Genomic DNA, 72,089 nt, shown 5'->3' on the forward strand with positions numbered 1-72,089 from the left:
CAGATGCACACGAGCTATAAGTGTATGAAAGTTCAAAAAGAAACTAGTGGGTGTGCATCCAACTCGCTTGCTCACGAAGACCTAGGGAAATTTGAGGAAGCCCATCATTGGAATATACAAGCCAAGTTCTATAATGAAAATTTCTCACTAGTATATGAAAGTGACAACATAGGATACTCTCCATCATGAAGATCATGGTGCTACTTTGAAGCACAAGTGTGGTAAAGGATAGTAGCATTGTCCCTTCTCGCTTTTCTCTCATTTTTTTCTTTCTCTTTTTTTGTGGGCTTCTTTGGCCTATTTTTTTATTTGGGCTTCATTGACCTCTTTTGTTACTTCCTCACATGGGACAATGCTCTAAGAATGATGATCATCACACTTTTATTTACTTACAACTCGATTCTTAGAACAAAAGATATGACTTTATATGAATGCCTCCGGCGGTGTACCGAGATGTGCCATGATCTAGCGTAGCAATGACATCAAAAAACAGACAAGCCATGAAAACACCATGCTAGCTATCTTACAATCATGCAAAGCAATATGACAATGATGGTACGTGTGATAATAAACGGAACGATGGAAGTTGCATGGCAATATATCTCGGAATGGCTATGGAAATGCTAGAATAGGTAGGTATGGTGGCTGTTTTGAGGAAGGGTATATGGTGGGTGTAATGCACCGGTGAAAGTTGCGCGGTACTAGAGAGGCTAGCAATGGTGGAAGGGCGAGAGTGCGTATAATCCATGGACTCAACATTAGTCATACAGAACTCACATACTTATTGCAAAAGTCTATTAGTCATCAAAACAAGGTACTACACGCATGCTCCTAGGGTAAAGGTTGGTAGGAGTTAACCATCGCGCGATCCCGACCTCCACACAAAGGATGACAATCAATAAATAAATCATGCTCCGACTTCGTCACATAACGGTTCGCCATACGTGCATGCTACGGGAATCACAAACCTTAACACAAGTATTTCTACGAATACACAATTACTCACTAGAATGACTCTAATATCACATCTTCATGTCGCAAAACTATTGCAAGGAATCAAACAATCATATTCAGTGATCTACAAGTTTTATGTAGGATTTTATGAGTAACCATGTGAATGACCAACTCCTGTTAACTCTCTAAATAGGTATAAGTGAAGCATGAGAGTTTAATTCTTTCTACAAAAGATATGCCCCGCTCTAACAAATATAAGTGAAGCAAAAGAGCATTCTACAAATGGCGTTTTTCTATGTGTAGGGAAACAGGCAATCCAAACTTCAAATGATATAAGTGAAGCACATGAAGCATTCTATAAAGCCATACTCAAAAGATATAAGAAAAGTGCAAAGAGCATTCTATAAATCAACTAAGGACTATCTCATACCAGCATGGTGCATAAAATAAAAAGGAAAAATAAACACAAAAGACGCTCCAAGCATTTGCTCATATCATGTGACGAATAAAAATATAGCTCCGAGTAAAATTATCGATAGATTGTAGACGAAAGAGGGGATGCCTTCCGGGGCATCCCCAACCTTAGACGCTCGAGTATTCCTTGAATATTAACTTGGGGTGCCTTGGGCATCCCCAAGCTTAGGCTCTTGCCACTCCTTATTCCTTCATCCATCATGGTCTCACCCAAAACTTGAAAACTTCAATCACACAAAACTCAACAAAACCTTCGTGAGATCCATTAGTATAATAAAGTAAATCACCACTTTAAGTACTGTTGTGAACTCATTCCAAATTCATATTAGCATTATATTTACTGTAATCCAACTTCACCATGGTTCATACCCCCCGAAACTACCCATAGATTCATCAAAATAAGAGAACAATGCATAGAAAACAGAATCTGTCAAAAACAGAACAGTCTGTAGTAATCTGTACTTATACCATACTTATGATACTCCACAAATTCTGAACAATTATGATAATTAAGGCAATTTGTATATCAATCAGCATAAAAAAGAATCAACTCAATAGCCCTCTCTGTATAGAAATAAGAAATGATTTCGTGAGTGCAAAGTTTCTGTCTTTTTCAGCATGATCAAACAACTATCACCCAAACTAATCATAAAGGATTTACTTGGCACATTATTTTTATAATACAATGGAATTGTACAAGGGGATAATTATTTTTGCGAGAAACTTCCATGAAAAATTCTACATTGTTTCCATGAGCATGAACAAAAGTGTTCAAGGTCGACCCTCACTTCCACAATGCATCACCTTTCAATCGCTTCTCTTTTTGAAAAAGTTTTAAGTTCCCCTCTATATTTTTTGTTTTTAAACTAAATAAAATCACTCAACATAAGTAAATGACTCTCTAAAATTTCTCGGTTGTCTCCCAGGCAGCGCTATCTTTAAAGCCATTAAGTTAGGCATAAAGTGCTCAAGTAATGGATCCACCCGGATCCCAAGGTATATGAAAGCCAATTTTAGTTAACAATGATTTGTAATTTAGTAGTGAGCACAAGGTAACATATATCATGCAATGGCGAAGTCTAACTCTGTTCCTATGCATTGGCATGTCATAAAAGAACAATTCATGCACATCAAGTAAAGGCCAATACATAGCATAAGCAGTTTCTTGCAATTTTATTGTATTGGAAACATAGAGAGGTGGAGATGTAGTTCTTCTCTCAAAATAATTGCAAGTAGGAGCAGCAAGCACACGCATATTATATTCATCAAATTCATCATGTGTAATAGTAGAAGGCAACCCATCTATGTAATCCCTAATAAGAGCAAACTTCTCCGATATAGTGTAGTTGGGAGAGTTCAAAAAGATAATAGGACTATCATAAGTGGGTGCAATAGCAACAATTTCATGTTTAACATAAGGAACTATAGCAAGTTCATCTTCATAAGCATCATTCATATTGGCATCATGGCCACAAGCATAGCAAGCATCAAGTTCATCAAAAAGGGATATTTCAAACGAATCCAAGGGATCATAGCAATCAACATAGCATTCATCCTTCGGTAAGAACGAAGGGAAATTAAACAATGTATGAGTTGAAGAGTTACTCTCATTGGAAGGTGGTCACAGGTAGCTAGTCCGCTCTTCCACCTTTTGTTCTTCGCTCTCCTCGTCATCTTTTTCATCTAATGAGCTCACAGTTTCAACATTTTCTTCTTCCATAGTTCCTACAAAATATTATTCTCTTCTTGGGAAGCGGAGAATTTCTCCATAAATCGATAAATATGGGCATTATATTCATAATTAGTATAACAATAACGAAGCATAACCAAATTTTCAGATCGGTAAACATCATCATCATTATCATCACACTTTTTAAACAGAGCTTCAATTTCATAAGCACCCATAAAAGCAACAAACTCTTCTATTTGTTCGACATCATAGTAATCATATATACCATTAGCATAAGAAGCCAAGATTTCATTAGCATTAAATTTACAAGAAAAGGGAAGGTGTTTAGCCTTCATCCTAGAGCAACAAGTAATATCATATCTCAAGCATAGCTCCCAAGCATACCATTTCAACATATGAATTTGATCCCATAATAGTTTCCCTTTTTGAGTCAAGCGATAATCCCTAAAGTATTCACGTTGATCCAACGTGTATCCCATTATATAATTGAATGGGGTTTTCTCAGGATTATTAAAGAAGTGCATAATATTTTCCGCATAACGAGCATCGAGGGTTTTAGGAGGTTCCTGATCTCCATGAGTAGCAAGTACACCTAATTTTTTTGGTATTTCGTGTTCCATGTCCATAACTAAAGATAGAGAACAACTTAGAACATCAAATAAATCTACTTAGTGATAAAGCAAACAAGCACACACGAGAATATTCACCCCATGCTATTGCTCCCCGACAACGACGCTAGAAAAAGGTCTTGATAACTGATACGTCTCCGTCGTATCTACTTTTCCGAACTCTTTTGCCCTTGTTTTGGACTCTAATTTGCATGATTTGAAGGGAACTAACCCGGACTGACGCTGTTTTCAGCAGAATTGCCATGGTGTTATTTTTGTGCAGAAATGAAAGTTCTTGGAACGTCCTGAAAATTTACGGAGATTTTTTTGGAATAAAAGAAAAATACCTGCGAAAAGATCCACCTGAGGGGGTGTGCCAGTGGGCCACAAGCCCACACGATGCGGCCACCCCCTAGGCCGCGCCATGCAGGATTGTGGGGGGCACCACCGCCCCCAATCTCAGTCCTATATCTTCCATTTCGCCTGGAAAAAAAAATCAGAGAGAAGGTTTCATCGCGTTTTGCGATACAGAGGCGCCGCCACATCCAGTTCTTCATCTGGAGGGCAGATCTGGAGTCCGTTTCGGGCTTCGGAGAGGGGAAATCGTCGCCATCGTCATCATCAACCTTTCTCCATCGACAATTCCATGATGCTCTTCATCGTTCGTGAGTAATCTCATCATAGGCTTGCTGGACAGTGATGAGTTGGATGAGATCTATCGAGTTAGTTCTTGACGGGGATTGATCCCTAGTATCCACTATGTTCTAGATTGATGTTGCTACTACTTGGCTATGCTTAATGCTTGTCACTAGGGCCCGAGTGCCATGATTTCAGATCTGAACCTATTATGTTATCGCCAATATATGTGTGTTTTAGATCCTATCTTGCAAGTTGTAGTCACCTACTATGTGTTATGACCCGGCAACCCCGGAGTGACAATAGCCGGAACCACTCCCGGAGATGACCATAGTATGAGGAGTTCATGTATTCACCGCATGTTAATGCATTGGTCCGGTTCTTTATTAAAAGGAGAACCTTAATATCCCGTAGTTTCCATTAGGACCCCGCTGCCACGGGAGGGATGGACAATAGATGTCATGCAAGTTCTTTTCCCTAAGCACGTATGACTACATACGGAATACATGCCTACATTAGATTGATGAACGGGAGCTAGTCACATATCTCTCCATGTTATAGCTGTTACATGATGAATCAGATCTGTCACACTCATCTATCACCGATCCACTGCCTACGAGTCTTTTACTACTGGTTCTCGCTACGTTACTTTGCCTAGGCTTGTCCCTTGCTACAAGAGGGATTGGGCCACATTGCTGCTACTGTTGCTACTGCTGTTACTTGTTACTTTGCTGCTGCTGCTACTACTGTTCCTTGCTACCCTGCTGTTACTTGTTGCAAGACTTTGCTGGCGCCGTTGCCGAAGCTAGATAAGCGGTAATGACAATCCCGTCAACCAAGGTTTTTTCTGGCACCGTTGCTATGATACTACCTTGCTACTGATACTTTGCTTGTAGACATTAATCTTTCAGGTGTGGTTGAATTGACAACTCAGCTGCCAATACTTGAGAATATCCTTTAGCTTCCCCTTGTGAGAGAATCAATAAATTTGGGTTGAATACTCTACCCTCGAAAACTGCTGGGATCCCACACGCTTGTGGGACATCAAGGCTTTTTCTAGCGCCGTTGCCGGGGAAGCACAACTATATTCTCCGAGTCACTTGAGATTGACGTCTGCTGATCACTATGAGGAATCCGAAAGATCCAAGAACTAAAATCTTGCCTTCCACTACGAGGAGAGGTAAGGAACTGCCATCTAGCTCTGCACTTGATTCACCTTCAGTTTTGAGTAAGTTTGCGACATCACCTCCTGCTTGAAATCTTGATATGCCGCCTGTGCTTGATGATGCTACTTCTGCTGCCCATGATGCTTATGATGCTATGCTTGATACTATGCCTGATGATGCTATGCTTGATACTATGCCTGTTGATGCTATGCTTGATACTATGCCTGATGATGTTGTGCTTGATACTATGCCTGCCATGCTTGATACTACTTTGCCACTTGGTGCCCTTGATGCACATATTGCTAGAGTTACTGCTAGATGTGATGATACTACTGCTGATACTATTTAAGTAGAACCTGCTACTATGCCTGAATTGCCTGTTATGCCTAATACGCGCTATGTTATGGAGGGAGAGATAGCTTAGGACTTTCTTGCGTGTAAGGATAGCTATGATGTTGAGAAACTTCTGCGCAAGTGGAAAGAAAAATCTCTGAACGCTAGGATGAAATACGACCCGAAGTTTGCAACTTCGGCTATCTTTGTGACCGATAAGGATTTTGAATTCTCTGTCGACCCTGAGTTAATCACTCTAGTCGAATCTGATCCCTTTCACGGTTATGAGTCTGAAACGGTTGTAGCCCATCTTACCAAACTGCACGATATAGCCACCCTATTCACTAGTGAGGAAAAGATCTGCCACTACTATATCCTTAAGTTGTTTCCTTTCTCGCTAAAGGATGATGCTAAGACCTGGTTCACTTCTCTTGCTCCTAGTTGTGTGTGTAGCCCCCAGGATATGGTCTACTACTTCTCTGAAAAATATTTCCCTGCCCATAAGAAGCAAGCTGCCTTGCAGGAAATATACAACTTTGCTCAAGCTGAAGAAGAGAGCCTCCCACAAGCTTGGGGGAGGCTTATCCAGCTACTGAATGCTTTGCCTAATCACCCTCTTGAGAAGAATGAAATACTTGATATCTTCTATAATGGACTTACCGATGCTTCCAAAGACCACTTAGATAGTTGTGCTGGTGGTGTTTTTAGGGAACGAACCGTAGAACAAGCCGAGATTCTGTTGAATAACATCTTGTGCAATGAGAATGCTTGGACTATTACCGAACCACCTCCTAAGCCAACTCCAAAGAAAAGAGGTATTCTATTCCTCAGTCCTGAAGATATGCAAGAAGCCAAGAAATCTATGCGAGAGAAAGGCATTAAATCTGAAGATGTCAAAAGTCTACCACCTATCGAAGAGATCCATGGTCTCGATAACCCGATACAGGTAGTAGAAGTAAATTCTCTGCGTAGGTTTGATGAGAGTGATATTCCTTTTGATAAACCTGCTAGCTTATGCATGGATGAATTTGATAAATTCATTGTCAAACAACAAAGTTTCAATGATTATGTTAGCAGACAATTGGAAAAAAAATGCTCGTATGCTTAGTCATTTAAGTGCTTGTGTGGACAGAAATGTCAATGATCTTAAGCTTCTGAGTAAACATGCCTCTATGGTTACTACTCAAGTAGAACAAGTACTTAAAGCTCAGAATGACTTGCTCAACGAGTTGAATGACAATGCCGCCAGAGTCGTTACTAGAGGCGGTAGAATGACCCAGGAACCTCTGTATCCCGAGGGTCATCAGAAGAGAGTTGAACAAGATTCTCAAGGAGTTAGCACTGATGAACCTAGTCATCCTAGAAAGAAGAAGAAAGATGATAGGAACCTGCACGCTAGCAACCCTGTTGCTGCTACACCTGAGTGTCCAAACGATGCCTCTATCTCTGATGTTGAAACACAATCTGGTGATGAACATGAGCCTAATGATAACATCAATACTGATGTTCATGAAGATGCTTTATGCCAACTGTTATTCCCCTTTGCAATGGCACCAGAAGAATGCTGCTAGCACTCTCCGACAATCGAAACTAGAAGAATGTTGTTGACGGCCCACAAGCGCATGGGATCGCAGCAGTTTTCGAGGGTAGACTATTCGACCCAAATTTGTTGATTCGCACGACGGGAGGTGAGAGAATACTCTCAAGTATTAGCAGTTGAATTGTCAGATTCAACCACACCTGAAAGATTAGTATGTGCAAGCAAAGTAGTAACACAAAGTAGCGAGTAACAACAGTGGCAAGGAACAGCGGTAGTGACAGCAGTAGCAAGTAGCAATAGTAGCAAGCGACAGTAGTAGCAACAGAGCAAGACAAGTAACCGCAGTAGCAATAGTAGTAGCAGCAGCAGAGCAAAACAAGTAACAACAGCAGTAGGACAAACTCGTAGGCAATGGGTAGGTGATTTGTTTGGATGATATTCATCATGCAACAGCTATAACACGGAGAGATATGTGGCTAGCTCCCGTTCGTCAATGTGATGTAGGCATGCATTCCGTGTGTCGTCATACGTGCTTAGGGAAAAGAACTTGCGTGAGATCTATTGTCCATCCCTCCCATGGCAGCGGGGTCCAAAAGGAAACTCGGGATATTCAGGTTCTCCTTTTAATAAAGAACCGGACCAACACATTAGCACTTGGTGAACACATGAACTCCTCAAACTATGGTCATCACCGGGAGTGGTTCCGGTTATTGTCACTCCGGGGTTGCCGGATCATAACACATAGTAGGTAACTACAACTTGCAAGATCGGATCTAAAACACACATATATTGGTGACAACATAATAATTTCAGATCTGAAATCATGGCACTCGGGCCCTAGTGACAAGCATTAAGCATGGCAAAGTAGTAGCAACATCAATCTCAGAACATAGTGGATACTAGGGATCAATCCCCATCAAAACTAACTCGATTACATGATAGATCTCATCCTACTCATCACCGCCAAACGAGCCTACGAATAGATTACTCACGAACGACGAAGAGCTTCATGTAATTGGAGAGGGAACAAGGTTGATGATGATGATGGCGACGATTTCCCCTCTCCGGAGCCCAAGACGGACTCCAGATCTGCCCTCCAGATGAAGAACAGGTGCTGGCGGCGCCTCTGTATCGTAAACGCAGCGAAAACTTCTCTTTTTTTATTTTTTCTGAGACGAAAGGGATCTTCTAGACCTGAGGCCGGAGGCGGCAGAGCCGTGTGGGCCCCACAAGCCTGCCCACCGCCACCAGGGGGTGGTGGTAAAGCCAGGGCTTGTGGCCCAGTGGCCCACCCCCTCAGGTGGAACTTGGCGCAAATATTTTTTATATTTTCCAAAACTGCTCCCCGTAGATTTTCACGACGTTTGGAGAACTTTGATTTCTGCACAAAAATAACACCAAGGCAATTCTGCTGAAAACAGCGTCAGTCGAGGTTAGTTCCATTCAAATCATGCAAATTAGAGTCCAAAACAAGGGCAAAAGAGTTTGGAGAAGTAGATACGATGGAGACGTATCAACTCCCCCAAGCTTAAAACCTTGCTTGTCCTCAAGCAACTCAGTTGACAAACTGAGAGAGAAAGAAAAACTTTGACAAACTCTGTTTGATCTTGTTGTTGCAACTATGTCTAACTCATAACCAGAATTTCAGCAAGATCACAAGTTAACCACATAAGCAAATGACACAAAGGTCTCACGGTAAACTAATATCAATGGCATAATCAGCTAACGAGAAAATAATAATGAGTTTCAAATACCAACACTTCAATCAAAACAAGCATGAAGCAATATGAATAGGTGGTATCTCGCTAGCTCTTTCTGAGACCGCAAAACATAAATGCAGAGCACTTTCAAAGATCAAGGGCTGACTAAACCTTGTAATTCATAGCAACGAAGATCCAGTCATAGTCATACTCAATATTAATCAAAAGCAAAGCATAAAAATGACAGAGGTGCTCTCTAATTGGTGCTTATATAAGAGGAGGATGACTCAACAGGAAAATAAATAGACAGGCCCTTCGCAGAGGGAAGCATTGATTTGCAGAGGTGCCAGAGCTCAAGCTTTGAAAACAGAGATAATAATTTTGGGTAGCATGCTTTCATTGTCAATGCAATGACCAAGAGTTCTCAATATCTTCCATGCTACTCATGCTATAGGCGGTTCCCAAACAGAAAAGTAAAGTTTAACTCCCCCACCACCAATCAATCACACTCCACGGCTAGCCGAATCCTCGGGTACCGTCCATACTAACATCAATCCGGGGGGAGTCTTGTTTTACAGTTATATTTTCGATTTAAGCGTGGAACTGGGCATTCCAATTACCGGCCCCTTCCTCGTGAATGACTGTGAATAAACACATGTCGAGGATAACACTCCTAGCATGGAAGATACCAGTAGCCCCCTGTCACCACATGAGCGGTTCGGGCATGCGAAACAGATTATTTCTTGAAGGTTTAGAGAGTGGCACATGCAAATTTACTTGGAACGGCAGGTAGATACCGCAAAATAGGTAGGTATGGTGGACTCTCATGGAAAAACTTTTGGGTTTATGGAAGTGGATGCACAAGTAGTATTCCGCTTAGTACAAGTGAAGGCTAGCAAAAGACTGGGAAACGACCAACTAGAGAGCGACAACAGTCATCAAGATGCAATGAGTTTGACTAACATTGAATGCAAGCATGAACAGGATATAAATCACCATGAACACGAACTTCATAGAGGCTATGTTGATTTTGTTTCAACTACATGCATGAACATGCACCAAGTCAAGCCACTTGAAACATTCAAAGGAGAATACCATCCTATCATACTACATCATAGTCATCTCAAAATCTATGTTGGCATTCAAGACAAACCATTATAAGCTCTCAACTAAATAAGCATGGCATCAGAAACTATGATCTCTAAGTTGTCATTGCAAGCATGGTTCTCTCATAACAAAGCTAAATCTGGGTCGACAAGCTAGTCATATTTACAAAAACAAAATAGATAGAGTTCATACCAGCTTTTCAGTCTCAGTCACTTCATCATATATCATCATTATTGCCTTTCATTTGCACGATCGAACGACATGAACAATAATAAGCGCATTGGACTAAGCTGAATCTGCAGGCAAACACAAAGGAGAAGACAAAGTAATATGGCTCTTTGAAAGCTAAACATGTAAGCATGCAAGAACCAATAAACATTGTAGCCAATATCTTCTACCTTGACACAAAGAAAAATAAAACTATTTACACGGGAAATCTCCCAACAAGCAAAAGAAGAAAGAAAAACCTTTTTTGGTTTTCTCAAAAGGACACAAAACAAGAAAACAAGAATAAACTAGCATGGATAATACAGTGGCAAAGTGTAAACACCGGCTAACAAAGTGAAAGCATAAGTATAAATGTAAAGTCGGTGAGAACACGTACTCCCCCAAGCTTAGGCTTTTGGCCTAGCTTGGTCTACTCCCAAGGTGGGAAATCACCAGCTCCAGGATACTCCGGAGGAGACTGTGGATGTCACTGTTGTGTGAGCTCCTCTGGCTCCCACTGATAAACTGGCGTCTGGTACTCGACTGGCGGCTCGGTCACGGGCGCCTGTGGTTGGGCCAAGCCCCAATATGCGTAGATGTCCGCGGGCATAATAGTGTACATGCCTGCATGAAGATCAAACAAAGAAGGAGCAGGCAAAGTAATGGTCTCTCGAGTACCCTGACTAAACACCAGGTTATAAATTATCCGTCTACTAGCATCTCTATCCAGAAAATCATGGCGAACCATGCTGTCATAATCCAGATATATCTCAGGGAGAAGCATCTGTCCTTCCTCTCCCAGTCTAATGGGTATCTCAAAGTGTTTGGCAAGACGGGTAGCATAGATACCTCCATAGACAACACCTTTAGAACGGTTCAGGTTCAACCGTTGAGCTACTATAGCGCCCAAGCTATAAGTCTTATCATTATAAAGGCCTTCGCGCAAAACCGCAAGGTCTGGAGAACTAAGTGATCCAGCCTCCCCACGGCCAATCAAATATTTTCCCATAAATAATGAGAAGTACCGAAGCACAGGAAAATGTATGCTAGCAGTTCTAGCGCGAGACACTCCTCTCTTCTCTCCAACAGCAATAGAACCAATGAAATCCTCCAAGTCCCGTGGACGAGGGTCACGGATATCCCCAACATAAGGTAATTTGCATACATTGTAAAAATCCTGCAGCGTCATGCACTGGGGGACATCGTATATCATGAACTCAACCATGGGAGGATTCTTCCTCGGATAAAAGTTGAAGCTTTGAACGAAAATATTGGTGAGGAGGAGGTATTGTGATGTAGCGACCCGACTCAAAACGAGTCAAGCCTCTGTGTATCTGTGCCATCCCTCGATCAGTATGCTGGCACACACAGTACATCAATGTATATATCAAAGTGCAATCACATGGAAATAGCGTAAAACTGATATATACCTTAAATATCTCAGCGGAAGCAGTCAAGGGAGTGGAGTCCCAATAAACACCAACGGCAAGTTGAGTGCGGATCGTAACCCTGAATCGTACTCTTACTCGTCGAAGAAAAATATCTGCAACATAAGACGTTGCAGCCGTGTAGGTCAGCATATTGAATATGCCGGCAAGTCACATATGAGAGGGGGTAAAATATCATCTGTACTATATGCATATATGACAGGTGTTGTTGTAAGTTTTAGCGCAAAGCAAATTTTCTCCTACAACAAGAGGGGGTAAAAGCAAAATATTACTACATTGTTGGTTGTTAATGAGATGGTTCCGCCAACCAGTTCTCATACCCAAGTTATCAATATTACCCACATCAAATATATATAATGGTGTTGAGAATTCCAGATAACTTCAGTTCCTTTGGCTCAAAATGTCCATGAGCGTGGACACGGCTAATCGATTAGGTTTGAGTACTCTGCAGAGTTTTGCACACATTCCCCACAAGATTTGATCGCCTCCGAGTATCTCCTCGCACTTCAGGGTGTTTGAAGACCGGATGATCAAAACATGGTCTTTCAACGGGTCCCTCTGAATCCCTGTCGGTGCCCATCCAATCCTACCGTTCTTCTACATCTGCTAGCACCGCCTGTCCAGAGTCGCCACGTTGTCCAACCAAGCCAGAGCCCATAATGACTTGTGGCTGTGCAGGTAAGCCTTGGGTCTTGAAAATATCCGTCCGTCTCTTTGAGCCTGGGTGAAGCTTTCCGCAAGATGTCATGGCACGTCTCCAGCATCCCGGGTCATCCACTGGTTTCTCCAGGGAGCCGATCAACCGTCCTTCACCCAGAGTTGCATTGCATCACGAGGTCTTGAAAAGTCTTGACTTAACCGGTCTTGGTTATTAAATTATTCTCGCATCACTCGTGATAAACTCTCAACCAGAATCCCGTCTACTCAAGCATAGCAATATGAAATTTGTCGTCCCGGGCCAAGTAACGGGGTTGTTGGGTGCCTACCACATGATACTACAATATGTAACCATAATTTCCAAGTACCTACTCAGCATGCAATTGGGCATAGGATGGTAGAATTACGATGCATGAAACATAGGTGATACATGATCAAATGACTTGCCTCGTGATGTTGACGAAGAAGAATTTTCATTCTCGAGGAATAACTTGATAGACTACTCGTCACCCTCCGATGAAATTTATATAACAATCATATCATTCACGTAAGCACTCATACTAGCAATCATTCTAGCAATCAAAACAAAAGAGAGAGCGAATAAGAATCCAAAGGAAACTTCAAATAAGACTAGGGAGTCTTCTACTACATCAAACACTAAATAGTTTTTGTCTAACAGAAAATAAAATACTTGAGTAACAGGGAACTAAGATATAAATTTAACTAAGATAAAATGAAGTATTTTTCACAAAACTATTTGAAAGTATTTCCAAACGGGATTTGAAACAGTAGAGAAACCAATTGCAAGTTATTAGAGAACTAGAATTGATTTCATGACAACAAATAAAAACAAAAATAAAAATTTGTTGAAAACCTACTGTTAACTAACAGAAACAAAATATAAACTTTCTGAAATATAAAAGAAAATAATTTAAAAACAATTATAGAAAAAGAAATAACCATGATCCTAAAAGAACTAAAACATAATCTATTTTGGTAAAAACCCTAGTAAAAATATTTTAAAAAAATTGAAACTTAAACTACTGAAAGATATGATCAATAGGAAACAGTAGCAAAAAGAATTAACTTAAAAGCTATTTTTAAACTCCCGGTATAAGCAAAACAAGATTTAAATCAAATCTTACCTAAGTCAAAATTTATAAATCCAAACATAGACAAATTATATATCTACACAAACTACGAATTTTTTTGATCCAACGCAAAAAGAATCACCTAATTCGAAGTTATAGACTAATAGATATGAATTTTGTAAGATTGCAATTTTCTGAAAAAACTGTAATACGGGATTTCGTGAATCTCACCGGAGTTAGCCGCCGGAGTTGGCGAAGACGTCGGGAAGGTTGCTCCGGTGGCCGGCCGAGGCGGTGGAGGGGTCCACACGTTGGAGGAGGGCTCGGGCCAAAGGTTGGAGGCGTCGGCGGTGCGTGGGGGCGACGGGAGGGAGCAGCAAGAGCTCCGGCGAGTTCCTGTTGGAGGCGAACTCCGGCGAGGTGGGGGCTGTGTTCCGACGAGGGGAGGGGCTGGGCTACGGGGAAAATGGGGAGAGGAGGTTGAGGGGAGTATTTATAGGGGCTCGGGGTGCTCGGAGAAGGAAGGAGCAAGGAGATCGGGAAGGTGGAAATTTCTCTCACCATGGCTATGGAAGTTTGTGTGACGTGAGGAAGGAGAATGTGAGGAGGAAGATGATCCTATCGGGCCAGATTTGGAGAGTGTTAATGGGCCACCGATCTATTTCCAATTAAAAGATATCTCTTTCCTATTTTCAAAAACTGGAAAGTAAATGATAAAAGGGAAACCAAATAAATTCGGAATATAGAGTTTCTATATACTAAAATTATCAGAAAAATAAAATATAAATGATGGACATTTTTCCACGGCCAAAATAAGAACTTAAAAAAATGTTTTTTTAGAAAATCCCTAAAAGCTTTATTTCTTTTTGCAAATATTTTCTCAATTAAATTTTGGTTTTCTTGGATCAAAATATTTCAATAAATGCCCCTGGTTTTGGAGGGTCATGCTCCTCCTCTCTTTTTCTTGCTTGAGAAGATATGGTTCCCGGCATTCCGTGAGTGAGGAAGAAACAAAATGCAAAGCAAAAATCGAAAGGAATTCCAATGCCGCCTTGATTCAAATTCTTTATAGTTGAAGAAGTCCTGCTATCTCTTCTCGCTGATTTTAAAAATAGATGAATTTGAATTCATAGGAAAAGGGAAAAGTTATTTTATTCCCTCTCATTCAAAAGTTTTTTTTAAGTTTCAAACTTCACTCAAGTTTCAATCACTCAAACAAACAAACAATCAATCTAATAATTATATTAATATTCCAAAATTTGGGATGTTACAAACCTACCACACTTAAAATGAATCTCGTCCTCGAGATTCAAAGAGGCTAGAAAGAAGGGTTAGGGTTTGGGGGTCTTCTAACAAATCCAACCTCCGGCAAGGTGGGATGCTACCACACTTAAAATGAAGGTTACTGGTCCTTTAAGATTTTAACAAACCTCTGGGGTTTTTGGCATCTGACTCCTCACAGTCTTCATATCTTCTGCTATATTCATAACGTTTCCATTAAAACGAGGGTCCTTGTGTTGATATAAGCTTCTTCCTTTACTGGGTCTTCTTAACTGATAGTCTCGTGATCAATTCTAAATAACCTATCGATGATTCTCATGGTGGTCTACCATTTGTGGCTATCCTGCAGAGAGAGGGGTCTTGTATTCATCCTCACTGTAAAATTTCCTACGCGTGACAACAAATGCCATGTACATGGGGTTTTCCTCATACTATTCTAAGGCTTAAACAAAAGCTTCAAAGAACGTCTTCTCTCTCTATGGGTAAGTCTCTCAGATTTACCTTTCCGAATAGCAAGAGAATGATAAGAGTAAGTCGTCATGGTGGCCAAACCATGTCGCACTGAAATCATTACCTTGTATAAGGTTTAGTGAATCTCGTATTCTAACACTTGGGCATCCTCACAAGCATTGCAGAGTTTCTCTTGTCCACGAAAGAAGTTGGGATAAACCATTGGTTCTGCAAGCTGGACAAAACATCTATCGTTTCTTCACCACTCTCGGGTTGTCGTATGCTCCTAAGAAAACGTTTGCTGATACAAGTTTCCTTCTCCAAAAAGATTGTACTTGATCCTTATTAGTCCCGGGGTCTGTGGGTTTCAGGCATACTTGGGATTACTCCGCCTTTAAATTTCCATAGTGTTTCATTCCATCATACTCTTCGGGTAACCATCATATAATAATAATCCTCGGACTTATTTTTGGTTCACACGCCACTCTGTGGGATACCATAAGAAGATATTGCTCATCGATAATTCATATTTTATTTCATATTCAATCCTTTATTACATCCTTAATTTCTTCTCAAAAACTCCAATTCAAAAGTATTATATTACAATGCTCCCATCCACATTGTTCGGTATGGTCGAGCATTTCTGCCAACATTATTCATTTGTCTCCCTTGGAGATATTTCAGTCCCACTGGAACTTTCCGACGTGCTCCTAGAAATCATCCATCTTTTGCTTCATCATGGTGGCGATGAGCTTCATCTCCGCATGCACTTCACTCAGGTATTCCTGGGTATGACGGAGTCTTGCTTCAAGTATTTCTCCAATTTGACGTATGGCTTCCATGGCAGCTTCACGAACAACATCAAAGAAGGTTGCTCGTGGTACACGTGAAATGAAAAAGTATCTCCCCATAGTCTTTGGACAAACTCCTTTCACATGGTGGAGGTGTACTTCCACATACCAAAGTTCAACTCCATTTTCCATGAACGGGTAGCCTTTGTAGACTGCATCTCCTTCAAGATGAATGTGCTTCATCATGTCCTTCAGGATTTTTGGGTAATCATGATCACTAGTCAGAGTCATGATCGTTTCTGGGCCCTTGAGGAATGACTTGTAGAGAGTTGTCATCTACAGGTGTCAGTAAATAGGTACTCAGAGGAATGTATGTGTCTCCTTGGTAATCATGGTACATTACTACTGAGTGGATCCTGTGGGTTTACCGATTACTACCACACTAAAAATGAATTATACTCATGCCTGCATAGACCATATTTTCTCTTATCCTCATAAATGTTCAGAGATCTTTGCTCGTAGAGAAAACAGCGCATACAGTTCAACATAGGAGATCATGACACAACAATTCTATTGATTCATGAGTTATTACAATCTCAGAGACTTCTGTTACAAAAATTTCAACTCCATGATCTCATGAAAAACAAGAGTGCTTCAGATTACACTTATTGCCATGGTCAAAACTTAACTACTCCATTCTAGCTTTCTTCCTATGTGGACAATCATTAGCGTAATGTCCTGCTTCCTTGCAACGAAAGCAAATGAGTTCTGACAAGTCTCGAGGCTTCTTAGTGTTTGCTTTTGCTCCTTGGGTTTCCGGCTTCCTTCCTGAACACATGTATTTGTAGTGGCCAAATTCCATACACTTAAAACATCTGACATGACTCAGGTCTTTATCTGTAGAGATTTGGCTCTTCCGAGGGTACTTTTTCTTCTTTTCGGACTCCTTTATTTTGGCCAGTTCTTCTATTTCAAGTGGATCAAACTCCACTTTTTCCGTCGGGAAGTTTCCCAGATACTCTTGGCTTCCCTTCGTGCAATCCTGTGAATAATGTCATTCGTCTCCACATGAGTAGCATGCATTGGAGAAAACTCTGGTCAGACCTTGTTCATCAGGGTCTTCTATATTTTAATTTATCACAGGTTCTTCTGGAATCTTCTTCTTGCGGGTTTCTTTCACTGCATCTTTCTGCTGCTTGACAACTTGTTGCACCTTGCGGTACATGTGACACTGAGCTGGGTAGTGGGTGGTTCCTTCACACATGAAACAAGTCACCTGACTACTTGGGCACTCCTCAGCTGGGTGATTTTCTTCACAATGAGTACATCCATCCTTGTGTTCTTCCTGGGTGTGTCCTATTTCTCCACATATCTTGCATGCACAAGTCTTCTCCTTCGGATTATCATAGCACTTCTGAATAAGTCGGGATCTTAACAGAGTGTTCTTGAATTCGTCCCAAGTTTCTGCTCCACTAAATCCTTGTATGGCATGGTGCATTTTCCACCAGATAGCAGCACTTTGGGTAAAGTACTGGAGAGCGTGTTCCACTTTATACTTCCTTAAGATCAAGTTGCTCCCGAAGTGGCCCTCCATGTTCTGAATCCATATTTCAGCCTCCAGCTGGGTCATAGGTCCAGAGACTACAAGTCCAGCTTCATACTCCATCTGGTAGGGTTGAGGTTTTGGGGATGAGACGAGTAAGAGAGAGGGAGATACACACAATACAAACAATATTTTTGAGAATAGATTTTAGTTGTGGCCGTCGGAAAACACACACCAATGACGGCTCACAAATCATCATAACTAACGAGGGTATATAACAGGGGTTTGGACTTCTAATGGTCATATAAATATTCGAACGCTTCAGGGTCTTTGAATTCTTCGGGTCTTGAGAGTCTTCAGTGGGTGTAGCTTCAATTCTTCAAATGCATGGTGAAATCCTCTTTATTTTGAAGTAGAACTCCGTTGATCCTTCATGTGGTCAAAGGGGTAAGGGTATTGTCTAACTATTGGAGGTGAGAGAGAACATTTGATGAAGTCAGAAGAGATGAGAGGTAAAGAATGTTCTTGGAAATAAAATTTTAGAGAGATCCTTTTCTAAGAGATTTCCAGTTTCTAGGGTCATGTCCTACAGTCAACATGTGCTCTGATACCATTTCTGTAGCGACCCGACTCAAAACGAGTCAAGCCTCTGTGTATCTGTGCCATCCCTGGATCAGTATGCTGGCACACACAGTACATCAATGTATATATCAAAGTGCAATCACATGGAAATAACGTAAAATTGATATATACCTTAAATATCTCAGCGGAAGCAGTCAAGGGAGTGGAGTCCCAATAAACACCAACAGCAAGTTGAGTGCGGACGGTAACCCTGAATCGTACTCTTACTCGTCGAAGAAAAATATCTGCAATATAAGACGTTGCAGCCGTGTAGGTCAGCATATTGAATATGCCGACAAGTCATATATGAGAGGGGGTAAAATATCATCTGTACTATATGCATATATGGCAGGTGGTGTTGTAAATTTTAGCGTAAAGCAAATTTTCTCCTACAACAAGAGGGGCTAAAAGCAAAATATTACTACGTTGTTGGTTGTTAATGAGATGGTTCCGCCAACCAGTTCTCATACCCAAGTTATCAATATTACCCACATCAAATATATATAATGGTGTTGAGAATTCCAAATAACTTCAGTTCCTTTGGCTCAAGATGTCCATGACCGTGGACACGGCTAATTGATTAGGTTTGAGTACTCTGCAGAGTTTTGCACACGTTCGCCACAAGATTTGATCGCCTCCGAGTATGTCCTCGCACTTCAGGGTGTTTGAAGACCGGATGATCAAAACATAGTCTTTCAACGGGTCCCTCTGAATCCCTGTCGGTGCCCATCCAATCCTACCGTTCTTCTACATCTACTAGCACCGCCTGTCCAGAGTCGCCACGTTGTCCAACCAAGCCAGAGCCCATAATGACTTGTGGCTGTGCAGGTAAGCCTTGGGTCTTGAAAATATTCGTCCGTCTCTTTGAGCCTGTGTGAAGCTTTCCGCAAGATGTCATGGCACGTCTCCAGCATCCCGGGTCATCCACTGGTTTCTCCAGGGAGCCGATCAACCGTCCTTCACCCAGAGTTGCATTGCATCACGAGGTCTTGAAAAGTCTTGACTTAACCGGTCTTGGTTATTAAATTATTCTCGCATCACTCGTGATAAACTCTCAACCAGAATCCCGTCTACTCAAGCATAGCAATATGAAATTTTTCGTCCCGGGCCAAGTAACGGGGTTGTTGGGTGCCTACCACATGATACTACAATATGTAACCATAATTTCCAAGTACCTACTCAGCATGCAATTGGGCATAGGATGGTAGAACTACGATGCATAAAACATAGGTTATACATGATCAAATGACTTGCCTCGTGATGTTAACGAAGAAGAATTTTCGTTCTCGAGGAATAACTTGATAGACTACTCGTGACTCTCCGATGAAATGTATATAACAACCATATCATTCATGTAAGCACTCATACTAGCAATCATTCTAGCAATCAAAACAAAAGAGAGAGCGAATAAGAATCCGAAGGAAACTTCAAATAAGACTAGGGAGACTTCTACTACATCAAACACTAAATAGTTTTTGTCTAACAGAAAATAAAATACTTAAGTAACAGGGAACTAAGATTTAAATTTAACTAAGATAAAATAAAGTATTTTTCACAAAACTATTTGAAAGTATTTCCAAACGGGATTTGAAACAGTAGAGAAACCAATTGCAAGTTATTAGAGAACTAGAATTGATTTCATGATAACAAATAAAAATAAAAATAAAAATTTGTTGAAAACCTACTGTTAACTAACAGAAACAAAATATAAACTTTCTGAAATATAAAAGAAAATAATTTAAAAGAAATTATAGAAAAAGAAATAGCATAATCCTAAAAGAACTAAAACAGAATCTGTTTTGGTAAAAAACCCAAGTAAAAATATATTAAAAAAAATGAAACTTAAACTACGGAAAGATATGATCAATAGGAAACAGTAGCAAAAAGAATTAATTTAAAAGCTATTTTTAAACTCACGGTATAAGCAAAACAAGATTTAAATCAAATCTTATCTAATTCAAATTTTATAAATCCAAACATAGACAAATTAGTTATCTACAGAAACTAAATAAAAGTTTTGATCCAACGCAAAAAGAATCACCTAATTCGGAGTTATAGACTAATAGATATGAATTTTCTAAGATTGCAATTTTCTGAAAAAACTGCAATACGGGATTTTGTGAATCTCACCGGAGTTAGTCGCCGGAGTCGGAGAAGATGGCGGGAAGGTTGCTCCGGTGGCCAGCCGAGGCAGTGGAGGGGTCCACGCGATGGAGGAGCGCTCGGGCCTAAGGTTGGTGGCGTCAGCGGGGCGTGGGGGCGACCGGGGGGGAGCAACAAGAGCTTCGGCGAGTTCCTGTTGGAGGCGAACTCCGGCGAGGTGGGGGCTGCGTTCCGACGAGGGGAGGGGCTGGGCTACGGGGAAAATGGGGAGAGGAGGTTGAGGGGAGTATTTATAGGGGCTCAGGGTGCTCGGAGAAGGAAGGAGCAAGGAGATCCGGAAGGTGGAGATTCCTCTCACCATGGCTATGGAAGTTTATGTGACATGAGGAAGGAGAACGTGAGGAGGAAGATGATCCTGTCGGGCCAGATTTCGAGAGTGTTAATGGGCCACCGATCTATTTCCAATTAAAAGATATCTCTTTCCTATTTTCAAAAACCGGAAAGTAAATGATAAAAGGGAAACCAAATAAATTCGGAATATAGAGTTTCTATATACTAAAATTATCAGAAAAATAAAATATAAATGATGGACATTTTTTCCACGGCCAAAATAAAAACTTTTTAAATTTTTTTTTTAGAAAATCCCTAAAAGCTTTATTTCTGTTTGCAAATATTTTCTCAATTAAATTTTGGTTTTATTGGATAAAAATATTTCAATAAATGCCCCTAGTTTTGGAGGGTCATGTTCCTCCTCTCTTTTTCTTGTTTGACAAGATATGGTTCTCGGCATTCCGTGAGTAAGGGAGAAACAAAATGCGAAGCAAAAATCGAAAGGAATTCCAATGCCGCCTTGATTCAAATTCTTTATAGTTGAAGAAGTCATGCTATCTCCTGTCGCTGATTTTAAAATAGATGAATTTGAACTCACAGGAAAAGGGAAAAGTCATTTTATTCCCTCTCATTCAAAAGTTTTTTTTTAAAGTTTCAAACATTACTCAAGTTTCAATCACTCAAACAAACAAACAATCAATCTAATAATTATATTAACATTCCAAAATTTGGGATGTTACATGTGAGCACTTATCTTCAACGAACGCAGTAAGACCTGCGTTCTCCACCAAGTAATAAAAGTCTTCATAAAGTCCGGCGACGCGCAAAAATTCATCACTTGGCCACTCGCACGCTCGAACTTCTGTGAGTCGAGGAACTACGTACTTGGGGTGGTTCTTCTCATCCTCCTTGGGGTTACGGCTTGAAGAGCCTCTCAAGAACCTCCTCATCTTTTCCTTTTTCTAGCTCTGAAAAATTCTGAAATTTTTAGAGACTTCGGAAGAAAAGTGAATAAGGATTAACCCAACTTGTAGCAACTACTCCTACTAGTGCCTAGAGACTGTATCACGCGCTAAAACTACTTGGTACCAGCTAAAATCAACATTTCTAGCTCAAGAACAGGGTCACCAAGGTAGCAAGAATACGCAAAGGATAAAGCACTAGAGCAAAATCTAATTGGACCAATGGAGGAGTCACTTACCAAGGAGTAATTTCCCCAAAACGGTTCGGAGAATGGTGCTTTGAGAAAGGAGGTCGAAAATCACAGCCAAATGAGCAAAACGCGAGTTTGAGCGGCAAAACAATTTTTTCTGGAGGTGGAAGAAGAGGCCGAGAGCTGGAATGAGTGGAGGGGGTGCTTGTGGTCACCACAAGCTTGCACCCCGCCACCAGGGGGTAGGTGGCGGTGGTAGGGCTTGTGGCCCACTGGTGTGGACCCCAGGCCAGCTCTGAGGCCCAGTAATTTTCAAAAATTCCAGAAAAAATCATACTAAATTTTCACGACCATCAGAGAACTTTTATTTTCGAGGTATTTTTCTCCGGGACGCTAGAACAGAAAACAGGAAAAACTAAACTAATTCTACCATTTTTCTTCTACGCAAAAGAAAATGAAAGCTCAAAACAGAGGTATGGGACTCTTTGATTCATCCGTTTCATGGTCATCGAAAGAAATCCGTCAATGGGATTGATCAAGTCCTTATGACAAAACCTTCTCGAATCGCAAGAGAGAATGGAGAATTTTCGAATAGACACTAAGTCACCTCAATGGGGATATGTATCTCCCCAACAAGCAAATCATACTTCATCTTGACACGAGGAATAGGGCATTCAAAGCTCCCAATAAGAATCGACGAAGTCTTTTCGGTAGCATTGATGCAATGTACTTGATATCGTTTCTTCGGAAAGTGCATTGTGTGCTCATTACCGTTGACGTGGAAAGTGACATTGCCTTTGTTGCAATCTATAACAGCCCCTGAAGTGTTTAAAAAGGGTCTTCCGAGGATGACAGCCATGGCATCGTCCTCAGGAATATCCAAGATAACAAAGTCTGTTAAGATAGTGGTGTTAGCAACCACAACAGGCACATCCTCGCAAATGCCAATAGGGAAAGCAGTTGATTTGTCGGCCATTTGCAGAGAAATTTCAGTGGGTGTCAACTTATCCAATTCAAGTCTACGATAAAGAGAGAGAGCGGCATAACACTAACACCGGCTCCAAGGTCACATAAGGCAGTTCTTACGTAGTTTCCTTTAATGGAGCAAGGTATAGTGGGCACTCGAGGATCACCAAGTTTCTTAGGAGTTCCACCTTTAAAAGTGTAATTGGCAAGCATGGTGGAGATCTCAAGATCTGGTATCTTCCGTTTATTAGTCACGATATCTTTCATGTACTTGGCATACAGAGACATCTTGAGCATATCAGTTAACCGCATCTGCAGAAAGACGGGTCTTATCATCTCAACGAAGCGCTCAAAATCCTCATCATCCATTTTCTTGGATGGCTTAGGAGGAAAGGGCATAGGTCTCTGAACCCATGGCTCTCTTTCTTTACCATGCTTCCTAACAGTGAAGTCGTTCTTATCGTATCTCTTAGGTTGTGGGTTATCAGGATTAACCATAGGTTCAATCTCCACATCCTCATCATTGCTAGGTTGAGCATTATTATGAACATCACTGTGCATATTGTCACTAGGTTCATGTTCATCACCAGAGTGTGTTTCTGCATCAGATGCAGAAATATCATTAGGTTCTTTAGGTGTGACAGTATTTGGTGAACTGGCGTGTAGGCTTCTATCATCCTTCTTCTTCTCCTTAGGATGACTAGGTGTATCAGCATTGATTCCTTGAGAATCTTGATCAATTCTCTTAGGATGACCTTCAGGATACAAAGGTTCCTAAGTCATTTTGCCTCCTCTAGTAATGACTCTGACAGAGTTGTCATTTAATTCATTGAGCAGGTCATTCTGAGCTTTAAGTACTTGTTCTACCTGAGTAGTAATCGTAGAGGCATGTTTACTCAAAAGCTTCAGATCATTGACATTTCTCTCTACACAAGCACTTAAATGGCTAAGCATACGAGTACTTTGTTCCAAATGTCTGCTAACATAATCATTGAAACTCTGTTGTTTGGCAACAAAGTTGTCAAATTCATCAAAGCATAGGCTAGCAGGTTTATCAAAAGGAATATCACTCTCATCTAACCTACGTAGAGAATTCACTTATACTACCTGTATCGGGTTGTCGAGACCATGGATCTCTTTGATAGGTGGTAGATTTTTGACATCTTCGGATCTAATGCCTTTCTCTTGCACAGATTTCTTGGCTTCTTGCATATCTTTGGGACTGAGGAATATAATACCTCTTTTCTTAGGAGTTGGCTTAGGAGGTGGTTCGGGAATAGTCCAAGCATTATCGTTGATCAAGATATTATTCAATAGAGTCTCAACTTGTTCTATAGTTCGTTCCCTAAAAACGCAACCCACACACCTATCTAGGTGGTCTCTAGAGGCATCGGTAAGTCTGTTATAGAAGATATCAAGTATCTCGTTCTTCTTAAGAGGGTGATTAGGAAAAGCATTCTGTAGGTGGATGAGCCTCCCCGGCAACGGCGCCAGAAAAATGCTTGATGCCAACTATTCTTCCCCTTTGCAACGGCACCAGAAGAATGCTGCTAGCACTCTCCGGCAATCGAAACTTGAAGAATGTTGTTGACGGCCCACAAGCGCATGTGATCGCAACAGTTTTCAAGGGTAGAGTATTCGACCCAAATTTGTTGATTCGCACGACGGGAGGTGAGAGAATACTCTCAAGTATTAGCAGTTGAATTGTCAGATTCAACCACACCAGAAAGATTAGTATCTGCAAGAAAAGTAGTAACAGCAAAGTAGCGAGTAACGGCAGTGGCAAGGAACAGCGGTGGTGACAGCAGTAGAAAGTAGCAATAGTAGCAAGCGACAGTAGTAGCAGCAGAGCACGACAAGTAACAGCAGTAGCAATAGTAGTAGCAGCAGCAGAGCAAAACAAGTAACAGCAGCAGTAGGACAAACTCGTAGGCAATGGGTCGGTGATTTGTTTGGATGATATTCGTCATGCAACAGTTATAACACGGAGAGATATGTGTCTAGCTCCCGTTCATCAATGTGATGTAGGCATGCATTCAGTGGGTCGTCATACGTGCTTAGGGAAAAGAACTTGCATGACATCTATTGTCCATCCCTCCCGTGGCAGCAGGGTCCAAAAGGAAACTATGGATATTAAGGTTCTCCTTTTAATAAAGAACCGGACCAACGCATTATCACTTGGTGAACACATGAACTCCTCAAACTATGGTCATCACCGGGAGTGGTTCCGGTTATTGTCACTCCGGGGTTGCCGGATCATAACACATAGTAGGTAACTACAACTTGCAAGATCAGATCTAAAACACACATATATTGGTGACAACATAATAATTTCATATCTAAAATCATGGCACTCGGGCCCTAGTGACAAGCATTAAGCATGGAAAAGTAGTAGCAACATCAATCTCAGAACATAGTGGATACTAGGGATCAATCCCCGTCAAAACTAACTCGATTACATGATGGATCTCATCCTACTCATCACCGCCCAGCGAGCCTACGAATAGATTACTCGTGAATGATGAAGAGCTTCATGGAATTGGAGAGGGAAGAAGGTTGATGATGACGATGGCGACGATTTCCCCTCTCCGGATCCCAAAACGGACTCCAGATTTGCCCTCCAGATGAAGAACAGGTTGTGGCGGCGCCTCCGTATCGCAAACGCGACAAAATCTTCTCTCTTGATTTTTTCTAGGACGAAAGTGAACTTATAGAGCTGAGATTTGGGGCGACAGAGCCACGTGGGCCCCACAAGCTTGCCATCCGCCACGAGGGGGGTGGTGGTGGCAGGGCTTGTGGCCCACTGGCCCACCCCCTCAGGTGGATCTTTGCGCATGGATTTTTCATATTTTCCAAAAATAATCTCCGTAGATTTTCAGGACGTTTGGAGAACTTTGATTTCTGCAAAAAAATAACACCAAGGCAATTTTGCTGAAAACAGCGTCAGTCCAGGTTAGTTCCATTCAAATCATGCAAATTAGAGTCCAAAACAAGGGCAAAAGAGTTTGGAAAAGTAGATACGATGGAGACGTATCAACTCCCCCAAGCTTAAAACCTTGCGTGTCCTCAAGCAACTCAGTTGACAAACTGAGAGAGAAAGAAAAACTTTGACAAACTCTGTTTGATCTTGTTGTTGCAACTATGTCTAACTCATAACCAGAATTTCAGTAAGATCACAAGTTAACCACATAAGCAAGTGACACAAAGGTCTCACGGTAAACTAATATCAATGGCATAATCAGCTAACGAGCAAATAATAATTAGTTTCAAATACCAACACTTCAATCAAAACAAGCATGAAGCAATATGAATAGGTGGTATCTCGCTAGCTCTTTCTGAGACCGCAAAACATAAATGCAGAGTACTTTCAAATATCAAGGGCTGACTAAACATTGTAATTCATAGCAACGAAGATCCAGTCATAGTCATACTCAATATCAATCAAAAGCAAAGCATAAAAATGACAGAGGTGCTCTCTAATTGGTGCTTATATAAGAGGAGGATGACTCGACAGGAAAATAAATAGACAGGCCCTTCGCAGAGGGAAGCATTGATTTGCAGAGGTGCCACAGCTCAAGCTTTGAAAACAGAGATAATAATTTTGGGTGGCATGCTTTCATTGTCAACGCAATGACCAAGAGTTCTCAATATCTTCCATGCTACTCATGCTATAGGCGGTTCCCAAACAAAAAAGTAAAGTTTTAACTCCCCCACCACCAATCAATCACACTCCACGGCTAGCCGAATCCTCGGGTACCGTCCATACTAACATCAATCCGGGGGAAGTCTTGTTTTACAGTTATGTTTTTGATTTAAGTGTGGAAGTGGGCATTCCTATTACCGGCCCCTTTCTCGTGAATGACAGTGAATAAACACATGTCGAGGATAACGCTCCTAGCATGGAAGATACCAATAGCCCCCTGTCACCACATGAGCGGTTCGGGCATGCCAAACAAATTATTAATTGAAGGTTTAGAGAGTGGCACATGCAAATTTACTTGGAACAGCAGGTAGATACCGCAAATAGGTAGGTATGGTGGACTCTCATGGAAAAAAATTGGGTTTATGAAAGTGGATGCACAAGCAGTATTCCGCTTAGTACAAGTGAAGGCTAGCAAAAGAGTAGGAAGCGACCAACTAGAGAGCGACAACAGTCATCAAGATGCAATGAGTTTGACTAACATGGAGTGCAAGCATGAACAGGATATAAATCACCATGAACACGAACATCATAGAGGCTATGTTGATTTTGTTTCAACTACATGCATGAACATGCGCCAAGACAAGCCACTTGAATCATTCAATGGAGAATACCATCTTATCATACTACATCATAGTCATCTCAAAATCTATGTTGGCATTCAAGACAAACCATTATAAACTCTCAGCTAACTAAGCATGGCATCAGAAACTATGATCTCTAAGTTGTCATTGCAAACATGGTTCTCTCACAACAAAGCTGAATCTAGGTCGACAAGCTAGTCATATTTACAAAAACAAAATAGATAGAGTTCATACCAGCTTTTCAGTCTCAGTCACTTCATCATATATCATCATTATTGCCTTTCACTTGCACGATCGAACGATGTGAACAATAATAAGAGTGCTTGTGCATTGGACTAAGCTGAATCTGCAGGCAAACACAAAGGAGAAGACAAAGTAATATGGATCTTTGAAAGCTAAAGAGGTATGCATGCAAAATCCACTAAATATTGTAACCAATATCTTCTACCTTGACCCAAAGAAAAAGAAAACTATTTACACGGGAAAGATCCCAACAAGCAAAAGAAGAAAGGAAAATCTTTTTGGGTTTTCTCAAAAGGACACAAAACAAGAAAACAAGAAAATGAAAATAAACTAGCATGGATAATAAAGTGGCAAAGTGTGAACACCGGCTAACAAAGTGAAAGCATAACCATGAATGTAAAGTCGGTGAGAACACGTACTCCCCCAAGCTTAGGCTTTTGGCCTAGCTTGGTCTACTCACATGGATGGTCCTAGCAAAACCAAAAATCATAATGGGTGTTATACGGGAGTGATGCAGCCACTGCCTGAATAGCTGCCTCACGTAGTCGAGCAGCCGTCGCCTCCCTCTCATACTCCTCTGCCTCCCCTATGGTTATGTAGTATCTTCATTTTACCTGAATGTCAAGAAAAGCAGGAGCAGGAAGGGTAATATGGAAAACACGCTGCCAGTTAAATATCAAGCGGTATAGGAGGGATCCATGATCTCTCTCAAGGAACTGGTAGCGTGTTAGAGCGACACGATCAAGGTAGGCTGTACGGAGAGGAGGGTCTTCTAGACAGATGGATACTCCAAGAAAGTTTGCTAAGCGTGTAGCATAAACTCCACCAAAGAAATCCCCCTCACTGGCATTTTTATTCAGCCTCCTTGCTATTATAGCTCCCATATTGAAGCTCTTGTCACCTGTTACTGCGCTCTTAAGGATACTAAGGTCGGAAGCGCATAGGTGACAATGTGCACCCTTGCCGTTAATGCACCTACCTATGAAGAAGGCAAAGTAGTGCAAGGCAGGGAAATGGATGCTTCCTATGGTGGCTTGCATAATATCTCTGGTTTCTCCAACAGTTATACTGGAGACAAAGTCTCTGACCGAAGACTTAGAAGGATCATTAATACTACCCCCATCGGATATCTTGCCAATCCTATTGAAATCCTCCAAATCCATGGCATAGGATTTATCGTATAGATCAAACAGTATGGATGAGTCACGGCCAACTAAAAATTTAAATCTACGCACAAAAGAGGCAGTGAGCATAGCATAATGTTCACATTTGTGTGAGAGGAATTCTTCTAACCCGACATTGTAGACAAGTGTATCAAGCTCATCCTTGAAAGCTGTTTCGATCATAAACTCATCGGAAGGCCATTCACATGGTTGTACCGGTGTGTCCCTTAGTTGAAAAGGTTCGGGCTCCCGAAAAGAAAGACGGGGACCTTTCTTACTTGAGGAACCACCATGAAACTTCCTCCTGAACATAATTTCCTTTTGGTGAAATTTTTGAAGTTCAAGAGAAAAGTGAATGAATACCAACCACACCTTGTAGCAACTACTCCTACTAGTGCCTAGACACCGTATCACACGCTAAAACTATTTGGGACCAGCTAAACTCAACCTTTCTAGCTCAAGAACAGGGTCACCAAGGTAGCAAGAATACGCGAAGGATAAAGCACTAGAGCAAAAACTAATTGGACCAATGGAGGATTCACTTACCAAGGGGTAATTTCCCCAAAACGTATCGGAGAATGGTGCTTTGAGTAAGGAGATCAAAAATCACAGCCAAATGAGCAAGAACACGGCTTTGAGCTGCGAAACAATTTTTTCTGGAGGTGGAAGAAGAGGCTGGGAGCTGGAATGAGTGGAGGGGGTCCCTGTGGGCCCCACAAGCTTGCTAGCCGCCACCGGGGGGTGGTGGTGGCAGGGCTTGTGGCTCACTGGTCTGGCCCCCAAGGCAGCTCTCAGGCCCAGTATTTTTCAAATATTCTAGAAAAAATCATACTAAAGTTTCAGGACCATCGAAGAACTTTTATTTCGAGGTATTTTTCTCTCGGATGCTAAAACAGAAAACAGGAAAAGCTAAACTAAATCTATCATTTTTCTTCTAAGCAACATAAATTGAAAGCTCAAAACAGAGGTATGTGACTCTTTGATTCATCCATTTCATGGTCATCGAAAGAAATCCGTCAATCGGGTTGATCAAGTCCTCATGACAAAACCTTCTCGAATCGCAAGAGAGAACGAAGAATTTTCGAATAGCCATAAGTCACCTCAATGGGGATATGTATCTCCCCAACGAGCAAATCATACTTCATCTTGACACGAGGAATAGGGCATTCAAAGCTCCCAATAAGAATCGATGAAGTCTTTTCGATAGCATTGATGCATGTACTTGATATCATTTCTTCGGAAAGTGCACGGTATGCTCATTACCGTTGACGTGGAAAGTGACATTGCCTTTGTTGCAATCTATAACAGCCCCTGAAGTGTTTAAAAAGGGTCTTCCGAGGATGACTGCCATGGCATCGTCCTCGGGAATATCCAAGATAACAAAGTCTGTTAAGATAGTGGCATTTGCAACCACAACAGGCACATCCTCGCAAATGCCGACAGGGAAAGTAGTTGATTTGTCGGCCATTTGCAGAGAAATTTCAGTGGGTGTCAACTTATCCAACTAAAGTCTACAATAAAGAGAGAGTGGTATAACACTAACACCGGCTCCAAGGTCACATAAGGCAGTTCTTACGTATTTTACTTTAATGGACCAAGGTATAGTGGGCACTCCAGGATCACCAAGTTTCTTAGAAGTTCCACCTTTGAAATTGTAGTTGGCAAGCATGGTGGAGATCTCAAGATCTGGTATCTTCCGTTTATTAGTCACGATATCTTTCATGTACTTGGCATACGGAGACATCTTGAGCATATGAGTTAACCGCATCTGCAGAAAGATGGGTCTTATGATCTCAACGAAGCGCTCAAAATCCTCATCATCCTTTTTCTTGGATGGCTTAGGAGGAAAGGGCATAGATCTCTGAACCCATGGCTCCCTTTCTTTACCATGCTTCCTAGCAGTGAAGTCATTCTTATCGTATCTCTTAGGTTGTGGGTTATCAGTATTAACCGTAGGTTCAATTTCACATCCTCATCATTGCTAGGTTGAGCATTATTATGAACATCACTGTCCATATTGTTACGAGGTTCATGTTCATCACCGGATTTTGTTTCTACATCAGACGCACAAATATCATTAGGTCCTTCAGGTGTGACAGTATTTGCTGAACTCGCATGTAGGTTTCTATCATCCTTCTTCTTCTCCTTAGGATGACTGGGTGTATCTGCATTGAGTCCTTGAGAATCTTGATCAATTCTCTTAGGATGACCTTCAGGATACAAAGGTTCACTACATGAATCAGCTTCTTTGCCGTCTGCCATCACAGAAGGCAAAGACTAAATCCCGGACGACAAAGAGAATACCACAGACGGCAAAGAATCTCACGGCCGGCAAAATTTATGTGTTAGCCTACGACGGCATCGTACCTTCTTTGCCGTCTGTCCCCACAAAGCAGACGACAAAGCTCTTTGCCGTCAGTTTTCCATAGGAGCAGTCGGCAAAGTGCTCGAGACGGCAGCCGACATGCGTTGCCTCCGTTAGGGGTTAACGGAGGCTTTGCCATCTGCCTCCCCCTTATTCTTTGCCGTCTGCCTCCCCCTTATTCTTTGTCGTCTGCCTCCCCCTTATTCTTTGTCGTCTGCCTCCTCCTCCTCCCCCCTCCACTCTTTGCCATATGCCTCCTCCTCCCCCCTCCTCTGTGCCCTCTTCTTTGCCGTCTGCCCACCCTGGAGGCATACGACAAAGAGCCTATATAGACATCCCAGGATGCACATCTGGGTGCCATGTGGCACCTTTGCTATCTGCCAGCGGATGGCACAGGTCTTTGCCATCAACTGGCCGACGGCAAAGAGCCCATATAGTACCTGTTTTTTTTGTTTTATATTATTTCACAGCACATATACATATATATATATATATATATATATATATATATATATATTTGACAGCACATTTATATAATTCACCACACATATATGATATATAGTTCACCACACATATACTTGCCAACACATATATATAATTCACCACACATATATGATATACATATAAATCAATGTACATCCCCATATATCAAAAGAACCAACATACAAAGTATTGCACTATTTATCCATATATGCATATACATATAGTTCGACATTGTTCATCAACTCAAATGAAAACTAGATGATATACATAAAAAGTTCATCCATCGACATTGTTCAACTCCATGAATGTGAGCTTCCATGCATGTAGTATATCCAATCTGCAAAAATGTGAATAAGAAAGTCAGAAGAAGAACAAAATATGATGTTTTTGAGCTAATTATGTCATTTTTAGCGGAAAACAAGATAAGAATATAATATTCATGAGCTAACCAAGGTTCTTATGCCATTTTTAGCTTATTATGGCATTTTGGAGCTAAATGGGTTAATTATGTCATTGTTGGGGAAATTAAAGCAAGGATAATATGAAAGAGGAGAAGAAAGAGGAGGAGGAGGAGGAGAAGAAGAAGAAATCAAGAAAAAGGAGGAGAAGGAGGAGGAGAAGGACTAGAAGGTCGTTGGCCTTCTCCTCCTCCTGCTCCTCCTTCTCCTTCTTCTCTTCTTCTTCTTCTTCTTTCTTTCTTTTCATTTTTCCTATTTATTCTCCTCTTCTCCTCTTGTTGGAGCTAAGTTACCCAATTATGTCTTTTTGGAGCTATATGGGATAATTATCCCATTTTAGAGAAAAACAAGCTAAGAATATAATATTCATGAGCTAACCAAGGTTCTTATGCCATTTTGAGCTTATTACGGCATTTTGGAGCTAAATGGGCTAATTATGTCATTGTTGGGTAAATTAAAGCAAGGATAATATGAAAGAGGAGAAGCAAGAGGAGGAGGAGGAGGAGGAGAAGAAGAAATCAAGAAGAAGGAGGAGAAGGAGGAGAAGGAGGAGGAGGAGAAGGACTAGAAGGTCCTTGGCCTTCTCCTCCTCCTCCTCCTCCTTCTCCTTCTTCTCTTCTTCTTCTTCTTCTTATTTCTTTTCATTTTGCCTATTTCTTCTACTCTTCTCCTCTTTTTGGAGCTAAATTACCTAATTATGTCTTTTTGTAGCTAAATGGGTTAATTGTCCCATTTTAGAGGAAAACAAGCTAAGTATATAATATTCATGAGCTAACCAAGGTTCTTATGCCATTTTGAGCTTATTATGGTATTTTGGAGCTAAATGGGCTAATTATGTCATTGTTGGAGAAATTAAAGCAAGGATAATATGAAAGAGGAGAAGAAATAGGAGGAGGACGAGAAGAAGAAGAAACCAAGAAGGAGGAGGAGAAGGAGGAGCAGGAGGAGGAGGAGAAGGACTAGAAGGTCCTTGGCCTTCTCCTTCTCCTCCTCCTCCTCCTTCTCCTTCTTCTCTTCTTCTTCTTCTTCTTCTTCTTCTTCTTTCTTTTCATTTTTCCTATTTATTCTCCTCTTCTCCTCTTGTTGGAGCTAAATTACCTAATTATGTCTTTTTGGAGCTAAATGTGCTAATTATCCCATTTCAGAGGAAAATAAGCCAAGTATATAATATTCATGAGCTAACCAAGGTTCTTATGCCATTTTGAGCTTATTATGGTATTTTGGAGCTAAATGGGCTAATTATGTCATTGTTGGGGAAATTAAAGCAAGGATAATATGAAAGAGGAGAAGAAAGAGGAGGGGGAGGAGAAGAAGAATAAATCAAGAAGAAGGAGGAGAAGGAGGAGGAGGAGAAGGACTGGAAGGTCCTTGGCCTTCTCCTCCTCCTCCTCCTTCTCCTTCTTCTCTTCTTCTTCTTCTTTCTTTTCATTTTTCCTATTTCTTCTCCTCTTCTCCTCTTGTTGGAGCTAAATTACCTAATTATGTCTTTTTGGAGCTAAATGGGCTAATTATCCCATTTTAGAGGAAAACAAGCTAAGTATATAATATTCATGAGCTAACCAAGGTTTTGATGCCATTTTGAGCTTATTATGGCATTTTTGAGCTAAATGGGCTAATTATGTCATTGTTGGGGAAATTAAAGCAAGGATAATATGAAAGAGGAGAAGAAAGAGGAGGAGGAGGAGAAGAAGAAGAAATTAAGAAGATGGAGGAGAAGGAGGAGGAGGAGAAGGACTAGAAGGTCCTTGGCCTTCTCCTCCTCCTCCTCCTCCTCATCCTTCTTCTCTTCTTCATCTTCTTCTTCTTCTTCTTCTTTCTTTTCATTTTTCCTATTTCTTCTCCTCTTCTCGTTTCGTTGGATCTAAATTACCTAATTATGTCTTTTTGGAGTTAAATGGGCTAATTATCCCATTTTAGAGGAAAACAAGCTAAGTATATAATATTCATGAGCTAACCAAGGTTCTTATGCCATTTTGAGCTTATTATGGCATTTTGGAGCTAAATGGGCTAATTATGTCATTGTTGGGGAAATTAAAGCAAGGATAATATGAAAGAGGAGAAGAAAGAGGAGGAGGAGGAGGAGAAGAAGACATCAAGAAGAAGGAGGAGAAGGAGGACGAGCAGAAGGACTAGAAGGTCCTTGGCCTTCTCCTCCTTCTCCTCCTCGTCCTCCTCCTCCTCCTCCTCCTCCTTCTCCTTCTTCTCTTCTTCTTTTCTTCTTTCTTTTCATTTTTCCTATTTCTTCTCCTCTTCTTGTAGCTAAATTACCTAATTATGTCTTTTTGGAGCTAAATGGGCTAATTATCTCATTTTAGAGGAAAACAAGCTAAGTATATAATATTCATGAGCTAACCAAGGTTCTTATGCCATTTTGAGGTTACTATTGCATTTTGGAGCTAAATGGGCTAATTATGTATTTTTGGGGAAATTAAAGCAAGGATAATATGAAAGAGGAGAAGAAAGAGGAGGAGGAGGAGAAGAAGAAGAAATCAAGAAGAAGGAGGAGAAGGAGAAGGACTAGAAGGTCCTTGGCCTTCTCCTCCTTCTCCTCCTCCTCCTTCTCCTTCTTCTCTTCTTCTTCTTCTTCTTTCTTTTCATTTTTCCTATTTATTCTCCTCTTCTTGGAGCTAAATTAGCTAACTATGTCTTTTTGGAGCTAAATGGGCTAATTATCTCATTTTATAGAAAAACAAGCTAAGTATATAATATTCATGAGCTAACCAAGGTTCTTATGCTATTTTGAGGTTATTATGGCATTTTGGAGATGAATGGGCTAATTATGTATTTTTTGGGGAAATTAAAGCAAGGATAATATTAAAGAGGAGAAGAAAGAGGAGGAGGAGGAGAAGAAGAAGAAATCAAGAAGAAGGAGGAGAAGGAGGAGAAGGAGGAGGAGGAGAAGGAGTAGAAGGTCCTTGGCCTTCTCCTCCTTCTCCTCCTCCTCCTCCTCCTTCTCCTTCTTCTCTTCTTCTTCTTCTTCTTCTTTCTTTTCATTTTTCCTATTTATTCTCCTCTTCTTGGAGCTAAATTAGCTAACTATGTCCTTTTGGAGCTAAATGGGCTAATTATCTCATTTTAGAGGAAAACAAGCTAAGTATATAATATTAATGAGCTAACCAAGGTTCGGATGCCATTTTGAGGTTATTATGGCATTTTGGAGCTAAATGGGCTAATTATGTCTTTTTGGAGCTAAATGGGCTAACTATGTCATTGTTGGGGAAATTAAGGCAAGGAGAATATGAAACAGGAGAAGAGAAACTTACCATAGTGGTCATCAAGGAGGAGAAACACGTGGAGAAGGGTCGTGCGATGCAGCTCGGGAGTTATTCTGCAGAATAGATATTTTGCAATGTCTCAGTTAGCATGATGACACGCAATTATTAATACTAGTTTATAATGAAACTCACCGTGCCAATCGAAGAGAAGACGGGCATCGGCGGAGGGACTTGACCGTTCTTCTCGCACAGACCCTAAAGAGTGGGTCGTATTAGTTAGTAATGAAATAGACATTACACACATGATTTGGCTAATGTGAAAAAAAACTTACCACAAAAAACTCGTACAGGGCCCATTGACCCACCTCATTCCGGGACCTCTCCTCAATCAATCGTGGAGTTGTCTGGTCCCTCTCATCAAGAGCAGCCTGACTTGCCAATCTCTCTTTCTCAAGAGCAGCCTGGTTTGCCAATCTCTCTTTCTGAAGAGCAGCCTGAAACACCATTCCTCGTTACCATAGTAATGATCTATGGTGACACACATAATGAAATGGATGAAAGTGTTCTTAGTCCGTACAACTAACCTCGATGGCAAGTTCGACTGGCCGTGGACGATGCATTATCTCAGGACAGCTGCTCGACTGGCGTGCCTTGATCTCCGGAAGAGTGAGTGGACAACGTATTATCCCATCTCCAATGGCTATCGAGCCATGGTGCCTCCCGCCACCAGATATCATCACCAGCTCTGGATCCAAAGGTTCGTGGGTAGGGTTAAAGTCATCCCCTTTCGTAGCCTTCCCCGCGTCCCTGTATGCCACGAGCTTCTGGTGGGATGATATGTTGGTGAAGTTATTGGGATCATCCAAGTCAGACTCAGAGAATGCCTTCGCCTTATTGTACGAGGCAATATGGGCCATGCCATAAAGGTCTTACAAGTGTGGCATCTCCGTCTTATTGTGATGCGCCTAAAAGAGAGGAACGAAATATTAACATCAAGAATGAATTGCATGAATCATGAAGCAAATCACATACCCAGTTTTGTCCAAACTGAAGTAAGTTGGCGCTGCCTTAATGGTGTGGCACACCAACCATTTGCCTACGCCGATCCTTCGCATTCTCGTGGATGGCTCGCCAGCTGCCTGTGCACCACTCATCAACCAACGCCTCCCAACAATCCATCTTATCCGCACACCATCTCGGGGGCACCTCTAAGTTATTAGAAAGAATTTTCAGCGCTATGCCTATGAATGAAATCAAGAAAACTACGTAGAAGGACTTAAGAATAGGTAATTACCTTCATGTATTGCTCCTTCTTCAGAAACGGTCCGCGACAATCCTTCTTCTGCTTCTTAATACCACGCGTGGCGTAGTAATCTCGAATAGCCTGCGGCCGAGCCTCATGGCGCAAGTTCTGTAGTAACCGCCTACACTCGGCCTCGTGAACCCTGGCCGCCTCCTCCTCATATCCATCCTCACAACTATAGAAGGTCTGCAATCAAACGTGAAAACACCGATTAGTACAATAATTAGCTATATTGTTAATTTTAGATTCTGTAAAAGGATAATTTACCCAAAAGCTCTTGATCACCATCTCGGCCCTCGTGTGGCACAAGACACCATCTATAATCTCCTCCGGCGGGGCCTGCGCAGCCTGGTAGTGCTCCCAGGAAAATCCTGGTGTAGGAACCTAACCCTCACCTCGCAACGTGACAAACCCCGGGAAATTTGTCCGGCAAAGCACACCAAGGACGGAGTTCGGCCTGCGAACTCCAAGAGGGTGTACCCATCCCCTGTAGTATGATAAGGTCAACGCATTAGATATTTGAACAAACTTGAAGGCAAAATCTAAAAAAAGAGTAAATGTACTTACCTATCTCCTTCAGGTTTAATCACCGGCCTCTACTCGTGGGTAGCCGGCGCGACCGGGAGACGTGTACTACCACGCTTATACACGGTGGCCCCGTCCACCTGCACATCACCCTCACTATCCGTAAGCTCATCCCTGCCATCCCCGCCCCCTGAGCCACCCGGACCCTCGGTCCAATCCGGCAAATCGGTACGATCCGGCCAGGTCTCCCATCCGGGCCTCTCCATGTCGGGTGAAGCCTCCGGAACCGTAGTCTCCTTCGGCTGCTCCTGGGCCGAATGCACCTCGACCCGAGGCTGCTCGTGGACCGGAGTCTCATGGGACGAATGCCCGTCAACAACAGGCTCCTGGAACAGAGTCCCCGTAGCCTCCTCCGCAAACGGGTCGACCATAGTAGTCCTATGCTCGGGTGAATGAGCTGGTGGTGGTGGCGAGGACGGCTCAACAGTCCTCCTGGATCTTCCGCGGCCACCACCTCTCCCTGTACCCTTCCCCTTCTTCCCTACCCGACCAGCACCTCTCCTAGTGGCCAATGCCGCCGACGAAGAAGAACCCACGGGTTGTGTCGACAGACTGTCTACCAAGGCTCTACGGAGAGATAGGGGTGGAAGGGAAGTACCACCCCTCGTGCGGGGTGCCTGGGAAGAACCCGTCGAGCGATCTGGACCAGCGCCCACCATCTTTCCACACCTGGTGACCTGCCATGATAAATATTAAAAGAAATTAGTACAACATAAAAAAATTGAATAACTGACATGAATAATAATATGTACATGAATAATAAAGATTAAAATATATATAATTTAAGTTGTGAATCTTTCAAACTAATAATCATCATCAATAAATGCATCATCATCATCACTATCACACATGTCTTCATGAATGACGTGCTTGTCGGGTTCAACGACGTGAAGTTGTGAAAGGCCTTCCTTTAATCGTTGAAGCATTGACAGGTCATCCGCATCAGTAACCTCTACGAGTTCCAGGTCTTCTAGTTCCGGCTCAGGGCTGGAGTCGAATTCATTGTCGCTGTCTACTTCCATGTTCTTGGGTGAAGCACGGCGGTTCTTGAAATGTTTCTTGGAAAGACATGTTTCTATGAAGAATTCTCCATCATATGTGTCTGGGTTAATGTGAGGTTCATAATCCTGTTCAGTTGGGAGAGGTGGTCTGACATGTGGTGGCACTTCATAAACAACATACCAACCTTCCAGATTCTTATCCGTTTGGCATGCCCATGGTAGATAGAAAACTTGGCTCGCCTGTTGAGCCATAATATAGACATCGGGAACATCTAAATGGGTGTTTGGATTGATTTCGACTAGTCCTATATGTTCATGAGTCCTTCTAGTCTTTTTCGGCTGGAACCAATAACATTTGAAGACTACGACGTTCGATGGGTTTTCACCATCGAATTGAAGTTCATAAATTGCTTCAACTCTTCCATAATACTCGATAACACCTTCGCCGATAGAAGAGACACCACAATTTGTAGATTTCCGGTCGGGCATAGATAGCTCTTTGCCAAAGGTACAAAAGAGATACCCGTTGATGTTGTATTTCTCAAATGAACGGACCTTATAGTCAAAATCATTAGCAATTTGTCTCAATTCGGCGTCCATAGACTCCGAATTAGCCTACAAGTTTAATACGAAACGGTTGTTGCATTAGCCGCAAGTTAGACCAAGAATGAAATGGTCCATTATTGATAATTACCGTTTGTTTGAACCAAGAGATGAAACCGGGATAGCCGCCTCCTGTCTTTGACAGAAGCTCATACTCTTCGACGGAATCATTTTCGATCACCGCTCCATCCGAGAATTTGGCGACGTAACGGCTGTTTGAAATATCCGGAAATAAGAGCAGTTCAAATGAATTAGAAGTTATGGGAAAATGTGCCGAGAACTCACTCCATGTACGGCCGCACTTCTGTTAGGTTGTTGAAGATATACAACGAAATGTTCCGCCATTCTTCGACATCCAACGTTATTGGTTTCGAAGCACCGGCTGGTGCGAGCTTCCCTTTGAATAGGCTGAGGTTGGATCCACCTTTTTTAGGGTGTGCATCATTGTGCCGAGGCTTCGGATTATGCAAATGATGATTTTTGGCTTCGTAGTGTGCTGTCACAAAGTTTGCCACCTCCTCAGTAATGAATGCCTCAGCCATCGATGCTTCAATTCTACACTTATTTTTACATCTAGCTCGAAGGGTCTTGTGCATCCACTCAGTTGCATAGCACCAACGATCTTGCATGGGCCCACCCAATCTTGCCTCGGTCAGTAGATGTAAAATCAAATGCTTCATTGGATTAAAGAAGCCAGGTGGAAAGATCTTCTCTAACTTGCAAAACAACTCCGGTGCAAACTCCTCCATGTCTTCTACCACGCCAGACGACAATTCTTTCGCACAAAGAACACGGAAGAAATAGCTCAGCTCCGCCAGTGCTAGCCATTCATCCTTAGGAATAAAGCCACGTAACGTCACCAACATTACCCGCTCTAGCCATATGTGCCAATCATGACTTTTGAGACCAAAGATTTTTAATTTTTCATGACTCGCTCCCCTCTTTAGATTCGCTGCATACCCATCGGGGAACATCAAGTGCATTTTGACCCACAAGATAATTTCCCTCATAGTTGGCCTTCCAAGATTGAACCAGGCCTTTGGCTTCGACCACTTCTGCTTTCCTTTGCCTTCTCGCATGTTTTGTAATGGTCTATGGCATAGTGTCTCTTGATCGACTCTAGCCTTAATATTATCCTTTGTCTTCCCATCTATGTCGAACAATGTACCAAAAATAGCCTCTCCGATATTCTTTTCAATGTGCATCATGTCGATATTGTGTGGAAGAAGGAGGTCTTTGAAGTAAGGCAGATCCCAGAAGCATGGCTTGTGAGTCCAGGCGTGTTTTGAATTATACCCCTTGAAATTCCCTGGACGCTCTGGATCAGGCTCGAGGGCGTTTAACTGATCCAGGATCTGTTGGCCTGTGAACGCAGGTGGTGCCAAGTTTTTGACAACTTTACCTTTGGTAAAGTTCTTCTTGTCTTTTTTGAACTGATGGTCAGGATCTAGGAACTGTCTATGCAAGTCAAAGCAAGAATACTTCCGACCCTCCTGCAACCAATGAAACTGAAGAGCTGCCTTGCAATAGGGGCACGGGAACCTTCCATGCACACACACCATCCAGAGAATGGCGCATACGCTGGCAAGTCATGCATAGAATACATGTACCACACATGCATTTGGAAGTTTTCTTTTCTAGCGGCATCGTATGTCTTGACCCCATTATCCCAAGCTTCTTCCAATTCATCCTTAAGCGGTTGCAGGTACACATTCATATTCTTCCCCGGATAATTGGGCCCTGGAATTATCAATGTCAGAAATATGTTCTTTCTTTGCATAATCTGCCCGGGGGGAGATCGAGTGGAATGACAAATACAGGACAACAACTGTATTGGGTTGCCGTCATGCCGAAGGGATTAAAACCATCCGTGGCGGCGCAGACTCGAGGATTCCTTGGATTTGCCGCTTTATCCTGATGCAATCCATTGAAATGTTTCCACACTTCCCCATTCGATGTGTGTACCATCATCTTATTCCCATCCGCATCTAGTTCGGTTCTTTTGCCCAATTTGTGCCATGTCATCTCTCTGGCTGTCTCTTCGACCATGAAAAGACGTTGAAGTCTTGGTACGATTGGCATATACCGAAGAACACTAACTGCGATTTTGGTCTGCCTCTTCTCACCCATACCGTTGTCTACCACAAGATACCTGCAAGACTCGCAATTGGGACAATAGTCCAAGTGTGCATACTCCTTCCTAAATAAGACACTTCCTTTCTCACATTCTTCTATCTTCTCATAGGGCATCTTAAGTACACGAAGTATTTTATCCGACTGGTACAGGTTTGCAGGCATGACATGGCCTTTGGGTAGGAAACATCCAAATAGTGTCATCATCGCGTCGTAGCATTCTCTTCCCAAGTTGAACCGAGCCTTCAGAGCCATTACTTGTGCAATTGCATCCAGCTGACAGAGCTCATTGTGCTCATGTAGAGGACATTTTGAAGACTCCAACATTTCATAAAAGGCCTTTGCAGATTCCTCCATCTCATCTTCCGAATCCCGAGCATCATCAAAGTCTTGCACCATGTCTTCGATCCCGGTACCATGCTCGTCCGTGCGACGACGGACCACCTCAGCTCTTGTGCGTTGTATAGACTCACCATGAAATGTCCACACCGTATAATTAGGCTTAAAACCCCTCCTCTGCAGGTGTTTAATCATTACAGCCTATGTCGTCTTTTTATAGTTGTCGCATCCAGGACAGGGGCAATAGTTTCTTTCCTGGCCATTTGCGAATGCGGCTTTCACAAATTCCTTTGTTTTTACAAACCATTCTTTCTTCATCTCTTTCTGACTAGGGTGACCGGTATACATCCACGCACGATCACTCATCTTGCGTAGCTACTAAAGACGGAAGAAATATATTTATATATAATTTAGCATTTATATTCAGCGGTTAATCAGGTTCGCCATTTTTATTACGTCCAGGCAACGTACACGCTAATAGGTAAAGATAGGTCCTAATCCCACCCGAGTATGTGTAGATTGGGTTCGTTTTCCCATGCTGTGCTCCGGATACAATGCAAAACTTCGGCAGCACCTCCCAGCTGTTCGCCTGATACACGTCTCCGCAATAAACAGATAGGATGTGCATCCGGAGAACAACAGGGAGGCACTCACGAAATTCCGCATCGAATCCAGAGCACAACATACGGGAAAACGAACCCAATCTACACATACTCGGGCTATCCATGGATAATGTTGGACAATTTGAAAAGATGGCGGTTATAAATATGCAAATACATGCATATTTATAGATGTCACCCTTTCGAATGGGAGACGCATACTGGTCACGCATACTCATGATTGAAGAAATCTATATATAGCTAGCAAGTTTCATCGGCACGAAGACCGGGACAGAGCAAATTAAGGGGGTAGGAGGAGAAGTCATTTGTGCTCACCAACAAACGTAGGGGCGGAGCTCGTCCAACGCACGTGGAGGTCGTCGAACAACTGCACATTGAAATTCACTCGATCAACACAAATATGATGTTTTTATAAGATAATCAAAAAATATGTGACCTAACTCTTATTTTGGTTTTTGTTTTTTCCTATTCTTCTTCTTCTTATTATTATTTTCTTTTTTCTTTTTTCCTCTTATTCTTCTTCTCGTTCTTCTTCTTTTCTTCTCTTCTTTTTCTTCTTCTTCTTCTTATTCTTATTTTCTTTTTTCTTTTTTCCTCTTATTCTTCTTCTCCTTCTTCTTGTTTTCTTCTCTTCTTCTTCTTCTTCTTCTTCTTCTTATTTTCTTTTTTCCTCTTATTCTTCTCTTCCTCTCCTATTTTTCTTCTTCTTCTTCTTCTTCTTTCTTCTCCTTCCCTTCCTTTTCCTTCTTCTTCTTTTCCTTCTTCTTCTTATTTTTTTCTTCTCCTTTCTCCTTCTTCTTCTTCTCCTTTCTCCTTCTTCTTCTTCTCCTTTCTCCTTCTTCATCTTCTCCTTTCTCCTTCTTCATCTTCTCCTTTCTCCTTCTTCTTCTTCTTCTCCTTTTCTCCTTTACTAAACAGGAAACTAACCTAACTAAACCTAAACTAAAACTGAACCTAAACTAAACTAAAACTAAGCCAAAACCTCACTAAAACATATAACTAATTAGAAAAATACTATTAAAAGAAAGAAGAAAAAACTAACCGAAAGGGGGAGGAGGGCCGCAGGGGGAGGAGAGGCCGCACGGGGAGGAGGGCAGTAGGGGGAGGAGGGCCACAGGGGGAGGAGGGGCACGATGAGGGGCGCGAGGAGGGCGGCGACGGTGGCGTGGGGCGCTGGGGTGGGGGTGGCGTCGGCGGCGGTTGCGGTGGGGCAGCAGCGGCGGGGTGTGGTGGCGGTGCTGGGGTGGGGGCGGCGGCGGCGCTGGGGGTCGGGCGAGGCTGCAGTGAGGGAGAGTGGAGAGAGTGTAGAGAGTGGGAGAGAGGAGGGTGCTGCGATCGTTATCGTTAGGTGTCCATCCACTTTGCCGTTTGCCGTAGACGGCAAAGAAAGAGAAGGTAGACGGCAAAGGGGTGGGGTGGGCGCGGGTGGGGTGGGGAAAAGAGGTGGGTGATGGCGTCAGCTTTGCCGTCTGCCTTCTCTTCCTTTGCCGTCTGTGGGCGGACGACAAAGAGGTGGCTGATGGCAAATAGGTATTTTGCTGTCAGCCACCTCTTTGCCGTCTGTTTTCCTGAAGCTAATGGCAAATATGTTCTTTGCCGTCTGCTGGCTGATGGCAAAGATTTGGCAGACGACAAATAAAGGAATTCCAGTAGTGGTTCCTGAGTCATTTTGCCTCCTCTAGTAATGACTTGACAGAGTTGTCATTTAATTCATTGAGCAAGTCATTCTGAGCTTTAAGTACTTGTTCTACCTAAGTAGTAATCATAGAGGCATGTTTACTCAGAAGCTTCAGATCATTGACATTTCTGTCTACACAAGCACTTAAATGGCTAAGCATACGAGTACTTTGTTCCAAATGTCTGCTAACATAATCATTGAAACTCTATTATTTGGCAACAAAGTTGTCAAATTCATCAAAGCATAGGCTAGCAGGTTTGTCAAAAGGAATATCACTCTCATCAAACCTACGCAGAGAATTCACTTCTACTACTTGTATCGGGTTATCGAGACCATGGATCTCTTCGATAGGTGGTAGATTTTTGACATCTTCGGATCTAATTCCTTTCTCTTGCATAGATTTCTTGGCTTCTTGCATATCTTCGGGACTGAGGAATAGAATACCTATTTTCTTAGGAGTTGGCTTAGGAGGTGGTTCGGGAATAGTCCAAGCATTATCGTTGATCAAGATGTTATTCAGTAGGGTCTTAGGTTGTTCTATAGTTTGTTCCCTAAAAACACAACCGGCACAACTATCTAGGTGGTCTCTAGAGGCATCGGTAAGTCCGTTATAGAGGATATCAAGTATCTCGTTCTTCGTAAGAGGGTGATTAGGAAAAGCATTCTGTAGCTGGACGAGCCTCCCCCAACCTTGTGGAAGACTCTTTTCTTGGAGTTGAGCAAAGTTGTATGTTTCCTGCAAGGCAACTTGCTTCTTATGGGCAGGGACATATTTCTCACAGAAGTAATAGACCATATCCTGGGGACTACTCACACATCCAGGCGCAAGAGAGGTGAACCAGGCTTTAGCGTCATCCTTTAGAGAGAAAGGAAATAGCTTAAGGATATAGTAATGGCAGATCTTCTCCTCATTAGTGAAAAGGGTGGCTATATCGTGTAGTTTAGCAAGATGGCTACGACCGTCTCAGACTCATAACCGTGAAAAGGATCAGATTCGACTAGAGAGATTATCTCAGGATCGACAGAGAATTCATAATCCTTATCAGTGATAAAGATAGGTGACGTGGCAAACTTCGGGTCGTATTTCATCCTAGCTTTTAGAGATTTTTCCTTCCACTTGAGAAGTAATTTCTCAGCATCATAGGCATCCTTACACGCAAGAAAATCCCCAGCTATCTCTCCCTCCATAACGTAACCCTCAGGTATATCAGGCAATTCATATCTAGGAGAGCTAGATCTAGCTAGAGCAAAAGCATGTTCTATCTCAATAGTATCGGTAGTTTCAGAAGCATCACGAGCATTGGCAGTAACTCTAGCAATATGAGAATCAAGGAATATCCCTAGTGGAACATCAGGCAAAGTAGTATCTCTAGCAGTATCAAGCATAGTATCATCAGGCATAGCACCTCTAGCAGTATCAAGCATAGCATCTGTGGCAGTATCAGGCAAAGATGTATCAGGCATAGTATCAAGCATAGCATCTCTAGCAGTAGCATCATAAGCATCATCAAGCACAGGCGACATATCAAGATTTCTAGCAAGAGGTGATGTTGCAAACTTACTCATAACTGTAGGTGAATCAAGTGCAGAGCTATATGGAAATTCCTTACCTCCACTCGTAGTTGAGGGCAAGACTTTGGTTTTTGGATCCTTCAGATTCTTCATAGTGATCAGCAGATATAAATCCCAAGTGACTCAGCGAATATAGCAATACCTCCTGGCAATGGCGCCAGAAAAATGCTGATTCCGTAACAGCAGACCTTCCCCTGCAACGGCACCAGAAGAATGTTGCTAGCACTCTCTGGCAATCGAAACTAGAAGAATGTTGTTGACGGCCCACCAGCGCGTGGGATCGCAACAGTTTTCGAGGGTAGAGTATTCGACCCAAACTTGTTGGTTAGCCAGACAGGAGGTGAGAGGATACTCTCGAGTATTAGCAGCTGAATGTGTCAGATTCAACCACACCTGAAAGATTAGTATCTGCAAGCAAAGTAGTAACATCAAAGTAGTATGATAACAACGGTGTCAGAAACGATCTGTTGACACGGCAGACTATTCCTAACGATTGTATTAATGGCACAAAGTTGCCTTGTTGACGGAAATTGTCTGTTCCCGTCAACGACCAGCGAACCAAAATTGTAGCAGGTGGCAGCAGTGAAACGAGTAATAGCAGCGGCAAGGAACAACAGTAGTGACAGTAGTAGCAAGTAGCAACAGTAGCAAGCGACAGTAGTAGCAACAGTAGCAGCAGAGCAAGACAAGTAACATCAGCAGAGCAGGACAAGTAACAACAGCAGAGCAAGACAAGTAACAACAGCAGTAGGACAAACTCGTAGGAAATGGGTCGGTGATTTGTTTGGATGATATTCGTCATGCAACAGTTATAACACGGAGAGATATCTGGCTAGCTCCCGTTCGTCAATGTGATGTAGGCATGCATTCCGTGTGTCGTCATACGTGCTAAGGGAAAAGAACTTGCATGACATCTATTGTCCATCCCTCCCGTGGCATCAGGGTCCAAAAGGAAACTACGGGATATTAAGGTTCTCCTTTTAATAAAGAACCGGACCAACGCATTAGCACTTGGTGAACACATGAACTCCTCAAACTATGGTCATCACAGGGAGTGGTTCCGGTTATTGTCACTCCGGGGTTACCGGACCATAACACATAGTAGGTAACTACAACTTGCAAGATCGGATCTAAAATACACATATATTGGTGACAACATAATAATTTCAGATCTGAAAATCATGGCACTCGGCCCCTAGTGACAAGCATTAAGCATGGCAAAGTAGTAGCAACATCAATCTCAGAACATACTGGATACTAGGGATCAATCCCCGTCAAAACTAACTCGATTACATGATAGATCTCATCCTACTCATCACCGCCCAGCGAGCCTACAAATAGATTACTCACGAATGACGAAGAGCTTCATGGAATTGGAGAGGGAAGAAGGTTGATGATGACGATTTCCCCTCTCCGGAACCCAAAACGGACTCCAGATCTGCCCTCTAGATGAAGAACAGGTTGTGGCGGCGCCTCCGTATCGCAAATGTGAGGATATATTCTCTCTTGATTTTTTCTGGGACGAAAGTGAACTTATAGAGCTGAGATTGGGGGCGGTAGAGCCACGTGGGCCCTACAAGCTTGCCATCCGCCACCAGGGGGTCGCGGTGGCAGGGCTTGTGGCCCACTGGCCCAACCCCTCAGGTGGATCTTTGCGCAGGTATTTTTCATATTTTCCAAAAATAATCTCCGTAGATTTTCAGGACGTTTGGAGAACTTTGATTTCTGCACAAAAATAACACCAAGGCAATTTTGCTGAAAACAGCGTCAGTCCAGGTTAGTTCCATTCAAATCATGCAAATTAGAGTCCAAAACAAGGGCAAAAGAGTTTGGAAAAGTAGATATGATGGAGTCAGCCCAAGGGGCCGATGGCGCCACTTAAAGAAATACCAAAAATAAAAGAAAAAGAAAAGGGAAATTGGGAGGTGGGAAGGAAGAGGGGGACTCCTTCCCAAACCGAATTGGAGGAGTCCTCCTCCTCCTAGCGCCGGTGCACCCTTGAGGGCCTTGTCCCTCAAGGCAAGCCCCTCCCCCTCCCTCCTATATATAGTGGTGCTTTAGGGTTGATTTGAGACAACTTTTTCCATGTGCAACTCAACCCTAGACCACATAGTTTTACCTCTAGATCGGATTTCTACGGAGCTCGGGCGGAGCCCTGCAGGAGTAGATCATCACCACCACCGAATCGCCGCACACTACCGGAGAACTCATCTACTTCTCCGTCTTGCTTGCTGAAAGGATCGATATGGTTGACTAGAGGGGGGTGAATAGGCAACGACCACTTTTTAATTAATCTTAGCAAGTTAGGGTAAACAACATACGGGTTCACAAATATTACAACAATGGGGTGAACCCTAATGAAGCAAACAACGAGAGCTACTAAGACAAGTAAGAGATAGACGAAAACATAAGCATACACAAAGTAAAGGTTAGAGATAACCACAAGTGGAACCGATGGAGACGAGGATGTGTTACCGAAGTTCCTTCCCTTTGACAGGAAGTACGTCTCCGTTGGAGCGGTGTGGAGGCACAATGCTCCCCAATAAGCCACTAAGGCCACCGTATTCTCCTCACGCCCTCGCACGATGCAAGGTATCGTGATTCCACTATAGGTGCCCTTGAAGGCAGCGACCGAACCTTCACAAACGAGGTTGGGGCAAACTCCACACAAAGCTTGGAGGCTCCCAACAAGACCACGAAGCTTCACCACAATGGAATGTGGCTTCGAGGTGACATCAACCGTCTAGGATGCTCAAACACCCAAGAGTAACAATATCCGCAAGGGATTGGTGGGGGAATCAACTTTTCTCTTGGTGGAAGTGTGGATCTAGGCCTTCTCAACCAATCCCTAAAGAATCAACAAGTTTGATTGGCTAGGGAGAGAGATCAGGCACTTTTGAGCTTAGGGAGCAACAATGGAGCTTGGGAGGGTGATAGATAGAGTTCCACAGCTAGAAGAACCCTTTATATAGTGGGGGGGGGGGGAATCCAACCGTTTTCCCACTCACAGCCCGTGTCTAGTGGTACTACCGTTGGATGCAGCGGTACTACCGCTGGCACTCCAGCGGTACTACCGCTGGCTGCAGCGGTACTACCGCTGGCTCTCTAGCGGTACTACCGCTGGCTGCAGCGGTACTACCGTTGGGCTCCTGGTAGTGCATAAGCACTACCACCGCCAAGAAAGTCTTCGCAAAAAGGTTCGTCCACGTACAACCGCTAGGCAGGCGGTACTAAGCTCCTGGAGCGGTACTACCGCCAGCTAGCGGTACTACCGCTGGCTGCAGCGGTACTACCGCTAGCACTCCAGCGGTACTACCGCTAGGGAGAGCGGTAATACACAATCGCAAAGAAGAAGGAAACACAAAGGCGGGAGCCACTCCAAAGATGCCGGCAAGGGGGAAAATATGTGAAGTGTGTGCATGCAAGATTGATTCCACCCAAACCTTTCCACTACGGTTCCCCTCTTAATAGTACGGCTTTCCTATGACTCAAATAAAGAGAATCGTAGAGAACGCCGTGCTTCTGTTCCACGAACGAGGGGGCGAGTCGTCTTGTGTCGTTGACGTGTGTTATCTGAAATCTTAACACACACGGTTAGTCCTTTGCGGTACTGTCATCAATCACCAAAATTACTTAGGCATAAACTATGCCCCAACAATCTTCCCCTTTTTGGTGGATTGATGACAATATTGGATTTGCACAGAGAATAATATGAGAACAAAAAGATAGAGATATATGACAATAAGGAGCATATGAGTCACAGCATATGATGGAAATAAATCTCACAGAAGTTCATGTCTCACAAAAGATAGCAAAATAGAAGCAAACCAAGTTCGAAGCAAAACACGAAAGATAAGCAAAGCAAAGCAAAGTTCGACTCTCAAAGCAAATCCAGCTCCTAGACTCTCTCCCCCTTTGGCACAAGACACCAAAAAGGGGCACACCTAACGCCACAGGTGGTTACTCCTCATCCTCAGGATCGCCAGACTCGTCCGTACCCTCCGGATCGTCCTGCTCCTCTTCATTGTCCTCTTCCTCCTCAGCGCCAGACCACTGGTAACCTTGAGCCCGCATCCAAGTAGCCTCTGGAGTGATGTCGTCCTCTGATCCGCTGGAGATGTCAACATCAAGAGTCCTTAGGACACGCTTGTGCCTCTGAAGGTTCTCCTTCTGAGCCACGTGCGTGTGATACTGGCCCTTAGCCTACATACAGAAGAGAGTCTTCATCTTATCCTGCAGTTTCATGGCCCAAGATGGCATGGCAGAAGAGCGGGACTGAGAGGCGGTTCCTCTGTCAGCAGCAGTCTCTGTGTCAGTGTCCATGTGGTGAGATGAAGTTGATGGGCTGGCCCATTTGTCCTTGACGCGAAGCTTGACTGGATCGTGCACAATGTAGTCAGCCTGAATGTATAACTCCTCCTGCGGATAGGTGTCTTCCACTTCTGACGGATATAAGAAAACAGGTAGGGCCCGTAGATGGGAACCTTGCGCATCATGATGCAGTTCCTAAGCTCAGTGAACATCACATCAGAAATATCAAGAGGGGCAGACTCCTTAGTCATAGCCTCCTCACAGAGCAGTAGCATCTCAGCCAGAGAGCCATGTACCTCGTCGAAGTTGCCAATGCGAGGAAAGAGCGTGTTGCGGAAGATCCGATGCATGATGTCTAGATGCCTCGGGAGCACACCTTTCTTCACATAGAGTTGCTGCAATCTGTCCTTGACGAAAGCCCTATCAGTGGTAGCTGCAGCATGAGGACGCGACCCAAGTGGAGTGTCAGCGCCCTGGAAATCAACCTTGAGGAATGCCATAAATTCACGCCAGGTACCGGACATCTTCTGAGTCCCAGTCATCCACACCATGGAGCGCTCGTCATCAGGAGAGAAGTGACACGTGACATAGAACTGGGCAACAACATTGGGGTCAAAGTCTGTCTTGAAAGAGATGATCTCCTTGATGCCCAGTTTGTCAATCATAGAGAGAGCATCACCAAAATAGTCCATGTTCCGTTGAAGGTGAGCCAGGTCAATCCACTGAACGGGGACAAAGATCTTCTTGAAATGGTTGATGATATCACGGTAGATCCTGCAGTGATCCCTTGCCCAAACATGCTCGACATTCTTGATCACAGCCCGCTCTTGGAGATAGTGGTTTTGAGTGCGGAACCGTAGAAAGTCCTTAGGGGGCATGGTGCGGACGTTGATCCCCTTGTCCTTGTGAGCGGTCTTCTTGAAGGCCTGCTTTTTGGGTTGCAGACCTGAAGTGGCGGAGCCCTCTGGAGCCTCTGGATTGCGAAAATGCTTGGACTGTGTGTCCCGTTGGGGGTTCGAGCGGCGAGCACCACCTGTGACACAAAACACACACCGAAAAAGAGCGACAAAAAGGAGTCAAGGCAATGAACAAGAAAAGGCAGAAAAGTAAACACTCATTGCCAAGCACATGAGAAGAGTACACAGAGAATCCTCCTGGTGGTAGTACCGCTACCCCTGGCGGTTGTACCGCGGGGGTCCTGGCGGTAGTACCGCCGGGGTCCTGGCGGTAGTACCGCTACCCCTGGCGTTAGTACCGCCGGGGTCCTGGCGGTAGTACCGCTACCCCTGGCGGTAGTACCGCTGGGGTTTGATTTTTCAGATATGAAAATATGAATAGAACCCATAGAGATGGCTACATGGATTTTACGAGGGCCATGGGCTGCGTACGATCACTAAGAACTCCACCACAGCCCTAACCACATGAGGACCACAAGTATCATCTAAATAAGCACATGCCTAGTCAAGAGAGTGCAAGTTTTAGATCTAATCCAAACATAGTTCAAGTGCTTGATCTAAACATGTAAATCCTAGGGCATGGCAAAATAAACAGCAAAGATTCATAGGACCTACACTCCCCTCAAATATCTCCTTCATGCCATCGAAGAACAAAGCACAATATCAAAGACATGGATCCAAACCACCAATGCTCCTAACCCTAGAACAAGAACATCAACCAAGAGAAGAAGGGGAAGAGCTTTACCGGGGTCCATGGCACTTGGAGGAGGAAGGAGAAGTGGAGCAAACCCTCCAACTCAACGGAGAGAAGGGGCTCCATGAATAGAGATCGAAATAGGGGAGTTCGGGGATGGAGAGGGAGGAGCCACAAGGAAGAAGAAAGAGGCAGGAAAACACGGGCTCCCCCTCCTTTATATAGCCCAAGGGGTACGGGCCAGCGGTAGTACCGTTGTGGTCCTCGCGGTAGTACCGCTACCTGGCGGTAGTAACGCTGGCTGCAGCGGTAGTACCGCTGGGGTCCTGCGGTAGTACCGCTCCCCCTGGCGGTAGTACCGCTCCCCCTGGCGGTAGTACCGCTTCCCCTGAGACAGCCCTAATAATGTCCTAGTTAGGTCGCGGTAGATTGGGATCCTGGCGGTAGTACCACTATCCCTAGCGGTAGTACCGCTGGGGTCCTGGCAGTAGTACCGCTACCCCTGGCGGTAGTACCGCTACCCCTAGCGGTAGTACCGCTGCAAATGCCACAACGGGATCTAGGAGAAGAGAAGAACGTGGGAAAATGACAAGTTAGTGGAAAAAGAAGATAGCACCAGAAAGATATACTGACTTGTCATTTTATATCCTTTCTTCTATATGAGAGAAAGGTGGGGGGTGGTGGCCGAGGCCACCTATGTTTGAGACAAAGGTATGAAGAATTATCCTTGGGTTCATGACCAATGCACGTCTTTGAAGCACAAGTGCCATTTGACAATGGCTAAAGTGAAAGACTAGATCGATTTATGCATAATGGGGGGAGGAAAAGTTCATTGAGAGAACAACACTCCCCCTATGTCGATGCCTACATCTAGAACAAGATAGAATGCATAGTGAGGTGCAACATGCCTAGCTTCAATCCACATTACTTGAATCAATGATATTTAGCTCATGCCTTAACTCCCGGAACCTTGCTTCATCTAGGGGCTTAGTGAAAATATCTGCAAGTTGCTCTTCAGTGTGGATGAAGTGAACCTCAATATCACCTAGCTTGATATGTTCACGAATGAAGTGATGGCGAATATCAATATGCTTGGTTTTCCTATGTTGCACTGGGTTGAGGGAAATCTTGATAGCACTTTGATTGTCACATAGAAGAGGCACTTTGTCACAAGTGACACCATAATCCTTTAAAGTTTGCCTCATCCATAGCAATTGTGCACAACAACTTGCAGCTGCCACATACTTAGCTTCGGTGGATGATAGAGAGACGCAATTCTGATTCTTTGAAGACCAACTTACCAATGAGCGACCAAGGAATTGGCATCCTCCAGAAGTTGACTTCCTCTCCACACAATCTCCTGCCCAATCTGAGTCAGAATAGCCAACTAGATTGAAGTTTGCTCCTTTGGGATACCAAAGGCCAAAGTTTGGGGTATGAGCCAAATATCGAAAGATTCTCTTAACAGCCATATAATGACTTTCTTTTGGTGCAGATTGAAACCGTGCACATATCCCTACACTCAACATAATATTCGGTCTAGATGCACAAAGGTAAAGTAGGGATCCAATCATGGAGCGATATACCTTTTGATTCACTGCTTTACCATTGGGATCACTGTCAAGCTTGCATCTTGTTGGCATGGGGAACTTGACCGGTTTGACATCTTCAAGCTCGAACCGTTTGAGCATGTCTTGAGTGTACTTGGCTTGTTTGATGAAGGTCCCTTCTAGGCCTTGTTTAATCTCGAACCCAAGGAAGAACTTCAACTCTCCCATCATGGACATCTCAAATTTCTCAGTCATTAGTGCAACAAATTTTTCATTGAAGGAAATGTTAGGGGAGCCAAAGATAATATCATCAACATATAGTTGGCATATGAACAAATCCCCTTTAACCCTCTTAGTAAAAAGAGTGGTATCTATCTTCCCAATTTCAAACCCACGATCTTGTAACAACTCGGTAAGATACTCATACCATGCACGTGGGGCTTGTTTAAGGCCATAGAGTGCCTTATTAAGTTTGTACACATGATTGGGGAGCTTGGGATGTTCGAATCCTGGGGGTTGTTTGACATAGACCAACTCATTTAAAGGACCATTAAGAAAGCCACTTTTCACATCCATTTGTTGTAATTTTAAGTTATGATGAGAAGCAAATGCAAGCAACATGCGAATAGATTCTAGACGAGCAACAGGGGCAAAGGTTTCACCGTAGTCGATACCCTCGACTTGGGAGTAGCCTTGAGCCACCAATCTTGCCTTGTTTCGAATCACAAACCCATTGGCATCTTGCTTGTTCTTGAATATCCATTTGGTCCCGATGACATTATGTTCCTCCGTTGGCCTAGGCACTAAATCCCAGACTTGGTTGCGCTCGAAGTTGTTAAGTTCTTCATGCATGGCCATAAGCCAATCCTCATCATCGAACGCTTCATGTACCTGTTGAGGTTTATAATACGAAACAAACGCGTGATGCTCACAATAATTCCAAATTTGTTGACTGGTGGATACTCCCCTTTTTAAGCTGCCAAGTACATTCTTCATAAGATGTGACTTGCCTCTCAGCTTGTTCGCAATCTTGGCTACTCGACGCTCCAAGAGTTCTTCATTGGATAACGGGGGAGCATCGACTTGTTTACTTTGCTTGCCCTTGAATCTTGAGCCTCCCTTGGCACCGGCTGTTGGTGTTGCAGAAGGGAATTGTGAGACAGTATCCTGAACATCTTGTCCTTCGACTTGAGCAGGTTCACTAGTTTGTTCTTGTATTTGTGGTCGCTCTTGATCTTGATCTTGTGCTTCTACTTGGTCTAGATCTCGTGGTTGCACTTGATCTTGATCATGAGCAGGTTCGGAGTCTTGGGAGAGTGCTTGAATATCATGAGACACATCATCATTGTTGGGCAATTTATCTTGACCTTGAGCTTGTTCATTTTGTTGAGAGTCTTCTCTTTGTTCATCGGAAGCGTGTGGGGCTTGTGGAGGTGATGGCTCCACTTGAGTAGAGCATTGTCCTTCTCCTTCGGCCACAAGGGGTTCCTCAATGGGGAGTATTTGACCAATCCCCATTCTTCTTATGGCTTGGGGAGGAATTTCATCACCTACATCACAAAGACCACTTTGCTCCACTTGGGAGCCATTATTTTCATCAAACTCCACGTTACACGTCTCCTGAATGAGTCCGGTGGACTTGTTGAGGACACGGTAAGCATGAGAGTTTGTAGCATAACCAACAAAGATGCACTCATGTGCTCTAGAATCAAATTTAGCTAAATGTGCACCTTTCTTGAGAATGAAACACTTACAACCGAATACCCGGAAGTACTTGAGATTGGGTTTGTTTCCAGTTAGAATCTCATACGGAGTCTTGTTCAAGCCTTTGCGGATATAGAGCCGATTGGACGCATGACATGCTGTGTTGATGGCCTCTACCCAGAAGTTATATGGAGATTCGAATTCTGTCATCATTGTCCTTGCAGCGTCTATCAAGGTCCGGTTCTTCCTTTCTGCCACGCCGTTTTGTTGAGGGGTATATGGTGCTGAATATTGGTGTTTTATTCCCTCATCACCTAGAAACTCATCCAAGGTGTAGTTCTTGAACTCGGTGCCGTTGTCACTTCTAATCATCAAGATCTTTGCTTCATGTTGACGTTGGGCTTCATTAGCAAAGTTGATGACAGTTTGTTGAGTTTCACTCTTATTTTTGAAGAAATATACCCAGGTATATCTTGAGTAGTCATCAACGATCACCAAGCAATACTTTCTGCCTCCAAGACTATCAAATGATGGAGGGCCAAACAGATCCATATGGAGAAGCTCCAATGGCCTCTTAGTGTAGATAAGAGTCGTTGGACGATGAGCAGTTTCATGAATCTTTCCTTCAATGCAGGCACTGCAAACACGATTAGCAAAACTCACATTTGTTAGTCCACGAATATGGTCCCCTGTCAGAAAACTTTGCAAAGATCTCATATTGACATGAGCTAAACGACGATGCCAAAGCCAGCCCACATCAACTTTAGCCATTAAACACGTCACGGTCTTAGTGGGTCACTTTGAGAAGTTCACCACATAAAGACCATTTTGGACATATCCAACATAGGCTACTTTAAGAGTCTTGCTCCTCAGGAGGACCACAGTATCAAGATTAAAGAATGTGGAAAAAACCATAATTGCAAGTTGACGAACCGAAAGTAAATTGTAGGCAAGTGACTCAACAAGCATGACCTTCTCAATAGATAACTCTTGAGATACGACCACCTTACCAAATCCCAATACCTTTGACGAGGATGCATCGACGAATTGGACATGGGTGGGCATAGATGGAGAAGGATGCACATCCACCACCAAGTCCTTGCTTCCGGTCATATGATTTGTTGCTCCACTATCGAGCAACCATGACACCCCACCGGAAGCAAACTCCTGCAATAGATCAAGGCTTGGTTTTAGGTACCCATTTTTAATGGGTCCTTTCATGTTAGAGACAAGGGTCTTAGGAACCCAGATAGCCCATTCAATATACTCATCGTAGGAACCAACAAATCTAGCATAAACATGCCCATCACTAGCATGACATAAGACATAAGAAGAATTGAGTTTGTCGGCTGTGTTAGTAGGAATGGTTTTGCCCTTCTTGAGGTTTCCATAGTCCACCTTGTTCCTCTTCACCTTCTGAGTCCCCTCACCCTCTTTGACAAAGATGTCCATGAGGGTAGGAGATCGTTTGTTCCTGTTCCTCCTTTTACCTTTTGACTTGGAGGTAAGTCCAAGTCCCTCCTTTCCTACAACACCTTTTTGAGTGCTCAAGAGGTCGTTCAGGCTCTTCTCACCTTGTATGCATGCCACAAGGCCCTTCTCAAGTTTCTCCTTTAACTTGGCATTTTCCTCCACAAGATGTACATGCTCACAACAGGGATTAGTTGCACAAGCATTATCAATTAACACAAAGGGAGGACAAGTAGAGATCTCCTTGGTAAGCTTTGCTTGGAGTTGATCATGAGACTCTTTCAGAGAGAAATGAACACCTTTCAAGACCTTGTGGGCCTTGTCAAGTGTGTCAAACTCCTCTTTGAGTCTGTCATGGCCAACCCCAAGAGCATACTATTCAGACTTAAGCATACGAGTAAGAACAACATCATGATCTAGTTTCTTTTGCATTTTAGCGCAGTCATCGTTATATGACTCCTCAAGAGCCAAACAAAGAGTGTGCTCCTTTTCTAGAGCAATAGATAATTCAGAAATTTCATCGGCATAGTCACGACCGTGTCCCTGAAGCTTGGAGATGGTCTCCTCATGAGACTCAATGAGGCCAGTGGCCTTACCCAGTTGTTCCAAGAGAGCAACAAAGTGCTTCTTGGATTCTCCCTTAATAGTGCACAGAAACTTGTCAAGATCATGCTCATTAAGTTCCCCAACATCACTATCATCAACACAATTTAACAATGAAGGAGCAGTAGCGATGTTGGTCTTAATGATGGGGGTTACCTGATTGATACCTTTTGCCATGAGGCACTTGGTGATGTGGTTCTCGTTGGGGGCGTTGAAGAGGGACACCTTCTGGGGAGAGGTAGTGGCAATAGCAACAGTTGCCGTTGCCACTATATCATCATCATCATCATCGGAAGGGTACTCTTCAAGGGCCACCATCACTTTTGGGTGGGGTTTCTTCACAAAGTTGTTCTTGATTGGAAATGATTTCGTTTTGTCTTTGCGAATGAGCTTGCCCCCGTTGTCTTCCCTTTTGTCATCGGGACATTCGGCCACGAAGTGAATCACGTTACCACAGTTATAACATGTCCTTTCTCGTTGTTTGGGTTTGAATCCACTCGAGTTGTTCTTGGTGAAGGTGGGTCTTGAGTTCCTCTTGTTGCCCCAAAATTGCCTTGATGCAAGAGCCATGTGCTCATGATAGGCATACTTTGTGTCTTCAGGGCAGCTCTCCTCTTCCTCATCCTCTTCTTCTTCTTCAAACATTGCTTTTGCTTTCAACGCAAGGTTGGGTGAAGTTGTCTTTGAGAGAATGCGAGCAAGTGCATTGTCGGCTGTTTCGTTCATGATTGACATTGCAATGAATTCATCCAACACCCCACTGGAAGACAAGGAGTGGAAGTCTGGCCGCTGACGAATGACAGATGACATGGCTTTGTTGAAAGGCATGATGGCTTTGAGAAACTTGCGCTTGACCCATGTATCATCCACATCCTTGCTCCCATGATCCTTGAGTGCCAGAGCAATAGCAGTCACCCTCCTATAGAGATCACGAGGGTCCTCGTCTTCCTTCATCACAAACTCATCGGCCTTATCAAGTATCACTTAATAGTTGGATCGTTGAATGCTTGAGCTTCCCTTGTACAACACCATAATATGCTCCCAACAATCCTTGGCCAAAGTGAAGGGACGCAAGTGAGGAAGATCTTCAGGTGGCACTGCGGACTGGAGAATAAACAAAGCGGAGTGATTGTATTGATTGTCTGCATCTTCTCTTGGAGTGAGGTTGCTTGGATCATGGGGATAATATCCTTGCTCGATGATTCTCCACAAGTTTGTTGAGTTGTGATTCAAATGAGACTTAATAGAAAATACCCAGTTAGCAAAGTCACCTTTTACAAGCTTAGGAGGAGGACCAACAGGATTAAGACGCGGTGCGGGAACGGATCCTCCATAGACCATGGGGGTGGAACTGAGGCATATGTTCCAGTCCCATCCTTTTCGTGAGATGAGGAAGGTCGCATACCTTTAGCCGCTTCCTTAGAGGAATTGGCCTCCGAATCGGTGACGGTGGGTTTAACCACTATCGCCGGTTCGGGTGGATTTATAAATCCCTCAATTAAGTCTTTAAGCATGGTCTTGACTTCGTTTGTCAAGGACGTCTTGAGGGCGGCCATAGCCGTATTCAAGTCATCCCTTGTGACCGAAGTCAAGTCCATGGCCTCGGGTTGCCCATGGTTAATTCCCTCTTCGCCTTCCATACTCTTTGGGTGGTTAAACCCTTAATAAAGAGACGTGGCTTTGATACCAATTGAAAGGATCGATATGGTTGACTAGAGGGGGGTGAATAGGCAACGACCACTTTTTAATTAATCTTAGCAAGTTAGGGTAAACAACATACGGGTTCACAAATATTACAACAATGGGGTGAACCCTAATGAAGCTAACAACGAGAGCTACTAAGACAAGTAAGAGATAGACGACAACATAAGCATACACAAAGTAAAGGTTAGAGATAACCACAAGTGGAACCGATGGAGACGAGGATGTGTTACCGAAGTTCCTTCCCTTTGACAGGAAGTACGTCTCCGTTGGAGCGGTGTGGAGGCACAATGCTCCCCAATAAGCCACTAAGGCCACCGTATTCTCCTCACGCCCTCGCACGATGCAAGGTATCGTGATTCCACTATAGGTGCCCTTGAAGGCGGCGACCGAACCTTTACAAACGAGGTTGGGGCAAACTCCACACAAAGCTTGGAGGGTCCCAACAAGACCACGAAGCTTCACCACAATGGAATGTGGCTTCGAGGTGACCTCAACCGTCTAGGATGCTCAAACACCCAAGAGTAACAATATCCGCAAGGGATTAGTGGGGGAATCAACTTTTCTCTTGGTGGAAGTGTGGATCTAGGCCTTCTCAACCAATCCCTAAAGAATCAACAAGTTTGATTGGCTAGGGAGAGAGATCGGGCACTTTTGAGCTTAGGGAGCAACAATGGAGCTTGGGAGGGTGAGAGATAGAGTTACAGAGCTAGAAGAACCCTTTATATAGTGGGGGGGTATCCAACCGTTTTCCCACTCACAGCCCGTGTCTAGCGGTACTACCGCTAGCACTCTAGCGGTACTACCGCTGGCTGCAGCGGTACTACCGCTGGGCCCATGGTAGTGCATAAGCACTACCACCGCCAAGAAAGTCTTCGCAAAAAGGTCCGTCCACGTACAACCGCTAGGCAGGTGGTACTAAGCTCCTGGAGCGGTACTACCGCTGACCAGGGGCGATACTACCACCAGCTAGCGGTACTACCGCTGGCTCCAGCGGTACTACCACTAGGGCCAGCGGTACTACCACTAGGCCCAGCGGTACTACCGCTGGGGGACCATTTGCAAAGAAGAAGGAAACACAAAGGCGGGAGCCACTCCAAAGATGCCGGCAAGGGGGAAAATATGTGAAGTGTGCGCGTGCAAGATTGATTCCACCCAAATCTTTCCACTACGGTTCCCCTCTTAATAGTACGGCTTTCCTATGACTCAAATAAAGAGAATCATAGAGAACTTCGTGCTTTTGTTCCACGAACGAGGGGGCGAGTCGTCTTGTGTTGTTGACGTGTGTTATCTGAAATCTTAACACACACGGTTAGTCCTTTGCGGTACTGTCATCAATCACCAAAATTACTTAGGCATAAACTATGCCCCAACATTTGCTGGATCAAGAAGGCTAAGATCATCATCGAGCTATACGTGTGCAGAACGCGGAGGTGTCGTCCGTTCGGCACTAGATCGGAACGAATCGTGGGACGGTTCGAGGGACGTGAAGACGTTCCACTACATCAACCTCGTTTATTAACGCTTCCTGTTGTGCAATCTACAAGGGTACGTAGATCCAAATCTCCTCTCGTAGATGGACATCACCATGGTAGGTCTTCGTGTGCGTAGGAAATTTTTTGTTTCCCATGCAACGTTCCCCAACAGTGGCATCATGAGACAGGTCCATGCGTAGATGTTATCTCAAGTAGAATACAAAAGGTTTTGTGGACGCTGATGTTTGATTTGCTGCCCTCCTTAGTCTTTTCTCGATTCGGCGGTATTGTTGGATTGAAGCGGCTCGGACCGACATTACTCGTGCACTTACGAGAGGCTGGTTTCATCGACTAACATGCAACCTCGTTGCATAAAGATGGCGGTCCTTGGTTTGGTTTCTTCAACTTTAGTTGAACTGGTTTTGACCGAGGCGGTCCTTGGCGAGGTTAAATAGCAATTTGCACATCTCCGTTGTGGTTTTTGCATAAGTAAGATGCGATCATACTAGATACCCATAGCAACCACATAAAACATGCAACTACAAATTAGAGGACGTCTAACTTGTTTTTGCAGGGTATGCTTGTGATATGATATGGCCAATGACGTGATGTGATATATTGGATGTATGAGATGATCATGTTGTAATAGTTAATATCAACTTGCACGTCCATGCTACGGCAATCGACAGGAGCCATAGGGTTGTCTTTAAACTAACATTTGTGTTTGCAGATGCGTTTACTATATTGCTAGGACGTAGCTTTAGTAGTAATAGAATAAGTAGCACGACAACGTCGATGGCGACACGTTGTTGGAGATGACGATGATGGAGATCATGGTGTGGCGTGCTACTGCGACAATAGACCTTCCCTGGTACGGCGCCAAGAATCCTGCTACTACGGATACGCCTTTAGGGACTTCCTTGGCAAATATGCAAAAGATTTCCCCGCGGCCTTGGAGCCTTGCGTTGGTTTTCCCTTAAAGAGGAAAGGGTGATGTAGCACAGCAGCGGTAAGTCTTTCCCTCAGTTTTGAGAACCAAGGTATCGAGCCAGTGGAAGATCTCGTCAAGTCACAAGTACCTGCACAAACACAAAGAGCTTGCACCCAACGCTATGAAGGGGTTGTCAATCCCTTATAGATTGTTTGCAAAGTGAGAACTGAAAGCAACAAAGTAAACAAGCAAAGTAAAAGTGGAAACGATAGTTGTGAATAGACTCGGGGGCCGTAGTGTTCACTAGTGGCTTCTCTCATGAAAGCAAGTAGACGGTGGGTGAACGAATTGCTGTCGAGCAATTGATAGAACCGCGCAAAGTCGTGACGTTATCTAAGGCAATGATTATATCTATAGGCATCACGTCCAAAACAAGTAGACCGATACTTTCTGCATCTACTACTATTACTCCACACGTCGACCGCTATCCAGCATGCATCTAGTGTATTAAGTTCAAAAGAACAGAGTAACGCCTTAAGCAAGATGACATGATGTAGATGGACAATCTCATATCTACGATAAAAGCCCATGTTGTTACCCTTGATGGCAACAACACGATGCGTGCCTTGCTGCCCCTTCTGTCACTCGGAAAGGTCACCACACGGTATGAACCCAAAACCAAGCACTTCTCCCATTCCAAGAATCATAGATCTAGTTGGCCAAACAAAACACAAGACTCGGAGAGACTTACAAGGATATCAAATCATGCATATAAGAAATCAGCAAAGACTCAAATATAATTTATAGATAATCTGATCACAAATCCATAATTCATCGGATCTCAACAAACACACCGCCAAAGAGGATTACATCGGATAGATCTCCATGAAGATCATGGAGAACTTTGTATTGAAGATCCAAGAGAGAGAAGAAGCCATCTAGCTACTAACTACGGACCCGTAGGTCTGAAGTAGACTACTCACGAGTCATTGGAGAGGCGATGATGTTGATGTAGAAGCTCTCCAACTCCAAAGTCCCCTCCGGCAGGGCACTGGGAAGGGTCTCCAGATAAGATCTCGCGGAAACGGAATCTTGCGGCGGCGGAAAAGTGTTTTCGTGGATGCCCTGATTTTTCCTAGATTTTTAGGGAATTTATAGGCCAAAGACCTAGGGCAGGGGAGCGCCAGGGGGGCACAAGCTTGGTTGCCGCGGCCTCCCCCCTGGCCGCGGCAACAGGGCTTGTGGGCTCCCTGTGGGACCACTGCCTTGGCCCTCAAGCCTCCTGATCTTCTATCGTTCTGGAAAAATATATTTCGGGGATTTTATTCCGTTTGGACTCCGTTCAAAAATCAGATCTGAAAAGAGTCAAAAACACAGAAAAAACAGGAACTGGCACTTGGCACTGGATTAATAAGTTAGTCCAAAAAAAGATATAAAAGGTAAACAAAACATCCAAAGATGACAAGATAACAGCGTGAAACCATCAAAAATTATAGATACGTTTGAGATTTATCATGGCGCCGGTGACAAGAAGATCGTGCCGGTGCTTTGGTGATGGAGATCAAGAAACACAAGATGATGGCCATATCATGTCACTTATGAATTGCATGTGATGTTAATCCTTTTATGCACCTTATTTTGCTTAGAACGACGGTAGCATTATGAGGTGATCTCTCACTAAAATTTCAAGACAAAATTGTGTTCTCCGAGACTATGCACCGTTGCTAGAGTTCGTCATTTCAAGACACCACGTGATGATCAGGTGTCATAGACTCAACGTTCACATACAACGGGTGCAAAACAATTGCACACGCGGAACACTCGGGTTAAGCTTGACGAGCCTAGCATGTGCAAACATGGCCTCGGAACACATGAGACCGAAAGGTCGAGCATGAATCGTATAGTTGATATGATTAGCATAGAGATGCTTACCACTGAAACTATTCTCAACTCACGTGATGATCGGACTTGAGTTAGTGAATTTGGATCATGTACCACTCAAATGACTAGAGAGATGTACTTTTTGAGTGGGGGTTTAGCAAGTAATTTGATTAGTTAAACTCTAATTATCTTGAACATAGTCTAAGTCCACTTTGAAATATTTGTGTTGTAGATCAATTGCTCACGCTATAGTCACCCTGAATTTTAATACGTTCCTAGAGAAAGCTAAATTGAAAGATGATGGAAGCAACTTTGTAGACTGGGCTTTTAATCTTAAGTTGCTCCTGCAAGCTGGGAAGAAGGATTATGTCCTTAATGCTTCGCTAGGAGATGAACCACCCGCTGCAGCTGGCCAACATGTTAAAAACACTTGGTTAATAAACAAGGAGGACTACTCAGTAGTTCAATGTGCAGTCTTGTATGGCTTAGAGCCGGGACTTCAACGTCGCTTTGAGTGTCATAGAGCATATGAGATGTTCCAGGACTTGAAGTTTATCTTTCACAAGAACGCCCAGATTGAGATGTATGAGACCTCCGATAAATTCTATGCTTGCAAGATGGAGAAGAATTTGTTTGTCAGTGAACATGTGCTCAAAATGTCTGGGTACTCAAACCATCTAGCTGAGCTGGGGATTGAACTCCCACAAGAGGCTATCACTAACAGAATTCTTCAATCACTGCCACCAAGCTACAAGAGCTTTGTGTTGAACTATAACATGCAAGGGATGAACAAGTCACCCGGCGAGTTATTCGCGATACTGAAAGTCGGAGAGTCAGAACTCCGTAAAGAGCATCAAGTGTTGATGGTGAATAAGACCACTAATTTCAAGAGAAACGACAAAGGAAAGAAGGGTAATTCCAAGAAGATCGGCAAGCGTGTTGCCAATCCGACGAAGAAACCCAAGGCTGGACCTAAGCCTGAAACGGAGTGTTATTATTGCAAGGGTCTGGGTCACTCGAAGCGCAACTGCCCCAAGTATCTGGCTGATAAGAAGGCGGCCAAGGAAAAATCAGGTATATTCGATATACATGTTATTGATGTGTACTTAACCAACTCTTGTAGTAGTGCGTGGGTATTCGATACCGGTTCTGTTGCTCATATTTGCAACTCGAAACAGGAACTGTGGAATAAGCGAAGGCTGGCGAAAGATGAAGTGACGATGCGCATGGGAAATGGTTCCAAGGTTGATGCAATCGCTGTTAGCACAGTTTCACTTCAGTTACCATCGGGATTAGTTATGAACTTAAATAATTGTTATTTAGTGCCTGCATTAAGCATGAACATTATATCTCGATCTTGTTTATTGCGAGACGGTTACTCGTTGAAGTCAGAGAATAATGGTTGTTCTATTTCTATGAGTAATATCTTTTATGGTCATGCACCGAATGTGAGAGGGTTGTTCATATTGAATCTTGATAGTGATGATACACATATACATAACATTGAGACCAAAAGAGTTAGAGTTAACAATGATAGCGCCATGTTTTTGTGGCACTGCCGCTTAGGTCATATTGGTGTAAAGTGCATGAAGAAACTCCATTCCGATGGACATTTGGAGTCACTTGACTTTGATTCACTTGACACGTGCGAACCATGCCTCATGGGCAAGATGACTAAGACTCCATTCTCCGGAACAATGGAGCGTGCAAGTGACTTGTTGGAAATCATACATACCGATGTGTGCGGTCCGATGAGTGTGGAGGCGTGCGGCGGATATCGTTATTTTCTCACCTTCACTGACAATTTGAGTAGATATGGTTATGTCTACTTGATGAAGCACAAGTCTGAAACGTTTGAGAAGTTCAAGCAATTTCAGAGTGAAGTTGAAAATCATCGTAACAAGAAGATCAAGTTCCTACAGTCTGATCGTGGGGGTGAATATTTGAGTTTCGAGTTTGGTGCTCACTTAAGACAATGTGGAATTGTTTCACAGTTGACACCGCCTGGAAAACCACAGCGTAATGGTGTGTCCGAACGTCGCAATCGTACTTTATTAGAGATGGTGTGATCTATGATGTCTCATACTGATTTGTCGTTATCGTTTTGGGGTTATGCATTAGAGACAGATGCATTCACTTTAAATAGGGCACCATCAAAATCCGTTGAGAAGACACCATACGAACTGTGGTATGGCAAAAGACCAAAGTTTTCGTTTCTTAAAGTTTGGGGATGTGATGCTTATGTCAAAAAGCTTTAGCCTGAAAAGCTAGAACCCAAAGTGGAAAAGTGCGTCTTGATAGGTTACCCAAAAGAGACAGTTGGGTATACCTTGTATCTCAAATCCGAGGGCAAAGTGTTTGTTGCTAAAAATGGAGCTTCTCTTGAGAAGGAGTTTCTCTCGAAAGAATTGAGTGGGAGGAAGATAGAACTTGATGAGGTTGTCGAACCTCTAGTCCCTCTAGATGGTGGCGCACGGCAAGGGGAAACACCTGTTGTTGCGGCGCCGGTTGAGGAGGAAGTTGATGATGATGACCACGAGACTTCAGATCATGTTCCTATCGGACCTCGCAGGTCGACAAGATCACGTATTGCTCCTGAATGGTACGGTAATCTTGTCTTATCAATTATGTTGTTCGACAACAATGAACCTGCGAATTATGAGAAGCAATGGTGGGCCCGGATTCCAACAAATGGCTGGAGGCCATGAAGTCCGAGATAGGATCTATGTACGAGAACAAAGTATGGACTTTGGAGGTACTTCCTCAAGGCCGCAAGGCTATTCAGAACAAATGGACCTTTAAGAAGAAGACAGACGCAGACGGTAATGTGACCATTTAGAAAGCTCGACTTGTGGCAAAGAGCTTTACACAAGTTCAAGGAGTTGACTACGATGAGACGTTCTCACCGATAGCGATGCTTAAGTCCGTCCGAATCATGTTAGCAATAGCTGCATTTTTCGATTATGAAATCTGGCAGATGGATGTCAAAACGGCGTTCCTTAACGGTCTTCTTAAGGAAGAGTTGTATATGATGCAACCCGAAGATTTTGTCGATCCAAATAATGCTAACAAAGTATGCAAGCTCCAGTGATCCATTTATGGACTGGTGCAAGCATCTCGGAGTTGGAATAAGCGCTTTGATGAGGTGATCAAAGCATTTGGGTTTATACAAGTGGTTGGAGATTCTTGTATTTACAAGAAAGTGAGTGGGAGCTCTGTGGCGTTTCTAATATTATTTGTGGATGACATATTGCTGATTGGAAACAATGTGGAGATTTTGGAGAGCATAAAGGATTACTTGAATAAAAGTTTGTCTATGAAGGATTTTGGAGAAGCTGCTTACATTCTAGGCATTAAGATCTATAGGGATAGATCGAAACGCCTGATAGGACTTTCACAAAGCACATACTTTGATAAAGTTTTGAAGAAATTCAAAATGGATCAGTCCAAGAAAGGGTTCTTGCCAGTGTTACAAGGTATAAAATTGAGTAAGACTCAGTGCCCAACACCTGCGGAAGATAGAGAACAAATGAGTTCCGTCCACTATGCTTCAGCCGTAGGTTCTATCATGTATGCAATGTTGTGCGCTAGACCAGACGTCAGCTTGGCCATGAGTATGGCAGGCAGGTTTCAGAGTAATCCAGGAGTGGATCACTAGACGGCAGTCAAGAATATTCTGAAGTACCTGAAAAGGACAAAGGAAATGTTTCTTGTTTATGGAGGTGACAAAGAGCTCGTCGTAAAAGGTTACATCGATGCAAGTTTTGACACTGATCCGGATGACTCTAAGTCGCAAACTGGATACATATTTATTCTTAATGGGGGTGCATTAAGTTGGTGCAGTTCCAAGCAAAGCGTCGTAGAAGATTCTACATGTGAAACGGAGTACATGGCTGCCTCGGAGGCAGCAAAGGAGGGTGTCAGGATGAAGCAGTTCATGACAGATCTTGGAGTTGTGCCAAGTGCACTAAATCCAATAACTCTGTTATGTGACAACACTGGTGCCATTGCCTTAGCAAAGGAACCAAGGTTTCACAAGAAGACCAGACACATCAAATGACGCTTCAACCTCATCCGTGACTACGTCAAAGGAGAGGACGTGAATATTTGCAAAGTGCACACGGATCTGAATGTAGCAGACCCGCTGACTAAACCTCTTCCACGGGCAAAACATGATCAACACCAAAACTGTACGGGTGTTCGATTTATTACAATGTAAATCGCATGGCGATGTGAGGACTAGATTATTGACTCTAGTGCAAGTGGGAGACTGTTATAAATATGCCCTAGAGGCAATGATAAATAGTTATTATAATATTTCCTGTTTAAAGATAATCGTTTATTATCCATGCTATAATTGTATTGAATGAAAACATAGATACATGTGTAGATACATAGACAAAACAATGTCCCTAGCAAGCCTCTAGTTGGCTAGCCAGTTGATCAATGATAGTCAAGGTTTTCTGGCTATATGCAAGTGTTGTCACTTAATAACTCGATCACATCATTAGGAGAATCATGTGATGGACTAGACCCAAACTTTGAACGTAGCATATTGATTATGTCGTTTTATTGCTATTGTTTTCTGCGTGTCAAGTATTTGTTCCTATGACCATGAGATCATATAACTCACTGGCACCGGAGGAATATCTTGTGTGCATCAAATGTCACAACGTAACTGGGTGACTATAAAGGTGCTCTACAGGTATCTCCGAAGGTGTCCGTTGAGTTAGTATGGATCAAGACTGGGATTTGTCACTCCGTGTAACGAAGAGGTATCTCGGGGCCCACTCGGTAATACAACATCACACACAAGCCTTGCAAGCAATGTGACTAAGTGTATGTCACGGGATCTTGTATTACAGAATGAGTAAAGAGACTTGCCGGTAACGAGATTGAAATAGGTATGTGGATACAAACGATCGAATCTCGGGCAAGTAACATACCGAAGGACAAAGGGAATGGCATACGGGATTATATGAATCCTTGACACTGAGGTTCAACCGATAAGATCCCGCTATTGGATATTGACCGAGGAGTGCCTTGGGGCATGTCTACATAGTTCTCGAACCAGTAGGTTCTGCACACTTAAGGTTCGATGATGTTTTAGTATAGTTGAGTTATATGTGTGGTTACCGAATGTTGTTTGGAGTCCCAGATGAGATCACGGACGTCACGAGGGTTTACCGAATGGTCCGGAAATGAAGATTGATATATAGGATGGTTTCATTTGGTTACCGGAAAGTTTTGGGCAATTCCGGTAGTGTACTGGGAGTGACGAATGGGTTCCGGGAGTTCACCGGGTGGGGCCCACCCACCCGGGAGTGAGCCCAAGGCCATAGGGTGGCGCCGCAAGTCCCTAGTGGGCTGGTGGAGTCAGCCCAAGGGGCCCATGGCGCCACTTAAATAAATACCAAAAAGAAAAGCAAAAGAAAAGGGAAATTGGGAGGTGGGAAGGAAGAGGAGGACTCCTCCTTCCCAAACCGAATTGGAGGAGGAGTCCTCCTCCTCCTAGCGCCGGCGCACCCTTGAGGGCCTTGTCCCTCAAGGCAAGCCCCTCCCCCTCCCTCCTATATATAGTGGTGCTTTAGGGCTGATTTGAGACAACTTTTGCCACGTGCAACTCAATCCTAGACCACATAGTCTTACCTCTAGATCGGATTTCTGCGGAGCTCGGGCGGAGCCCTGCAGGAGTAGATCATCACCACCACCGGAGCGCCGTCACGCTGCCGGAGAACTCATCTACTTCTCTATCTTGCTTGCTGGATCAAGAAGGCCGAGATCATTGTCGAGCTATACGTGTGCTGAACGCGGAGGTGTCGTTCGTTCGGCACTAGAACGGAACGGATCATGGAACGGATCGCGGGACGGTTCGTGGGACGGCTCAAGGGACGTGAAGACGTTCCACTACATCAACCACATATCTTAACGCTTCCTGCTGTGCGATCTACAAGGGTACATAGATCCAAATCTCCTCTCGTAGATAGACATCACCATGATAGGTCTTCGTGTGCGTAGAAATTTTTTGTTTCCCATGCAACGTTCCCCAACAGATTCAATATGAACAAACCCCTCACATTGGGTGCATGACCATAAAAGATATTACTCAATAAATAGAACAACCATTATCTCTGACTTAAATGAGTAACCGTCTCACAATAAACAAGATCCAGATATAATGTTCATGCTTAACGCAGGCACTAAGTAACAATTATTTAAGTTCATAACTAATAATGATGGTAACTGAAGTGAGACCGGGCCGACGGCGATTGCATCAACCTTGGAACCATTTCCCACGCGCATCGTCACTTCATCCTTCGCCAGCCTTCATTTATTCTGCACCTCCTGCGTCGAGTTGCAAATGTGAGCAACAGAACCGGTATCAAATACCCAGGCACAACTACGATAGTTGGTTAGGTACACATCAATAACATGTATATCACATATACCTTGTTTGGCGTTGGCCGCCTTCTTATCAGCCAAATACTTGGAGCAGTTGTGCTTCTAGTGACCCATCCCCTTGCAATAATAGCACTCAGTTTCCGGTTTAGGTCCAGCCTTGGGTTTCTTTGTCGGAGGGGCAACCGTTTTGCCGCTCTTCTTGGAGTTACCATTCTTGGCTTTGCCTCTTTTCTTGAAACGAGTGGTCGTATTTACCATCAACACTTGATGTTCCTTCCGGATTTCTTACTCTGCGACTTTCAGCATCACAAATAACTCGCCGGGTGACTTATTCATCCCGTGCATGTTATAGTTCAACACAAAGCTCTTGTAGCTAGGTGGCAGTGATTGAAGAATTCTCTCATTGATAGCCTCTTGCGGGAGATCAATCCCCAGCTCAGCTAGACGGTTTGAGTACCCAGACATTTTGAGCACATGTTCACTAACATACGAATTCTCCTCCATTTTGCAAGCATAGAATTTATCGGAGGTCTCATACCTCTCGATCCGGGCATTCTTCTCAAAGATAAACTTCAACTCCTGGAACATCTCATATGATCCATGACATTCAAAGCATCGTTGAAGTCCCGGTTCTAAGCCATACAAGACTACACATTGAACTACTGAGTAGTCCTCCTTACGCGCTTGCCAAGCATTCAAAACATCTTGTTCAGCCGTAGCGGGTGGTTCATCTCCTAGCACTGCATCAAGGACACAATTCTTTTGCCCAGCTTGTAGGATAAGCCTCAGATTACAAGCCCAGTCTACGAAGTTGCTACCATCATCTTTTAGCTTAGCTTTCTCTAGGGACATATTGAAATTCAGGATTGCTACTGCGTGAGCCATTGATCTACAACATAAAAATATTGCAAAGTTTACTTATACTATGTTTAAGACAATTAAAGTTCAGCTAACCATATTACTAATAAACTCCCACTCAAATAGACATCCCTCTAGTTATTTGAGTGTGACATGATCCAAATTTACTAACTCAAGTCCGGTCATCACGGGAGTTAGTGTAGTTTCAGTGGTAAACATCTCTATGTTAATCATATCAACCATACGATTCATGCTCGACCTTTCTGTCTCTTGTGTTCCGAGGCCATGTCTGTACATGCTAGGCTCGTCAAGTTTAACCCGTGTGTTCCGCGTGTGCAACTATTTTGCACCTGTTGTATATCAACGTTGAGTCTATCACAGCCGATCATCACGTGGTGTCTCGAAACAACGAACTGTCGCAACGGTGCACAGTCGGGGAGAACAAAATTTTATCTTGAAATTTTAGTGAGGGATCACCTTATAATGCTACCGCCGTTCTAAGAGAGATAAGGTGCATAAAAGGATTAACAGCACATGCAATCCATAAGTGACATGATATGGTCATGATCTTGTGCTTCTTGATCTCCATCACCAAAGCACCGTCATGATCTTCATTGTCACCGGTGCCACACCATGATCTCCATCATCGTGCCGCCATCGAGTTTGTCGTGCTATCTATGCTATTACTACTAAAGTTACAACCTAGCAATATAGTAAACGCATCTGCAAGCACAAATATTAGTTTGAAGACAACCCTATGGCTCCTGCCGGTTGCGGTAGCATCGACGTGCAAGTCGATATATAACTATTACAACATGATCATCTCATACATCCAATATATCACATCATGTCTTTGGCCATATCATATCACATGCATACCCTGCAAAAACAAGTTAGACGTGCTCTAATTTGTTGTTGCATGTTTTATGTGGTTGCTATGGGTATCTAGTATGATCGCATCTTACTTACGCAAAGCCACAACGGTGATATGCAAATTGATATTTAACCTTTCTCCAAGTACCGCCTCGGTCAAATCCGATTCAACTAAAGTTGAAGAAACAGACACCTGCCAGTCATCTTTATGCAACAAGTTGCATGTTAGTCGATGAAACCAATCTCTCATAAGCTTACGAGTAAGGTTGGTCCGGGCCGCTTCAATCGAACAATACCGCCAAATCGAGAAAATACTAAGGAGGGCAGCAAATCGAACATCAACGCCCACAAAAACTTTTGTGTTCTACTCGAGATAACATCTACGCATGAACCTAGCTCATGATGCCACTGTTGGGGAACGTTGCATGGGAAACAAAACTTTTCCTACGCACACGAAGACCTATCATGGTAATGTTCATCTATGAGAGGGAGATCGGATCCACATAACCTTGTAGATCGCTAAGCGGGAAGCGTTAAGAAATGTGTTTGATGTAGTGGAACTGCTTCGTGATTCAAATCACCGTCGTCCCACGATCCGTCCCGATCTAGCACCGAACGGACGGCACCTCCGCGTTCAGCACACGTACAGCTCGATGACGATCTCCGCCTACTTGATCCAGCAAGAGAGACGGGGAAGTAGATCAGTTCTCCGGCAGAGTGACGACGCGCCGGTGATGGTGATGATCTTATTCTTGCAGGGCTCCGCCCGAGCTCCGTAGAAATCCGATCTAGAGGAAGAACTACGAAGTAGATGTTTAGGGTTGCACGTGGCAAAGTTGTGTCTGAAAAACCCTAAAAACTCTAGTATATATAGGAGGAGGAGAGGGGATAGCCTTGAGGCTCAAGGGATCCTCTAGGGCGTCGGCCGAAGTGGGAGGAGCAAGGATCCTCCTCCAATTCGGTTTGGAGGGAGGAGTCCCTTCCTTCCTTCCCACCTCCTCTTTTTTTTCCTTTTGCATTGTTTTTTCTTCTTGGCCGAAATAGCCCTATTGGACTGGCTACACCAGCCCACTAAAGGCTGGTATACCACCCATGGCCTATTAGGTTCTCTCCCAGGTGGGTGGCCCCTCCCGGTAAAACCCCGGAACCCATTCATCACTCCCGGTACACTGCCGGCAATGCCCGAAATCTTTCCAGAAGCCAAATGCAACAATCCTATATATCAATCTTCGTTTCCGGACCATTCCGAAAACCCTCGTGACGTCCATGATCTCATCCGAGACACCGAACGAAACTTCGGTCACCAGCACCTATAACTCAACTATACCAAAACGTCACCGAACCTTAAGTGTGCAGACCCTCCGGGTTTGAGACCTATGCGGACATGACCTGAGACACTCCCCGGTCAATATCCAATAGCGTGACCTGGATGTCCATATTGGATCCTACATATTATACGAAGATCTTATCGGTTGAACCTTTGTGCTAAGGATTCATATAATCCCGTATACCATTCCCTTTGTCCTTAGGTATGTTACTTGCCCGAGATTTGATCGTCGGTATCCCCATACCTATTTCAATCTCGTTACCGGCAAGTCTCTTTACTCATTCTGTAATGCAAGATCCCGTGACTGACTCTTTAGTCACATTGCTTGCAAGCCTTGTATGTGATGTTGTATTACCGAGTGGGCCCCGAGATACCTCTCTGTCACACGGAGTGACAAATCTCAGTCTTGATCCATGCTAACTCAATGGGCACCTTCGGAGATACCTATAGAGCACATTT

This window comes from Hordeum vulgare, chromosome 7H (genome assembly GCF_904849725.1).
Source record: "Hordeum vulgare subsp. vulgare chromosome 7H, MorexV3_pseudomolecules_assembly, whole genome shotgun sequence".
In the NCBI taxonomy this organism is placed as follows: domain Eukaryota; kingdom Viridiplantae; phylum Streptophyta; class Magnoliopsida; order Poales; family Poaceae; genus Hordeum; species Hordeum vulgare.